General features: G+C 43.7%; 2 protein-coding genes across 2 annotated transcripts in view; both read right to left on the reverse strand.

Annotated features, from left to right (window-relative positions):
- The window catches only part of LOC149275387 (toxin MIT1-like), a 5,776-nt gene extending 4,364 nt beyond the window's left edge, over positions 1–1,412 (reverse strand). The window contains exon 1 of the mRNA XM_089504782.1: positions 1,332–1,412. Within this exon, the coding sequence (XP_089360908.1) occupies positions 1,332–1,412 (81 nt within the window). The remainder of the gene's footprint in view (positions 1–1,331) is intronic.
- A 21,866-nt stretch (positions 1,413–23,278) lies between these two features.
- Positions 23,279–43,513, reverse strand: LOC149275388 (RING1 and YY1-binding protein-like). The gene is made up of 6 exons (XM_089504778.1): positions 43,482–43,513; positions 42,096–42,221; positions 28,031–28,159; positions 27,575–27,622; positions 24,507–24,605; positions 23,279–23,531 (listed from the first exon to the last, which is right to left on the reverse strand). The coding sequence occupies exons 1-6, from the start codon at positions 43,511–43,513 to the stop codon at positions 23,279–23,281; spliced, it is 687 nt and encodes a 228-aa protein (XP_089360904.1).
- Positions 43,514–60,948: the final 17,435 nt, after the last annotated feature.

Consider the following 60,948-nt stretch of genomic DNA (forward strand, 5'->3'; position numbering starts at 1 on the left):
TGTAAAAGTATTATTTACAAGCAATAATATTAGACAGTCAAAGTATCATTCAAAACGTGTTCATGATGTTGTCTGGAACAAGGTGACGAGCAGAAGAAGTGGTTATTATTAATATAGAATAGAAAGGTAACATCAGAGAAGGAAAGGGGGGTCTTAAAGGCAATCGGCGGCGTTGTCTTCCGTAAACACAGTTCGGTGAAAAAGGGGCCAAGATAACAAAAAATGAACCTGATGTTTGTCTAAGTTCAGTGTATTTACGGTGAGATTTGTTACTTATATCCTGGGACCAGAAACCGCGAAGACACGGAAGTTTAGTCCCACGACCTCCCAAACGGGAACGCTGCCCACTATCCATAAACCAGGAAAACCCCAAAGATTTGAGAAATAACATTAAAAAGTTTGTGAAAACACCCCAAAAATATATGTGACTTTTAGTAAACGCAGCCGATGGGTTTAGTTATAACCTCATCAACACAACATACCAGAGGCGAAGCCCGTGGATGCTCATCATCAAACCCTGTCAGTTATTGCCCCATGTCGGGGTATTAGGGTGAATGCATAGATTCCAAGGGTCTCTTTATATTCTCCTCTGATTTAATGATATCTGAGCATCCCAACTGGTGCTTTTCTCACTGCTGTATCACGGTTTAAATCCCTGCTTGAATACAGGTGACTTTATACAGAATATATTTACCTCCTGCCACGTTTTATAAGGACGGCTATTAGAACCATTTGCGGGCAACTACATCTGCATCCTTGTGAGGGGCTATTACAGGATTAATACCCCGAAGAGTCTCAGGGTCACCATTTTAATAATGTATTTTAATGACAGTTTGTTTGACATCAACTATCAGAGTAACAGATAAAAAAAAAACAAGAATGGAATGGCTTGACTTTTGACTTCAACTGTTCTAGTCCAGGTCATGGAACATTTTGACACCAACTGCCCCAGATATAAAGCTTCAACAAGCCCACATTACAGCCCAAGGTTCCCATATAAACCTCACAAAGCCCTGCCTCACACCAAATGGCGTTTATATTAAAATAACGTTAAGGATCGTTACTATATAATTAATTAATGGATACAATTAATATCAGTATATATAAACTGTCTCCTATTTATAAGCGCATTTTTCGCTGTGTATTGGGATTATTGTACTCTTTTTGGAGGAAGAGGACATCTTGAATTGCTGTAATAAGAAAGCGGGAAATGCTCCCGCCAGACCACACGGGTCAGCCAATGTTAGTGCCCTCGCGCCCCTCTCTGTGTCACGTGATGAGGGAAACAGCCAGCGGCCGCGCCAGCTGAGTACCTCAGAGAGCTCACTCACCCCAGTGATGACCGCGGGCTCCGCGACCGCCGGGAGCAGGAGGGCGCCCAGGAGAAGCCACACACACGGCACGTTCCTCATAATGAAGGCAGGCGAGACACAAGCGGCTCCGCGTGGGACGTGAGACGGCGGAGGGGGGAAAGCAGAAAGTCCCTGGGTGTGCGGGAAGAAGTGAGCTCCGTGCTCCCCCGAGAGCCGTTATAAACCCATAAGAGGGGAGGGCTGGCACCGTGACTCACACATAGCGGGTATACAGGTGCCAATCAAGGTATGCGGGGGACCCACGCCCAGCACAGGAGGAGAGCAACATGACGAGGTCACTGCAGTCTCCGCTTCAGCACGGACCCTGGGAGATGATGCCAGCGAGACGGAGAGAAAGTAAAACCTCCTACTGTCATCCTTCAAAGAAACAGTAAAGCCCGTGATACCGCAACACACCGGCTGCTGCCATCATTTAACCCTTTGACGCACCTGTTGGCAGTGACTCAATGCTTAGCTTGGTTATGAAACTCATTTGCATACATTAGGCTATTGGGAGTATACATTGTAACACAACAATTAATGACAACATTCTATACTCCCACCGGGCAGGGTCATAAGGAAAAAGGAATATATCACTAAATAGTTCTATCCATTTTTTTTTCTTGTAGAAGAGAAGAAAGCAACCAGGTTTCCCATAGAAAAATAAAATTTCCTGGTTTATTTTTGTAACCTATGTATTTCCTGAAAATGATATCTTTATATTGCGCCGGCGGACTCCGCAGTGCTGTCGCAACAGCGGACAGTGACAATGTTCAACAAAGATGATTTAAAATGACAATAACATTAACAGACGTAAAATGTACTGGTATAGAAGGAGAAGAGGGTCCTGCTCTTGGGAGCTTACAATCTATCGTTAAGATAACATTAATAAGGGGGAAATAATGTCAGGTTGCTTCAGTAAAGGCAGACCAGTCCAGTTGGTCAGAAAGACTCGGCTTACATCAAATTCAACTATCGTTAGTGAATGAACACTAAAAGCATGTTATACCCCGAGAAGGCAGAGCAAGTAGAGAAAGATATCAGAGTCGGCTGTAATCACCGGCAGCCAGGACGCTGTCCTCAGCACCGCAGGGTCAGCGGCCGCTTGAATTTGTTAAAAAGGAATTTGCGGTTTTGGGAAGGAATCCACTTTAAAACCAACCTGGCTTTATGTATCAAAGTAGCACAATATACTACCGTTCAAAGGCTTGGGCTCACTGAGCTATTTTCATGGAAAACAAGTAAATTTGTGGCTGTAACTAACCATCAACCTCTTAACCTAAAACTTAGATCAGCCTACGCAACGTGCCATCGGAACAAGGGAGTGATGGGAGTGATAAAGAGTCATTGGAACACGGGAGTGATAAATGCTCAGTAAAAATCAGCCGTTTCCAGCTACAATAATCATTTACAGCATTAAACCCGTCTGTGCTGCGTTTCTGATCCATTTCCTATTAATGGACACGATTTGCGACCCCAAACTTTTCAACTCTATATACGTATGAGTACGCGTTATACACATTTTCATTAACAGGATTCTGACCGATAGAATATTTACGGTCCCTCAGAAATAGTTGACACTCGTTGAGTGTGGAATATTATCAGTAAAAGTATAGCTTCTGGAATATTTTCCAGGTAATTATCACCATATTTACATATAAGTATTTATATTTTCATGAATACAGTATTATGGGCTCACGGCATTTTGTAAGGGTTTTTTTATACAAATCCAATCAAGCAGCCTTCTGTTTGAATTTATTTAGTGGCGTCAGGCACCTCATTTATGAATTATTTAGACAATTTCTTTCAAACAATTTATGTTTTAGTAAATAAGTTTTTGAAAGTCCATAGCATTTGAAGTATTCTGAAAAGTCCAAAAATTTAAACATTATTTCCTGATGATTACTCTTTTTTTTTTTAATTCTTTCTTTTTCCGAAATTCCACTTAAATTGTGACATTGTGCTGATGAAATATTTGTCACGTGTCAGCGTCTTCTTTAGGTTTGTGGATTACTTACGCATGTTAACTTATTGTTTGAGCTGAAACGGACAGGCATTTATCCTTCACGGCCTTGGTATTGTACGTCCTTCCAAACACGGCGTACAGATAAGATCGAAGAGAACAGGATAGTCAGAATAATGAGAGAAGGCAACAGAAAAGAAATACCTGACCCTGTCCTTGGCCCAGAACATGCGCAGAGCTCTCAAACCTTACTTTGAAATGTTCACGCAGTGCGTCTGAATTCGATACGTTTGCTTTGTTCTTATTGAAATGTGCAGCTCTGTTGTTTTATTAATTGAAATTTTACATCCAACGGGAACTTATTCCCTCTAATCTTCAGCAGTTTGTTCTTTTATGTATTTTTTTCCGGACATACTGTAATTTAATGATTTACAGACCAGCCATTATAATTGTGGGGGGTATCAAATGCATCTGTAAAGCCTGTACCATATTAACTTTTATTTATTAAGCGTCAACATATTACGCAGCCCTTTACAATTTAAATAGGGTGGTTAACACATACGTAACAAATATACATTATTACATAGAGAGACGACATGAGTCTGTGAGCTGCCAGCCAGCCTTCCGGTACTTTTGATCATTATTATTATTTTTTCATTTATATAGCGGCAACAAATTCTGCAGCGCTCCTTACAGTCCCTACATTCAAAGGGTCTGACGAAAGTAGAACGGACAGACGAGCCGGTATATGGGGTAACGAGGGCTCGGCTCGCAAGCTTACAGTTTGATTCAATTTCAGGCATTCCTGAAGATATAGATTATGCTTTTCAAACTTAATCGGGTATTTATTGATCAGGTAATGCACCTGCTAGAAAGTAGCTGAATACTTAAAGATTCACAACTGGAAGAAATCGATATTTTCTTGGTTTTATGTAATGGTGAAGCATGAGTGCAAGGATCATGGGTTTTAATCACGTGACAGAGCTCTTTGAAATGCTACAAGGGGTATCTAAATATCCCCCTATAAATGTTAAATAATGATGTAAAAGGGGTGCAAATATATATCTATTGCACCCAAGAAACCTCGACGACATTACACAGGTTCCATCCTTCTGTTATACCATCTGTTATCAATAAGTGCTGTATGCACTAGAAATAAATCTGTCTAAAGGACTTGGAAGCTTGGATTTTGTCCTTGATCAGGAACATTTAGAAATTCCTAGAAACAAATGTCTAACAACGACTTTATGCGGGCGGGTACATCATCCGAACACCATTCACCAGTTGTATACTTTTTAGGCAATGGTGATAATTAAAATGGGTGAGAAAAATCTAACTTTTATTAGCAGTAGTGTTTACCGAACGATTTTCATAGTACAAATAGAATTGTTTAGTCTTAATTGCCTTCATATTGGTAAAATGGTGGTAAAAAAAATACACCTACCATATTTTACATGCCCACTTTAAGAATGTTTCAACAGTATCACACGAGGAGAGAACAAATTTGCGTTGTAAGCTTCTGAGCCAGGTACACTTTACTGTATTGGTGCGCCTTAGTCTGTCGGTTCTAGTTTTGTCAGACACTTTGAACGTAGGGACTGTCAGAAACACTGCTGAGATTGTTGGCACTGTATACATGAAAGATAATGATAATACAGGGTTTGTAGCTGGTGGTTAAGTCGTGTACACCTAGACGCAGCAACAGGTAAATCTTCATGCCCTGCGCACCATAGACTCGTGGAGGCAGTCGATACGTAGATACCTGGGTATAGAGGTTATTGAAAATCAGCCCCCAGATAAACAATTGGTTTGCATTACTGCGCATGAATTTACTGCGAATGAATGATGGCAAAACGATTCTAATACATAATGTGTCGGAACAAATCGAGTTCGTTTTGTCCTGCATTGTGATAATTACATTAGCTTGTTGTGTTTATACATTTCTGCTTATTCAAAAGATGTTCCTCAAGGTTGCTTTGTAAAAATTCCTTTGCAGTTAGTATTTCTTATGCTATCTGCCTCAATAAATGCATCAGAAGAACGTGGGAATGTAAGGTTCATGGGCATGTGTCGGATTGTGGTTCCTGCTCACTGTTTGTATTCATCAATATCTTCAGTAATAGTCCTGTCGACAGGCCATCTCGAGTAAACGGACGCCGCAGCTCTTTAGTCAATTTCGTTATCATGTGGGCTACATAAATGGTTTGGACTAGCACTGATATAATGTGTGATAGAATCCCAGAAATCTAATATAATCCTGGCCACAGGTTACTGACACCGGCCGGGTTAAAAAAAAGACCCCAGACTGATTCTGCAGTTATTTTTCTAAAGAAGAATAGCGTTCAACGGAGTTCACATGCATGGACCGGTGATCAGTTTTGGTTCTGTGTAGGCGCCACATGATGACTACTGAGTAAGAAGGCAAGAATGTCATGCCACCTTGTGGTCACCATGGTATTGGCTAATGATTTACAATAAAGTTCATTTAAATGAAACATAACTTCATTTTCAGTGGAATTTGAATCATTTGGCCATGGTTAATGATATAATTATGACAAGAGGTCTGCAACCGTGCTGGTGCTTTCCAACCTGAAAACCAACTGGATCTGGTTTGTTGGTGAATGGAGCTGAACTTTGTCTTTTAAACATATAGAAAGCAGTTATGCAAGCCTTAATTATATGAAAAGTACGTTTTGCACGATCATTATCTTAACAATTTGGTTAAAAAAAGCTTACTTAAAAAAAAAAAAGTACTTACTGTACTCACCATACAGTAGATCACTTACTGACGCCTGCCTTCTATCTCCGACACTATGGAGTATGAGGAGCCAATGGCATGTTATGGACAGAGAGTTAATTCCATATAAGTAATGTTTGTTTAATCATTTTCTTAAGTGTGAGAAATAACATTCACCGTGTCTTAAAACTAAAGACCTATTCATGGGTCCGTTTCCATAAACCGGTTTATAGAAATAAGCATTATCTGCTGATCCTGGTAGATAAAGTCAGGCCATCTCATCTACGTTTTAGCCAGAAACCTTCTTTTTATAATACAGCAAATAAAAAAAATAAACTCATAATGCAATGTTCCTTGATTCAGAATTGTGACAGAAGTTTAATTTTGGGGAAATAGGCATTATGTTCATTCTTAAACTAATGATTTAACTGTTTAATTACTTCAGAAGTTAGAATTCTAGCTGTTGCACACACTACTTTTTGTAGAAGTGTTATGGGTCATTACTGCTAGAAAGCTCTCTGGGAATCACTGAGCATGGTAATATTTCCGAAACCTTACTGCACCCGTAGAGATAAACTGAGGATCCAATTAGCAAGTCGAATGGATTTATTCATTTGTTTATTTGCCACTAGAGGTCCTTGTGCACAACAAACGTATAAAGGGATTTTCAGTTTAGGAACAGTCATGCTCACACCTGGGAAAGCTTAGGGTCTGACCCTGAATTTTAAGGGTTTTGCCTCAATCTTAGGGTCAAGAGGCAGATTCTTGGGTTCTGAAGCTGACTCCTTCCTACTCTACGTGGCTGTGATCATTAATAAAACTCCCAACTGGTGCTTGTGCTACACGTATGTTATGGTTAATATGCAGGTGACTCAATTTTACCTTAGTCGGGTCAAGGTTCCCATCAGGACCACTGATAGAACCATCTGGTTAACACATTTGGTGGGTCACTACAGAGTCTTCATGATGGGCTATTTAAGGGTTAATATTCCTTGAGTCTCAGGGGCAGCTCATGTAGAAGGTCCCCAGGTACGGTCATGCTCCGCACACAGGACATCAAAGAAATTGCATTCTAATTTAACACGTTACGTCTCCTGTCTGTCACATGGGAGGAAGTGAGTCAAACCAGCGACTGTCAGGCATCACAAACGGCACAAGGAGAAGATTCCATACCGCTGATGACGTCGGCTCCTGCATGGTAGTTTCACTTTGTTGCACGTGCAGGTTCGCTCCAGCTGATTTACCGTACAGCAAGACTGAAAATGTAAACTTCTGACGCATGGGGGGAAAAAAATTGCTAACCTGAAAGAATGTTAAAGTGACTTTATGAACGATCGAAGACGTAACGTCACGCTCCACTACAATTACAGGAAGCCAGCGTCCGCATTACTAATGATAAATGTCTGCTTAACCACACAAAGTCGATTACACGTGCACGGCCGCAGCAGTGATGGATTCTCTGGACACGGGTCCGGATGCTATGCAATCAGTAGGGAAGTCCTTCTGTTGGCTCTACCCAGACCGAATGGCAAACACATCTCCTGTATGGACAATAACAGGGGGGGGGGGAGTTCCAAATACATATGGGGGTATTTTGCAGAATCACCCCATGAATTTAAAAGAGGACACCATGAAAACTTAAAGAGAACACACAACCATCATCAGGCTTAAATGGACCTCATTAAACCAAGAACAAGTAACACAAGTAAAGAACACAGTGGGTGGTCCGTTCACTCGATGTGCCCTGTCTGCAAGGCTATTAATGTGTTGGCTATTGTGTCCGGTGACCCTTATTGTGTACTTCATTTTAGGGATAATTCTAGGAGAAAATAATAATCAATTACTTTAGTGATGTCCAACTCTAGAACCAGAAACACACAAGGTTTTCAGGATGATAGATAAATCTATGAATTAATGTGAGGCCATGATGACTGTTTTAAAGATCAGAATTAACAGTGCAGAGAAAAAAAAGCCCATCTCATTGTATTTTCACTGCTTATTATAATTCCAAAACCAATCATAACTTTAATTTTAACCAAACTGTAATTAAAGTTACTACACTTCACATTGTTAAATGCTTATTAGGCTTCCATAGTTTTTTTCCACAAGAGGGCGCCATGGAAGCAATTTTTATATAAAACTTGTTTATTTTAACAATTCACTCGCAAGCTCAAGGTCATTTAATGTTAAACATTTCATGATATCATTATAATCATCATCCTAACCTCTACCTACATGTCTGTTAGCGATTTGCTATTACATCATGCCACCTTTTAGACCTAGTCCCAAGATTACCCTGGGGCAGTTTTACCAAAATGTCTTCTTATGGATAGTCTCACAAAAATATTAATTTTTAGCCATGAAAACCGGAACCCTCTTTATATACTCTATCTCTGTGCAAAAATCAGACTCAGCCTTTATGGACTGTCATATCTACATCAGGCGACCACCGGCCTTAAAGTGCCAGTGCCACCTCCTTGCCCCCAGTCCGGGTTTGCAGAGCCACTCTTAAAGCTCAGGCTTATTAATCATCGTGTTTCTGCCATCATAATCTAGAACTCTCTATCTTCAAACAAGGTCTAGAACCATAAAATACCCGGATCTCTCTCAACGGAATATTTTGCACCAACTGACCAAGATCCCTTATAACGATTTTACGCCCTCAGACATAATCATTCGGAGCCCGGTACCGGTACTATTCGGGGGAATCACCGCCATAAAAAATGCCGAGATCTGCTTCCTGTTGGGAAAAAATCTTGGCTGTGTTCCGTCCCTCCGAGCCAATAACGGTGTGAAACAAATTTATGTCGACGTTTTGGAAATCTATTATCACAAATCAAAACATTCCAATTACATTTTTTGGCCGATGTATTCACTCTAAAAGGGAGAAATCCCACAAAAGCGGAGACTTCTTGAGTAAATGTTCATAAATATCCTACTTTTATTAAATACTCACTGGGCAAATTTTATAATAAGTTGCAGTGTATCCGTCCAAAGGAGAGATTTCGGGCTCAAAAACTGTTTTTATTTATTTATCTTTTAATCTGAAAAATTATATTATATACATTTATGTGTATTTCTTGCCCTACACAATATTTAAGATGTCACATATTTATTTTTTCCTAAATTTCAATTTATTTTTATTTTTTTGGGGGGCAGGAAAAATACTTTTCATCTCTAGGGTTTAACATTTTTAAGCATTTTAGATTCCTTTATTAAGATAGAATTTATTTATTGGCATGAAATAAAGAATTCTTTTGATGCCAAATTTTCATGATGGATACTTTTCATTTTGCGGCCTTTCCAACTTTGTATTTTTTTGTTGTATTACAGAAACGTAAAAATGTCTCAGTGCAGGTAATCAGAAAAAAAAAAATACAGAAAAAAAGAATTGGAAAAGCGCTTTGTCTCACCAAAGTCAGGAAACTTATGTTGGGAGGTAAATAGTTAAGTATCTTATTCTTGGCTCTCGGGAAGTCATTAAAGATATCTTTTTTATTGTAAAAATATGTTATATATTTCTACCTGAATAAAAAAATTGCCAAAATATTAAGCAGACTGCAGGATATTTGGCAGCCGCCGGATCCGGTTTCGTTTCGGGTTACACACCTGTTTTTGGAATGTTGCAATGAATATTATAATGAAATCTTTCAACAAAAACACTAAGCTCACCATGTATTAGAGACACACTGCATATTACTATTATTATTACTATTATTATTATTATTATTATTATTATTGATATGGTTATAATTAATATTTTTGATATTATTATTATAACTATGAGTATTATTATTACTATGATTATTATTATTATTTGTATTATTTATATTATTATTATTATTATATTCCTGTAGGCATTTTTTTCATATATATACTCCTGTAATTTTAGGGGTCTAACATGTGATTTTGATAACCAAACCTCATTTTATTCTGGCCGTTTGCAATTAGTCCCTACGCAGCCGTGTACCAGTCCGAGGAAGATAGAACTATAGAAAGAGAACTGTCCAGCCTGCCCATTTTGCCCAGTGTAGCGATTTAAACCTTAATCAGTCGTTGGTCTCGTCTTAGATTCAGGAGCTGTATGTCTATCCCATGCACGTTTCAATCCCCTCACTGTATCACCCTCTACCACCTCTGCTGGGAGGCTGTTCCCCTTATCTAACACCCTCTCATTAAAATAAAATACGTTACATCCAAGCCTCTGGCCTTCGAGTTTTAGATCATGGCCTCGTGTTCTAACATTTGCCCTCTGATATAAACCTGTATTTTGCAAATTTCAATTAGACTGATGTCAGAATCCCAACAAGGAAATCTGAGTTAAAGGTACGAACACCAATAGCTTTTAGCAAATACTTATTAGATTTCTGGTCCACTCTGTCTGCGTTAATTAATGAATCGGACTCAGTACTTGCTTATATTGTCAGTTCATAGCCGTGGGATTCCCCAGTAATATAGCCGGCCAGGAAAACGTCTGCCATTTAAAAAAAAAAAACAGCCAGTTTTTTTTCACCAATAATTTTCCTCTTTTGCTTCAGTTACACCATAAAATGCATCTTGTTGCAGGATTTTCGGGGCGTTATAGGATACGGGGGGGGGGGGTTTGAAACCCAATGCTTCATTTTATAGTTTCAGGAATAAATCTTTATAAGGGGGTAAAAAGCATGCAGAGAAAATGAACTCTAACCCCGTAGAGTTATAAGAAGACAATAACATATCAGATTCCCGAACACTCCTACATACAGACATTTTATTACAATCTCACCCCCCCAAACATTAAAAAGTTTTTTTTCTTTTAAGATGGACATAATACTTGCCATATGCCTAACTTCCTTTACTATATTAACCTCTACTGAGAGGCTGCTCCACTTATCTACCACCCTCTCAGGAAAGTAAAACTTCTTAACGTAACATAAATTGGTTTTCTGCATTCTTATTTGGGTTTATGGAGAATCTGACTTTGATTGATGTCTACCAAAGCACTTGGAGGCTGTGTTTGTGGCAGTAGAAGACGTTAGCATGCGAGCCATGGGTGACAAGTACATAAAAGTCAAGGCAAGAAGGGATGGGGGGAGATAATTAAATAGGCAGTGTGGACATCATCCACCACGCTTCAAGGTGGAAAGCTGTTTTTATTTTATAAGTGGAAGATTTATTTATCCTGCCCGAGAGCAAACCACATGATCCTCCTTACCCCAAAGTATTAGATGGCTGCGATGTAAGTTTGTGGTCTGACATTCATAGAGGGAATGAAATACTTTGCCGTGAAAGGATCTCCATTGTTCTTTTACCTTCTTTTTTTTTTCAGACTTCTTATTTTGTAATTTTGTCGGCTTTAATGAAATTGAAATATATGAAATATAATGAAAACTCTCAAAATGAATGAAGCGGACTTTCTGAGATCTGATCACGAAAAAAGAAGACAGATCGTTTCCCCTATTGAGTCCTCTATCGAATTTGTGGGCCAATCATTTATTTCCTCGTTTTCTTTCCAAAGCAAATTTAAAAAAAAAACCCAAACCGTATAATTCTTTCAGATGTTTCGAAACGTCCGCGTCCCCAACCCTGTCAATAGCTGGTGTGTGTTTCTTTTAAATATGTGTTTTTCTTCACTTCTTGGCAAGCGCTCCGCGGATCAGACATGGGTGGATCGGGGCCAATTTCCACCTCCTTTAACATCGCACGCTTGGCTGTTGGCAGCTCTAAAAACACAAACACAAAGTATCCAACTTTGGGCTTTTTTTTCCTATGGCGTGTTCCGTGTTTCAGAATACGATTGTTTGGACAATTTAATTCCAACGTTACAAGCGGTTGTGGATATTTCAGCGGGCGGAATAGATCTCTGCGATTGAGAGTTTCCATATGCTGCCAATTAGACATGTCGCTAATCTTCTTTTCTTCGGTGCTCGGGGAGAACTAAATGAATCCTTTGGCTCCCAAAGAAGCCTCAATAAAACATTATTTAAAGGGACACCAAAGAAGTGAATATTTATAATATTTAAAAATTAAGCTAATGCTTTTCTAGCACCCGGCAGATACCCGGTGGGCTGCCGGCCGACAGCACCACACGGCAGATCGAGCGCTGCAGCGTGCGGCTGGACATGCAGGAAAGCGGAAGCTGTGCATATCCAGCCGATTGCGTCATCTGCCGGCCGCTGGCCTTAACGTGCCGCTGTCATTTTCGGCAGGGATGATCTTTGGGGGTTTTGGGCCTTTAAGCTCCATTTCACCCACTTTAATTACAGTTGATTTGTAGAAAATGGACTCAAAATCCTACTTTTTTAAATGTGGTCAACGAGCTATACTTATTCTTGAACTAAGCGTGGACCAGATGAGTCTTCGTCAGCCTGTCCTGTTTTGGATATAATACTCATTATCTGTTGCCAGGCTTCGGAAAAGCTGTCGATAACGGGGTCTATAAGAGACAGAGTACCCCCAAAACTCTAAGACACAAGCAAAAGCAATACGAAGACCACCATGCGTTGATGGTAATCGTGGACCATCACAACCAGCTTCGTGTCTTATCATTGAGCCTGGCTGGGCTGGGGATGAAAAGAATGATAAAAGTGCGGAGATAAGCCAAGACGCAAAGCAATTTTATGTAGAAGATCAGGGGATTCCTCACATTGAGGACAGAAAAGGTTTTGCTTTTGTCACTAAAGAGAAGGCCGTTTGCGTCGGAGTTAAATGTTTCCCCGTCTCTTGTTGTCATGGAAAGATTTTGGGTGAATTGCCAAAGACGCAAATATCTGAGGAATGCGCAATATGAAAAGTGGAAAAGCCGATTGTAAATAAAATGAATGCAGACCTAAAAAAATCATCTAGAATTAAACATTAAAACAGGACTTCAAACAGCAAACTCGACACAAATGCTGTCTGACTCCCGGAGGGGTCTTTGTGAGACGTTTAAAGCTAAAATCTGAGAATATTAATCTATTAATTAATGTATTATTATTTTTTATCATTATTGTAATTTATTTAATATTTTATTTATTGTGTTAATATTTCAGTAATAATTTTGTTTGCATAAAATGGGTTTTTTTTGTATAAAAACTAAAAGAAACAGCGACGTCAGCAGGACCTCCTACCACATCCCGGAGGGGGGGTCCGGGTAGCCAGAGAGCTCCCAGGTATGACCACCAGGGCCAGACTGAGGATGACCAGGTAGCCTTGGCATTTTATCGGCCACCGGGCCATTGCCAACGTGCCGGATGGCCAGTCCGAGCCTGGACGTCACTGTGGTCTTGTGGCCGTAGGACCTTGACTGTGACTTCTAAAGTGATTCTAGTGTAACATTAGAAAAGTGGTCTTATCACCATAGCAACCTGTAGAGCGTTTATGATTATTCGAACAGATCGGGTGAGTGGGTGAGACAGATGGCCGGTCCGCCCGGGCCGGCTGTCATATTCTCCGTGTGCTACTTATATCACAGAATAACTTTTTGTTTTTGTCACCCAAAGCTAAAGCTTCCATAGTCTCCTCCGCTGGCCTGTCAGAAATGACCACCTGAACCAATTTTCCGGGACACACATTCATTTCCCGTGATGCAGACCAGCGTTTGTAAAGCGCCGTCATACGTGTGACATCATACACCCGGTGCACTGCAGCGGGCAGCACTTTACATGGGTCTGGTCAGCAACATGAAACATATATGTGTCCAGTAAAAAAAAAAAAGGCTGATGTGTTTACCCTAATGCCAATAAACTGCTTTCCTTCCATAAAATAGATTGTTAGCTCTTTAGAACAGTCTTCCAGAACTAGATATAGCCTAAAATGAGATTATCAAACGTTTCAGTTCTTTGCTTGGGAAGGAGATCATCTGGACGCGTTCGATGTCTGGGGCGCACAGCGGGACCGGGAGCTTAAACACAGCGGTAGGTTCTGCAGCGGCGTCAGCTGAACGCATGACAGTAACGAGTACAAAATATACTGACGTAATAATAACAGCCAAACATTGTACGAGAGCCAGAGCCTGCGGTTCTTTGGGTCTTGATGCGCGGCCAAGCTGAATTCCTTTGCTGCAGTAACACGGAGCGTAGCGATTGCCGGCCTCCGGGCATCCAAATCCGCGTCTGGCAGCTCTGCTCGTTCAGCTTCCAACAGCAAGCAGTGTGGCCGGCGCATGCACGACACAGACGGTCGCTGCGCCGACGGCTGCCGAACCACTGATCCCCTTAAAACAGAATGTTTCTGCCGTAAAGACTCAAACCTTAATCAGTCGTTGGTCTCGTCTTAGATTCAGGAGCCGTATGCCTATCCCGCGCATGTTTAATACCCTCACTGTATTAGCCTCAAATATTTAGTTTGAAGAACGCAGAGTTTTTTCCCCCCTGAATGGATAGGATGACAAACGACGTTTCAGCTCAGAATTATGTCTCCATTAAGAGGAACAAACGCCGGAGATAAGATCTCGATTTCTCCTGTTTGTGGTTTTTTGGGATAAGGAAGGTTTTTTCAGGGAATCTCTCCGGGGAACTCATGTCATCGGCTGTTCTCGGGAAGCCCTCTCCACAGATACTTCCGAGTCCTTTTATTCAATAAAAAATAATTGTTAAAAAAAAAATTCTAAAAAATTAGGATATTTAGGGCCATTCTACTAATTCTCAAAGAAAGAACTATTAATACTATTACCATTTATTTAAGACATTGTCCTTTAAGTAAACATTTCATTTTCATCTTTTCACACGCTGAAAACTGATAACTCAGTGGGACTAAAACCTAAATAAGTAGTAGTTTGATTAATATAAAACATAGAATCTGCCGGTGGATCGGCTCCATTCCGCCCGGCTAGTCATAGGATGAGAAATGTTAAAACAAGAAGCCATTATCTAAAACTAGAGGTTTAGATGTCATGTAAGGAAGATTTACTTTACTGAGAGGCTGGTAGATGAGGAACAGCCTCCCAGTAGAAGTGGTAGAGGGTAATACAGTGAGGGTATTAAACACGCATGGGATAGGCATACGGCTCCTGAATCTAAGACGAGACCAACGACTGATTAAGGTTTGAGTCTTTACAGCAGGAGAAATGGGCGACTAGACGGGGGCCGAATGGGGCCGATCTGCCGGCAGTTTTTAAGTCTCTAATCTGTGTTGAGTGTCAGCAGAACGCGCCCAAAGTTTGTCAACCGAATTCTCTATAGAATTATTAGCGTTAGAAGAAGGTTACATAATAAGACATTATTTTGTAATCGAATGATGATGATGAAAACGCTTCCTGGCCGAGAACCCCAAGCTGTCTCCGTGACGACCTATCTTTACCTTCAGAACTAGATTTCCAAATTCCGTAAATTACCTCACCAGGGGCTTCGTTTCCATCCGCAAGGATATGATTTGGTAACACCAGGAACACATTGTATCGGAAGCCGTTTCCTCCACATCCCTGCCGCCTCTCGTTTGGTGACGGCATCTACCGCCGGGTTCATTACGAACTTTTATGGTAAAGATATGGCAACATTACGCAAATGAATAAACTTATTCCCCATGCCAGCCAAAAGCGTAGAATCCGGGGAGGAAATAGACAGATCCAGGGACCATCGACCTTCTCTAATTGGATTTGTCTAATTAGAGACCAAAATGATCCACCACTTTATTTTTAAGGTCACGTAATGTAGGGACCACCAGAAAAACAAACCTCTAATATCCGTCCACAACGTTCTAGAACAGAAGTTCTGTTCTTACTGAAACATTTCTAGGCGGACGGCATTTATGGTCAGATTTTTATGACCATCACTGGTCCTGCGCAGGTTCTTTTGAGTCTTACGGATGTCCCTCTTCTTTCTACCCGCAGTTCTGAATTTGCCCCAAAGGAACAGTCACGTGGGTCTAATTTTTGAGTTGTCGTCCAACCCCACCATTCAAAGCATTGCGTTCCCATCAAAAACCCTTGGCCAGGAGCCTACACCGCCCCAACTTTGCTAATGAGCATCCTAACCTGTTTCGGACGACTCCACCTTGATGAGTGGGTGCCAATCGGTTCCAAACACAACCGCCCAAGAGATAGAGGGGTGGGAGTGCGTAGAGGTTAGCTGTACAGGGAGGTGACGGCACTGGAACTAAACTAAACAGGGTTTTCTTTACCGATCTGTGAGTAGAAGATATGCCCGTCTCCGTAATGTAATCATGATGTTGAGACACGTGGCTCCTATATATTTGTGTAGATGAAGCTCTCTCTGCATCACACAGATCAGCTCAGCGACGCTTTCAGAACATATAAAAAAAAGCAATATTCATGATTACGGAGCAATTACCAAATAAAAATAAAACAATAAAAAGGCAGTTTGCACTAACGGCCTCCGTCCTCCCGATTCCTTAACATTTTTTTCTTAATTACCTAATTTTTGTCATTGAATATTAAATGCAGTTTGTAAAATGGTTGTTTCTTGGTTGCGGGAATATGCGGCGCTGTTATGTTTATCTCTCTCTTATTTGGGTGCGATGTTTGCAAATAGTTTAAGTTTTAGTTACAAGGACAATTTCCCCACTGAATACGCGCAGAGACGGCATTAATTAGTCTTTCTTGGACGCCATACAAAAGATTTTGACAAGGATGCGGAGACTGTGCCAAAAGGAGATGGATGGGTATCTTGGCAGAACACAATGAAGACTTTGTCTCATTGTTGTATGAAAATTGTTAGCACAATAAAGTGACAGGTTTCTCAAACAAGCAACAAAAATGATGGTAGATTCCAAGCATGATGCGATCACGGCAGCCAATCATCGTATAACCCTATTTATATATGAAATCCTCTTCTAGGAAGCTGAAGTTTGTGGCAGCCCGTGGCAGAGCCAGCATTATCTAATCAGTTTCCCGTCCTGAAGTTCTCTCCCTTCTCGCTCTAACTTTACGACGACTGCCTGAACCAATCAACAACCAGCAGCAACTTAACCTAAGAGGAGAGATAACTTAATGGGAGGAATAGTCATGCAGATACTGAGAACAGGTTGAGCCTCTGCGCATACACCCTCTCCTCTGATTGGAGGAACGGGGGAGAAGCGGTCCCCGCGGTGCACATTGTGGCTCCGCCCTTTTGCGGAAGCACTCCGAGAGGCCAGAATAATGCAGACTGATCCTCAGAGAACTTCCGCAAAAAAGGCGGAGTCACTTAGGCAGCCTCTTCCCGTTCCTCCAATTGGGGGAGAGGGTGTATGCGGAGGCTCAGCCCCTTTCGAAGATGTTCTCCAAGAGGCCTGGTTAATGAAGATGATACTGGGGAGGAGTGAACGAAGAAAGAAGAACGAGAAGATGCAAGAGAAGAAGCGGAGCTGTGGAAAAGGAGACAGGACATGGAAGCGGTCAGCGGAAAAGGTAGGGAGACATTGATAGAAAGCATGAGAGAGACTCAATGAGAGTGTGAGAGTGAGTGTGAGTGCGAGAGGGAGTGTGAGAAAGCATGAGTAAGAGTTAGTGAGGAAGCAACAAAATGCAAGAGAAATGTTGGCGCTCTCTGCTTTGTTTTAATTTGTTTCGTTGGGGGTCCCTCCTCGATTTTGGAGATTCGTAAAAAATTTACAAATTTGTCAAATTTGGATAAAATTAAAGTTTGCACAGATCAAAATGCGAACGTCTCACGAGCGGTATTATATAAGAATGTTACTCACCTGACAGATGATTCTATTCATTTGAAGAGATACAGAAGAACCGAACGACTGGGGGTACTCGAGAACCAGGGCTGAGAAAATGCGCCATAACCAAATTATAATCTAAGCGCCGATTCCTCCCCCAACGTTCATTACAAGGCTTTATTACGGCCGACGCAAAGAAGCGAACCTCCTTACGGTGTCTTTGAAACGTAACAATTACAAGTTTGTTAATTTCGACCGCACTTCTGGACTGTAAGACCGGTTGAGTGGGACCTCCTTACCATTTCTTTCTGTAGATCGTGATTTATGTTCCGTTGACCAAATAATAATAATTTCTGAAAACCCCTATTTATGTGCTCTGCGGGGCCAGCCCTGGAATTTTCCATGTTTTATGGTTTCTGATGGATTTACGATCAACTTCAGAGATACATTTTAAGACTAGTGTTTGAGAATTCCAAGCGGCAGGTAAGCCCTCAAAACTCAGACACATTGCTTTTGCTGAATAAAAACACTTTAGTTAAAATGACACATCTCGTATGTTTTGGGACCTTGTTATTAGATGTGTGAATGTGCTTTACTTGATCCTTCTAATTAATTTACTTAACAGAGTCATTAAGATTGGGTGTCAGACTGAATCGTGGAACCTGCAATGAAGTTTCTAGAAGAACGATGTACGACCCGTTATATTATTTCAACCAAAGTCCTTTGACATACCCGGTACTGTACAAATCGCGATTACAAGGTATATCAATTTTAGTGAAGGTCCAGCTGGCAGCTAAAGAGTTAAGCCCGAGCACTACGAGAATACCACAATTAATCAGCATAACCAGTAGATTTTGGGAAGTAAATGTGGTTATGGGCTCAAAGTGCTCCAACGCTGTGTGACCCTGAGAATCTGCCTCTTCACCCCCAGACCCTGAATTTGGAGCAAAAACTCAGAGACCCTCTGAGAAATCCCAGGTATGTCTATCACATCTTTATTTATTACCCCCCCCCCATGTGCATCTCCTAAAAAGTACTTATGTCGGCTTTTTTAATCCACAGCATCGGTTCGTTAACACCATATGGCGTCCTGGTTTTACCGAAGCTGGGGGGGATCCCCTTACATCCAGAGCCAGGGGCTTAAGGAAGAGCCAGCAGGACCATAAATAACCAGAAGGTCATCCTACCAAAGACTGAGCTCCTCAACCCCCCCCACGTATATGTAACAGGGGGTAAAAACCAGAACAAGCGGTGCAATACCCCACCCAGAAGGCTGTCAATCATCTGTATACCCAAAGCCAGGGGGCAATTCCTACAGCATGAACGTTAGATAGACATTACATAGCCTACTGGTTCAATAGCACAAACCAGGAATTTTTTCACATTTAAAAAATATCCATTAATTCTAAAATTATTTTTTTAACCCACTTCCCATTATGCTGATGTCATATACGTGGAATATTTAATTAAAATAAACATTCAAGGCTTTTTAAAAAAATACACAATTCTGAAAAAAATACATTCGGAGATGGAATTTAAATTTTAATATTTTATTTGTGGAAAAAAAACTACAAGCAGGATTCATAAATAGACATTTTCTAATTAAAGCAGAAGAAAATGATAAAGTGGCTTCTATGACAGCCGTGCACATGCCAGTAAGGAATATATTAACATCTTTAAATCTGCTAGACAAAAGAAGCAAGTGTCCAATAAAAATTTCCCCGAAAACATTTAAAAGACCTGTGAATTTCTGACCGGTTCACAAAAAAACCACCAAAATCGACGAGAAAAAAAAAAATTAAATAAAACGAGAATACGTAAAAAAAACCAAAAAACCCCAAAAGAACTGAAACAGACTGTTAGCGTTGGAGACTTTTACAGGAAAAGCTTTCAAAAAACCATAATACAAGCAAATGTTTTTCAAGGGAAAAGAAACAGGATTTGTATATTACAATAACAAAAGAATAAGAATTTCACGAAAAAATTTAAGGAGATTATGTTTGGACATTAACAAACGAGCATTCTATAGGAGCTTAAAAAAAAATAAATGTAACCATCTTTACACAGTAAAATAAGGTTACAATCATATGTACGAACAGAACTGCTTGTGCATTTAAACTGTTCAGCTCAAATTCTATACAATATTTTATTTCTTTATTTTTTTTTATTATTTTTTTGGGTGCCGTAGGAGTTGGCAACATATTTAAAACGCTACGTGCTGCCGGCCCTTTCGGAGCGCAAAGCGTTAAACCATCAGTCCCATACAAGCAAACGTTTTTCCTTTATATAGTGAGCAATTATTATTTTTCTCCAATAATTTACGATACAACAAGCTTCTGACAAGCAGATCGTGAACGATTGATAAAGTGAAGCAGCTGACGAGGTTCAGCGGAAAGAATACTTCCGAGGAGTTTCTGCTGGATTTTTAAGGACCGCAGTCCAGAGGATTCGGTTAAGTTGCCAGGACTGAATTCTATCTCTCCGCGTGGTGTGACCGTCTCAAATTGCACAAAGTCAAGCAAAAGATGTTTATCTGTGAAACTCGAAAACACTGTGCTCTTTTTACGCTTGACAATGAAAACAGAGCTTTTCGTTCCGCAAATTAGCTACACTGGTGTCTTAACGTTGCTTTCTGAAAAGGAAAAGAGAGAGAAGAAAGACAAGGAGATAGGAGAGAGAAAGAAGAGAAATAAGAGAAGAAAGAAGAGAAATGAGAGAAAGAACAAGAGAGAAAAAATGACAGAGAAAGAAAAAGAGGGAAGAGAGAAGAAAAAGAGGAGAAATGAGAGAAGAAAGAAGAGAAATGAGAGAAGGAACAAGGGAGGAGAGAGAAAGAACAAGAGAGAAAAAACGACAAAGAAAGAAAAAGAGGGAAGAGAGAAGAAAAAGAGGGAAGAAAAGAGGGAAGAAAGAAAAATAGAGGAAAGAAAGAAAAAAGAAAGAAAGGAGAGAAGAAAGATGTAGCACTTAGGAATGTAAAAAAATTCTCCTTTCAGAATCCTCGATGAAAATTACAACTTTGTTTAATGAAACCCTTTAATCACCCATTTATATCATTTATGAAAAATGATAATAAAAACAGTAACTGTGTACCCCAGCATGCCGCCTCTTAAACTTTTGATTAGAGATTTCTTCTTTCCTCACTCGATCGTAGAATACGGCAAGTTCACCTTAAAGTTATCAGAAAACGCAGAGAAGCAAAGCATTATCTGTTTAATGATTACGTAGGACCGAAGCTCACCGCCTCTTCATTGAGGAGACATCACAGATACATCGTTATTTCTTGTAGAACCTCCTCCAGCTTTTAATGTATCCTTCAGTTTGCTCAAAGAGAAAACCAAGTCATCTTCGAAATAAAAAAACCAAAAAACTGTTACAGAGATCGTTGGCCGCTACGGCCCCCGCAATTCTCAATGAGCTCTAAAATAATTGATGTAGGACAAGCCAATGTCCTCACGGGCAACAAAGCCACCAAACCGGTGAGATCCTGTTGGCTTAACCTTCTTAATAGAGTGTAAAAAACCATAGAAATTGAGCCACTTTGGTGAAAGTAGACATTTATATCCAACAAAGACATAAAGTTACGCCTATATTTTAATGACAAATTTAGATTTAGATCAAAAAGCACAGTGACAATGATCTCCGGTGGTATCGCCGCCCAGAATAACAGCCGGTATATTTCAGCTTCCCCTACAATGTAAATTTTTTTTGCAAATTTTAGACAATCTCCCCTCTCGTTATACTTAAAATATACAGATGGACATACGACAAGAGCCATAACGTGTACACCTAAATAAACTGTATACTTGGTCAAAAGGCTCTTCCGATATGGGCCATTTTCTTTCTTTTCCACGATTTAACGTATAAGTTTGCCCTCAATATCTGTGATTAAAAAAAAAAAAAGTATTAACTTTCTAAAATGACGTGTCTGGCTCTAACTTGGCCCAGCCTTGACCTATACATTTGGAAGCGAATATTATAACAGAACGCACAGACAGAATGTTACGTTCTCACTTAAAGCCAACAGATCACAGGAAGGGAAACGACAAATTGAACACAATACCCCTTCCTTTGAAAGAGCGCGGGGGGGGGGGGGGTGTCAGCTAATAATCCGGTATAACACAATTTGATCTATACATCAAAAAGCCGATATTAAAGGCAAATCCACAGCCTTCTATATATTGATCCCACCGCTTACCGAGTCGTATTATAACAGCGCGGTAAACGGAAAATCGCCAGCTTGCAAAATAACTAAAATTTCAAAATTAAATATTGCGCTTAATTTAAAAAAAATAATAATTATTATAATATTCACTAAAGTGAAAAGCACCATGACTTTGAAATGATCAAACACGGTTACAGATATATATTGTTGCACGCCCTCCGGATCATTATCGCTGAGGTATTTTGAGCTGACGCTAAGCCGACAAGTATAACCACATAAAGGATAACATTCTTTTAATAATTTCAAATTAGGCAGCAGAACAGACACTTTTTCTTTTTTTTTTTTTTGCTTATCGACAAGAAACAAGGATGAAGTTTGCACATAACCCTCAATGTTTAGAAACAAAAAAGATCTTCCAAATATTCCAAGCACCTTGTTTTTTGTGTGTGTTTTTTTGTTGTTGTAAGGTCGTGGAAAAAAAAAAAGAATAAAAAATTAGACAATTTTGCAAATTAATAAAGGCAAGCATGCAATTTAACCAAAGCTGACAGTAAAGCGGAGCTTGCATCGTGTTGTCGTCAAGACGTTTCCGGTAATGGCCGGCCGGTATTGAGAAATCCCGTTTGCAATTATTCTAGCCAAAGTTGTGTTTTTTGTTATTGTTTTTTTTTTTTAATTTTGTTAAATATATAAATAATATTTAAAAAGAAAAAAAAAGTCAGGAGAGGAAGATATTGGAGCTGAAATAGATGACGTCGTTTTAGAGGTTTCACAGTTTTTTTGTGGTTTTTTTTTTGTAACTGCTTTGCCTCGAGACTAACCGGGAGAAGCCGTGGCGGCCAGTCGCGGGGCTGTCTTCGATCCGTGTTCAATGCTTTCGCTTCACAGTGTATCAAGCACCAGTGTTTTTTCTATGTATTGGTTTTCAAATAACCATTTATTTATATATATTTATATATATTTATATATAGATGTATAAAAATTGATAGTATGCTGTATAACAGGGAAAAGAAAAAAAAAAAGAAAAAAGACCAGAGGGGGGGAATAGGTAAATTGACGAGAAAAAGGGATTTCGATGCAATAAATAAAAAAAAATTAAATCAAAAAAATGTAGAACAAAAAAAAAAAAATAGGATAATAATGTACATGGGATATTGTGCACAGCAGATCTGTATAAAAAAAAGAAGATTTAGGAACACATCCAATGATAAATGATGGGTAGGAAAATCATAATATATAATGGAATAAGCAAAGTGTCAAAGGTCACCGTCGAGGGTACGGAATTCCTTCGCCCGTGTAAAGAAGATACTCTCCTGCCAGGAAAAGGAGGCGTTTTTGTTTGTCCGCGGGAAATAATAATATTTAAATGACGGAGGAGGAGAAGAAACAGCCGGGAGGGGGGGGCGTCTGGGAATTCCTGACCCGCTTTCAGAGTTTCCACCAAATTCGTGTGCAATATTATTGATTTTTTTGTTGTTGTTTTGCATTTTTTTTCCTCCTCAGAAAGACTCGTCATTCACGACAGACATGTCACCCTTCGGGGTCGAAGAGCGGGAAGACCCCTTGTCTGTGCTTTCCGAGCCGGAGCTGCTCTGATGCTGCTGTTCTGAGCCCGCGCTGGACGTCACGGTGGACGAAGACGTGGAGGACGAACGAGTCTTTTCTTTAAAGTCTGTGATTATTACGGTCACGTTTCCCACCGTTACCGCCAGCTGCTGCGCGGTGCTCCGGTCCACATTTTTCAGCCGGGGTCTGCAAACATTTTATTTGAGGGGGGGGGGGAACAAAACAAAACTTTAATATTAGTTTCCCTTTATAAAATATCTCAATATAACATTTCTGAAGAAAGTAACATTTCTCAACCACTTGAGAAGCCATAGAACCCCATAGCAACCAATGCATAACCCCCCTTTGTCGTGTACTAAACCCCCTTTGTGTGCCTTTTTGTCGTATATATTAAAGTCTTTATATTCTAAGCAATTATAAACAAATCTAAACATTGCTTTTTCTAAAATATATATATTTTTTGCTTAAAGGGTTAACGATCATAATAGACACAATGAGAGGACATCCTATGACATCACAGACAATGCAGGCTCTGTATGACATCAAAAGGATGCCCCTTGCCCACAAATATGGAAGGCAGTTCTGCGCATCGTCGCCTGGGAAACAAAACGTGTCAATTCCTTAACGTAAAGTTTTTAGTTTTGGGTTGTTTTTTTTAACCAAAGGCCTGTTTTTTTTATAATAATCATTTCAAAATTAATACACGGCGTTTAAAATATTGTTTGTTTTTTTTACTTACCTGCCGTGGAGGCTCTGTGCTCTTGTGCTTAAAACTCGTCCCATTCCGTAATATTTATCAGCGTGCACATGAGCTCTTCCTGATTGACTGTTTATTTGGGTATTATTAGATCTTTCTATCTTGCCGGGTCTTTAAAAGAAAAAAACTAAGCGTTAATGAAAAAACAAGAGCATACACTGTATATAATTACAACTAAACACCTCTAAAAAAGTGATTTTATCGAGCAGCTTGTAGGTTAAAAAGGTAGAAGATATTTATGAGTTGTTTTTTTAAGTTTAGTAATAAACAGACGTTCAACCAAGAGCACAAAAAGGTGAAAAATGTCCTTAATGCTTAATGTCCAAAATGCTTAATGTCGGATGAATTACAAGCTTTAGGGTTAACAATGGAGCCACCAAACCACGCAACTCCTCTATACGTACCGAGAGCTGTGATTGAAGTTGGTGATCTTCGTCGTAGTGTTTCCAGACTGAAGACTATTGGCTTCATTGGGTGGATCTCTTAATATGTCTGACTTTGGTCTGAAAGAAAACCCAAAAGATATGGTAAGAGTGTAAAACGGACAATTATTGAAAACGTGGCCCCCCTCTCTATAGTCTCAGGAGCCTGAAACAACCGGCTATCTTCATATAAAGACAATGGAACCCAGAGCTTCAACAAGAGGAACGGAAGGTTCAGCGATCCCACTATAATCACACCTGTAAGAAGTCAACATGGTTCCCATTCCAAGCCTCAAAGGTTTCACGTTGGCCAATGGCTTGGGGGTCTCAGCCGGTTAGACGGTCACTTTGTGGAAATTCAACAAAAAAAAAAAAAATAGAACAATGGTTCTCGTCCAACGATTGGGGCTCGGGTCACTTATCTGCAAGTTCTGGCTGCGTCATGAATACCGTGGATTGGTGCCATTTTGGAGATGCATTAGGGGCGACCTCTGCATCCCATCGCAGGCAGAATGAGGAATACCGGGCTGTTCTTTCTATAAAGTAGTCGCTTTTTTTTCTGTCGTATTCCCTACTTGTAGTAAGTTCGATTTATTGTGAGGTTTCCAAGACTACCGTTTTTTTTGGACTGGCCATCTGGCACAGCAGGCAACTGCAGAATATGTCTGGCTGCTCACTATGGGTCACCACCGGCAGCCGCCGCCACAAAGCGTGAGTAGCTGTTTTAAGGGAGATGTGAGGCGTTCATAAAACAAGTCATCCTATACCCCAAAATAACGTGAAAAATCTATATATATGTAAATATACATTACTGATCAAAAGTTTGGGGCTGTAACATAATCGCAAAAGGGTTTTCTAACCATCAATCAGCCTTTTAAACTGAAACTTGGATCAGCGAACACAACGTGCCATTGGAAGACAGGAGTGATGGGAGTGATAAAGGGCCATTGGAAGACAGGAGTGATGGGAGTGATAAAGGACCATTGGAACCCAGGAGTGATGGGAGTGATAAAGGGCCACTGGAACACAGGAGTGATGGGAGTGATAAAGGGCCCTTGGAACACAGGAGTGATGGGAGTGATAAAGGGCCATTGGAACACAGGAGTGATGGGAGTGATAAAGGGCGTCTGTGCACCTATGAAGAGATTCCAGCCATTTCCAGCTACAATAGTCATTTACAACATTAACCCTGTCTGCGCTGGATTTTTGACCCATTTCATGTTATTTTAATGGACAAAATATGCTTTTCTCTCAAAAACAAGGACATTTGTAAGTCACCCCAAACTTTTGAGCGGCAGTGTGCATGTGTGTGCTTATAGGTGAAAGTTTACCATTATGATTTAATTTTCATTAAAAACTATTTAATTTTCTAGTAATCTTTTTTTCTGTTACACTCCCCTTCATTTTTACATATCTCTCATTTTTTATGCCACGTAAACCCGTCACTTTAAATGGGAGCTTCAATAAATTGTTGGCTGAATCTTCCCAGAGCTCCGGAGCAGTAATGGGATTTAAAAAACACTCCCTCGCAAAAAACGCGCATGTTAAAGGGACGCGGCCGTCTCCGATTTAACATTAACCTTGCACGAAATCATTGCAAAATAGTCGGTTTTAACTCATTTATTATCTGCTGTAAGATGGAGACCCAGTCACAGTTTTTAGGAGATAGGAAGCCGACCGGCACCAAACAACCCCTGAGATAAATAAAACACATTTCAGAAAAAAAATTTCCCCAAATATTGTCCCTTTAAAAATTATGTTGAATATAATCCAAGCATCATCATGCTTCGCTTCAGCCACTAAATACAAAGTGTTTTGCACCTTGTTGGCACACAGGGGGCAAATTCCTACCATTCCCAGGGGGCAAATTTATACAGATCCACAAGAAAGCAGAACACCGGATTAATGTATTGAAAGAAAAAAAAACCCTGAATCAACCAATAATCCGTCCTCCACGGGATTAGAATTAAATTCCAATAAACTCAATTTCCAAACAGTCCCCCCCCCACCCCTGAGATCCGACAGTTACAAAGCCCTACATTCTGGGGATATTTATACCAATATATTCTGGAGCCACCTTTGCATGCGGCAAAAACCTACATTTAATCCTCACTAAAAAAAATGACATTGTGACATACACTATATGGACAAAAGTATTGGGACACCTGACCAGTATGTCCCCTTCGGGATCCCAAGACATTATGGCCAACGCTCTGCTTCCAACTCTGTGGGAACAGTTTGGGGAAGACTCTTTTCTAATCCAGCATGACTGTGTCCCAGCGCACAAAGACACGTCCATAAAGACACGGCTGGATGAGTTTGGGGAGGAAGAACTAGACCGGCCGCACAGAGCCATGACCTCAACCCCGTCCAACACCTTTTGGTTGACCCGGAATGGAGATTGTGAGACGGGCATTTCATCCAACCTCACAAACGTTTTACTGGATGAACGGGCAAAAATCCCACAGAAACTCCCCAAAATCTTGTGGAAAACCTTCCCAGAGTGGAAGCTGCAAAGGGGGACCAACTACATATTAATGTCTATGTATTTAGAATGTGATGTCATCAAAGTCCCTGTTGGTGTAATGCCCAGGTGTCCCAATATTTTCCCTGTGAACTAAAACAGTGCGTTCCTTAGCCGATGTTTAATGAAATTCCTCCAGTTTTGGTTTGAGGCCCCACCTAAAATATTGAGGGAGCCACCAGCCAACTCGCTCCTAACCTGGGTATGAAATAACTTATAAAGTCAGAGGATCATTTTAGGAAGATTCCAGAAATTCCAAACCTAGTTCTTTTTTAAAGAGAAATAATAATAATAAAAAAATAAAACGCTGTTTACAACCCCAAGTCGCTCCTGGAACGAAATAAATCCCTGACACGGGGCAGTTGGTGATTCTGACCACATCTGCCATATCTGCTCCAGGAACGCGTCCCAACCAAGGGCCCTTCATCCCGACCCAGGCCCGAGTTCATTGCACCCACCCCCCGCTAAACATAAACCTGCAACCCAAAACGCACCAAGGCCCTCAGCACCCCAGCAGTTATTATACCTGGTCTTTTTATTAGCAGTCTTTTTCACAACACTTGAGCTGACGACCCGAGCGCTTTTTTCCTTCTCTCTTTCGTGTTTCTCTTTGTCCGTTTTCTGTTCTTTCTCTGGCTTCTCCTTTTCGATTTTCTCTTTCTCTGGTTTATCTCTATCCAGCTTTTCTCGATCGAGTTTCTCGCGATCCAGTTTTTCCCTGTCCAGTTTGTCGCGCTCTATTTTTTCCCTTTCTAGTTTCTCCCCGTCCAATTTTTCCCTGTCCAGCTTCTCCCGATCGATCTTTTCCCGGTCCAGTTTCTCGCGGTCAAACTTTTCTCGATCGAGTTTCTCGCGGTCAAACTTTTCTCGATCGAGTTTCTCTCGGTCAAATTTTTCCCGGTCGAGTTTCTCGCGGTCAAACTTCTCTCGATCCAGCTTTTCCCGGTCCAGCTTGTCCTTTTCTGGTTTCTCTTTGTCGTATTTCTCCCTCTCGGTTTTTTCTTTCTCGGGCTTTTCCATTTTCTCTTTCTTCTCCTTTTTGGGTGGAGGTGGGGTGGCATACTGCTGAGCAACCTGCTGTGCCACTAATTGAGAGTTTATCCTTGGTTTCCTAAAAAAACACAAAAGATACAAGAAGCCATTAATTGGTAAACCGATTTAAAAAAAAAAATCTAGAGAGAAAACCACGTTAATAGAAAATGTAAATAACTTTCGGTAAATCGGAGTCACTCCACGCATGGGTTTTCTTGAACGTGGTTAAAATTTCACTGTGGTTAAAACACACAAACAAAACAAAATTAAACCCACAGATTACTTTCCCCGTCAAGAGATTTTCTCGAAAGTGAGCTTATTAAAAAAGTATCTTACGGGCGTTAAGTTGCGAGATTCCCTCCCCCAGACAGGTAAGGGTTAATGAGCAGGCACAAAGGTCTCTTATCCTACGGCCCTCTACGAACAGGGGGTCTCAAGCCATGAAACTTGCCGGTGACAACGCATACTAAGGAGTAGTCCGTTCAGGGAACCGTATTAATTCCAATTAAGCTAGTTAATAACACACATGAAGACGCCGGCGCCATATTGTTCCACCACCCCAAACGCCACGCTTGGTCTTAATTAGTCCCGGTGTTGACCTTTGAGCCGTTAATTATCAGTCACGTTGTAGACCGTTGCGTCTCGGACACGGCTATCGGGTGACAGGGAAGCAGTGAGATTCTGACCGTCGACTGCCGATGAGCCGCATGAGAAAGCAGGGAGTCCAACGGCATCTATCTGGCCAAGAAGTCACGAGCCTGATGTCCAATTAAAGGAAAACAATCGGAGCCGCGTGTGCATCCGCTACAAATTAATACGGAAAACTTCACGTCAACAGGCATCGTTGGACAATAATGGTCTTCCATTAACCCTTTAAATGCAGATTTTATACCCCCTGTGCTAATGAATACATAAGAACAAATATTTTAGCCTTAGAAATGGGGGGGGGGGGGGGTCCGGGTTTGCCTGTTGCCGGAAAGTATTTATGTAAAAAAAAAAAAAAAAAAAAAAAAATTTTTAAGTACCTGTCGGTGCCCGCCGAATGCCATAACAGTTCTATCAAATAAACAACCAATCAGAGCAAGGAGGCACAATGTAACACAGAACATAAAACCACAAAAATTTCAGTAAAACACCCGCATTCAACGTATTACTGAAAGTAAATTCAATCCGCCAGATTACATGAAATAAATAAATCAGAAAATGAAAAATATGTTTGCATTTTTTTTATTTTTTTTTAAATAGTAACAATAATATAAAAAAATAAAATAAAAAATTCTGATTTTTATTCCTTCCCGGTAAGACTACGCAACTGCTCATAAAAACAGGAAGAATATCTGACTCTAGATGGAGTTTTATAGAGTCTAAAGCCAGCGGAACGACAGAAATCAGAGACTTCAAATCTGCAAGGAGGTGAATGATTTCCAGCTAATCTCCAATTCAAAGCACGTCGATTCCACCCAAACCCTTCAGCAGCGCTCTCGGCGCGACTCCAAGGGACTCGGCGATTACTTTGTCTCGTGGCTGACACAATCCTGTACATAGTGAGCGAAGTAAAGAGATCCTCTCAATCCCAATGGAAATTTATACAAAAAAAAACAAACAAAAAAGAAAACACTTGTATGTAATGCAAAAAAATATAAAAAAATAAATACATTAAAATTAAAAAAATATAGCTTTGAACTTCAGGGCTTCAAAAAAAGTTGATATCCTGACAGATCGCTCATTAATTTGAGTTTCGGAGAATAAGGACAGTAAGGGCTCTCAAAAAAAAACAACAAAAAAAAGATATGTAATACATTCAAATTCAAGAGAAATTGGCCAAAGGTCATTGAATGGTTAAAATATACATCTCCAAGGGCTTTAAAGGAAGAGAAGAATTCAAAATCTCTTCAATTCTAAAAAAATTTAATCCTACAACTAGTTGGGACAGACTGAGGATACCGACTCTTGTTTTGGGTAAATAAATCCGCGAAAGGTAAAAAAAAAATAAAAAAAAAATAAATAAAAAATAAATCCTATAAACACACATTCTTCTCTCTGGTACAAATAAGTAAAAATTCCAGCCCAAAAAAAGAAAATATACAACACACATTCAGGAAGAGGTAAATTTCAGAACATTCAGATGCAAAGTAACATTCTATATGAATATTATTGGAACTTTTGCAGTAAAAGTTGGGGTTTCTCATAATTTCTCGTCCACAGATAACACAAAATAACGTTCTGCCCACAAACGGGATCGCAGATCGCGAAGATCGCGCGGACAGCCGCAAGCGGACTTTCTTTACGTTGCTTTGGTTAGAAGGAAATCTTCATTCCTAACCTGGTAATAAAACGTTTGCGCATTTTTACCGTTTAAAGGTTTCATGGTTTTATAGCCCCAATTTTGCGAATGACTTCCTTCTGGCCGTCGACGCAAAAACTCCATGCAAAAATACGCTGAAATCCAAGAGAAAAAGGGAAGCCGTGCGTGTAGCGTACTGCGGGGGAGGGGAAGAAACCCATGAAAGGGTCGCTTGTTAAAACTCCTTAAAAGCCAACATAATCCTAACCTGGATCAAAGCCGGTTGGCTACACGGAGGAGGCCACCGTTTAGGACAAATTATGTCAATAAAACCATAAATTGTTAAAGATAATAAGCTTTTGAGTCAACATGCGGGGTCTTCTAAAAACGAGGTCAAGGCCGGTGGGTTTGGGTTTGAGGAACATCTCCAACTGGTGCTGGAAACCAAGATCCGCCAATCCGTTCCCAGCAACGGAACGGAACACGGGGGGAATAATTGGTTAAAATGTATCAAAGTTCCTTCCCGCTTCCATCTTATCCCAGAGTTCTCTCTTTCACACCCCTTGAGGACCACCCTGAAGGGGGGCTCCGGTGACCCTAGGGTTGGCCGGTAAGCTTTCTATAGATTTATTGGGACCCTCTTAAGGCTCTGAGGATTTTGAGAAATTCCAACAACTTTTTGGGAGAACAAAACTCATGAATGCTTAGGAAATTATTATCCGACTTCGGATCACCTCCACTGAACGGAACGCGGCAGATCCAGGACGGCGGATCCAGGGCGGCGGATCCCAGACCCGTCACCTCACAGGGTTATTAAGGAATAGATTTTTTTTTCGGTTGGATCACTACTAAAACAATTTAAAAAAAAAACATAGAACCTGCAGGCAGATCGGCCCCATTCGGCCCACCTCGGCCTTAATCAGTCGTTGGTCTCGTCTTAGATTCAGGAGCCGTATGTCTATCCTATACATGTTTAAATCCCCTCACTGTATTACCTTCTACCACTTCTGCTGGGAGGCTGTTCCACTTATCAACAACCCTCTCAAAGTAAAACATTCCATCTACACCTCTGACCGTCTCGTGTGAGATTCCGGCCTCTCGTTCTAAAATTTCGCTTCCTGTGAAATAAACTTCCCTCCTGTAACAAAGTAACAATTTATCGACGGCATCGCTGATATTCACTCAACGCGACAAACGTTTATTTACAGGATTAACTATTGTTTGTATTTTTATTGTCTCCGCCCGTTTAATAAACACATCCGGAAACCACAACGTGTTACACAGGAAGGCTACAGAGCATCCAAGCCGCGCTCGCCTTACACCTGTACTGGATCATTTTCATTATATACACGGTACATGCCAAGCCCCCCCTCCCCCCAACACAAACGCAGCCCTTTCCATGTAAAAATACTAAAAAATAAACGGCTCTTCCGCAGCGGCCAGGAGATGAACCCGGAGCAGGACGACGTACCGAGCGACTGCCTGCGCGGGGGTCTGGGGAGGAATAACGTTCTTGACCCTACATTTTCAATTAGCGCAGCCGCAGATAAGCACCGGGACAAAGATCATCGCGGAAAACGAAAGCGCGGCTGTAACCCGGGACAAAGTGCGTTCCTAAAGCACCGAGTACGTCGTCAACTGATTAACCCTACACATGCCAGGGGTGACTGTATCGCAAGGCAACATACTGCTGTCAGAAACTGAAGGGGTTAATGTGAAAACACACAAAACTACGCTTTTGAAAAAAAAAAAAAAAAAAAGTCCTAAACCACTGAAAGAGTCTGCCGGCAGATCGGCCCCATCCGGCCCTCGTCTAGTCGCCCGTTTCTCCTGCTGTAAAGACTCAAACCTTAATCAGTCGTTGGTCTCGTCTTAGATTCAGGAGCCGTATGTCTACCCCATGCGTGTTTAATACCCTCACTGTATTACCCTCTACCACATCTGCTGGGAGGCTGTTCCATATATCTACCACTCTCTCAGTAAAGTGAAACATAACCATCTTACAACTGTGAAGCAGTCAATTTACCAAATATGTATTTAGATTAAACACTTTCAGGGGCCTACGAGAGCAGTTTGTTTTTGCTGCTCATCAAAAGGGTTTCTTATCATTGGAAGAATAAAAGCGTTCCGTACACACCCACGGCAACTTGTCGACCAATGCCTTGCATAATTGCCCCTTAGTATATAATGGTCCCTCCTCTTTCGTGGCAGCCGATTGGTTCTCCCATGCAAAGACAGAAGAGGCCAGCGACGGGGAGAAATTGCATGTTTTCAGTTAAAAGTCTATTTTATATTAAAAAAAAGGTAAAATAAAAAGTGAGATTCCGGAGGCAGCGGCCGGTTTCCCGAGACAGATGGCTTCAGTCGGACTCTTTGAAGTCACGTTCCCAGGGAAATCCTGTTCTGGATTGAATTACGGCGGGGGGACCCCTGTGTACCGGCAGGGGCGGGGGGGGGGGGGCTCCCTCACCTTAAGTAACCTCCGTAGATGGATTCGGAGGGGTGATGGGCGGCCAGAAGCCTCACGCGGGGTCTCTAGCCGCACCGACGCATACAATCACGCTTATTATGGATTTATATATCGCCAACATATTCCGCAGCGCTGTACAACGTATAAACAGGACATAACAATATGGGTTTATAGAAATAAAAGAGCGAGGGGAGGCACTGCTCAAAAGAGCTTACAATCTAGAATGACGTCAACGTTCTGTTTTCCGGAGGAATATCCTACATTATTATCTGCTATTAATAGGCGGCCACATAAACCTCAACCCCCCCCCATATCATTAATTGTGTTTTTCTTTCTAACATAAATCCCCATTTACGACGATTCCGGTCAGAGGCTCGAGGTTCTAACATTCCGCGCACACATCCAGCACCGCACGCGCACGCACGCTAACCACAGCATGTCATTTCGGATGTCAGGGGAAAACCAACGGCGGTCGGGGGCGAGTTTAATAACCAGAAGAGGCAGAAAAGGTTTCGAAACATTGTTACCAAAACACGAAAGAATAAACTTAAAACAGATGACGCGCTTTTTTTTTTTTCTTTTCTTATAAATGCCGTTTTCCTGAAAGGACGGTCCTTTATTATTTATATTACACTTCCTGAATTATGACATCACAGCTACCGTAAGGGGCACTCCAGCCATCATATACACTTACATTTTCATGGAGTTCCCTTTGCAAATGCCGTGAAGGGGGCTTTCGCAGAAGACAGAACCCCCCCCATATACATTTGCCCCCCCCCCCCCCGAGCTAATTGCTTGCCCTGCAGGAGAAGAGTTTGGCGGATTTACCGACCTCCAGCCCTGGCTTAGAGAAACGCCGGGGGGGGGGCAGTTCAGACCCCCACGTGGCAAAAATCATCAGACCATAGACAGGCCCGGATTGGCCATCGGGCACCCCCGGCAAATGCCCATTGGGCCGCTGCGTTGCACCAAAGGCTCAAACCACCAAGTATCTTCCCGGCCCATGCGAAGCTCCTCGCCGCTCCTCTGTCCTCGGACGACCTTCACCCGGCGGAGAGTTTCCGCTCACAGGATCCGCGCTCATGCATTCACACGCGAGCAGACGCGCTAACGAGAGGCCCGGCTAATTACCCGACATCTCGGACGCCGACGGAGGAGACGGTCTCGCAGAACGTGGCGAGTCGCGCAGCCTCATCGGCATCAGAGCTCCGAGAAAAGAGGGGCATCGGAGGAGGAATAGAGGGACTGTTCTTCCTAAAGAGGGACACTTAGGCGGTGTGATCTCCCTATTGGCTAAGCAGTAGTATAACAGAGGACATGTTAATATAAATAAAGAATAATAGGTATGATGATAAACAGTAGTGATGAACGTCACCAGCCCAGTACATATTATGAACGGCCAGCAACGCCGCGGCCCCTGGGTCTTTAAATTTCACGTCGGGGCCAAACTACCCTTTCATGACCCCCCCCCTCCAATACCCACAATCCCCCCCCCCCCGGCAAAGCCTGCGATGACCGAGCGCCGATGGATGTGCGGATTACTGAAAATCCCAGCACTTATTCTCCCCCGCTGGCAAAACGCAGAATGTTGGCGGCGCGCCTGACCCGGAACACGCGGGGAATCGCTAAACCAACACGACGCGCTACATGAAGAGGAGGGCCGGCGTCCAAACCAACCCCGGCGTCCAAACCCGATTCGTGACACAATAAGGCGTGCGTGAGGTCACCGGTTACTCGCATGACAAGCTGGTCAATGCGACTTCATACAAGATCACAGATGCCCCCCTTCATTACGAGCACGTCCGCCGAAGCAGGTGCTCAGGAATATGACAGCGTCGGGCTGCGGGGACTGACAGACGGCTGCCAGGACGAGCCCTCCGTGACCTGCTACGGGTCAAGCTTTCTGGTAGAGATCAGACAATTCCTGCGCGAGATTCATCGAGGGATACAAAGCGAGCAGCTCCTTTGTGTGATCCATCACCGGCCAGACACGATGCCGTCGCTCTTCGAGACGCTCTGCAGAGCATTAAGATTTCTACGGACTCCAATATTCAAAATATAAATAAAAAGTACGGCTTGCTGGCTGCCCCTTTAACATAAAGTTGAGAAAATCATTATTTTTTTCCCCGCTGGTAAATGCGAGCGAAACGCATCGCGCGGATTTTCCATCATCGGCGGCGCTCCTTGACATTTAAAGATAACGTCCAACGTCTTGAATTTGAAAATCTCGTTTTTGGGGGTTTTCGCATTAGAATTAATAATTAATACCTGCCGGTTATTTGTGCTTCTCGGCCCCCCAATAACGTTCGGTGTGAATTCCGCCGACGGCCGGCGTTCCGCTTCTGGATTGTACCGGAATTCCAGCGATCGAAGCCGAACGGATCCAGCAGCCCCCCTGATGTAACGGTTTGAGAGCGGAGGGACTGTCCTCCCCGACGTCAGCCAAATGGAATTATCTTCTCTCGCGAAGCAGATTCCCGGGGCTCTAGAAAAGGCGGCGTGCTAAAGAGCCGTACCGTCGGCGTCTGATGACACGCTCCACGCCGGAGTCCTCAGGAGAGAAATGACTCTGACGGCAGATTAACTCCATCATCATCCAGCCATCCGTCAGCCTCCCGCGGAGGACAGGGAGCGCCTGCAGCCTTTGTCCTCCCCTGCACTTTTTAATGTCTGTCAATAAGTGGAGGAGATTGGATTCTTGCGGGGTAGTCTCGAGGTGCGTGACATTCGTCACCAGAAATAGAAGGAAGAAAACTCAGTGGCATTAACCCTTTCGTTCTCTTTCCTCAGCTGGCGGGTCTTGTGCGCATGCGCAAAGTCCCAAAGTTATAACGTACGTGGGGTAAGAGGGGTACCTGCCCCAGACACCCCAGCAGCTCCTTCCGCTTCTATAGCTAGAGGAAATGTCAGTGGCCCCCAAACCTGCCGCAGGTGCCACAAGCTCTAAGTACCACTCTGATTGGAAACGTCTAAGTTGGCTCCCACTCAGCACAATGGCACAAAAGGGGTTAATCTGCAGAGGGTTTCTGGTATGAGGTAAATGCGTGACGCATGCGCAGCACTCACAACCAGTGAGATGCAGTTAGGGTTCTCAGGGGCCCGTTTCTCTTCCGGAAGAAGACAGAACCTCGAGACAACGAGGTTCTACGGAACTCTACAAGCTTAAAGCGGCAGCCCCACTCAAACGCCTCGCCCGCTCCCGGGGCCTGGGTGCCGCGTTACGAGACATCTCCGCCCTGCAGCCGCCGGACCAACCGGGTATCAGAGTAAAATAATTAAAGGGATGGAACTCGCCACGCAGCGCTGTATACAGTAATATAACCCCCCCCCCAGCGCTGTATACAGTAATATAACCCCCCCCAGCGCTGTATACAGTAATATAACCCCCCAGCGCTGTATACAGTAATATAACCCCCCCAGCAGCGCTGTATACAGTAATATAACCCCCCAGCGCTGTATACAGTAATATAACCCCCCCCAGCGCTGTATACAGTAATATAACCCCCCAGCGCTGTATACAGTAATACCCCCCAGTGCTGTATACAGTAATATAACCCCAGTGCTGTATACAGTAATATAACCCCCAGCACTGTATACAGTAATATAACCCCAGCGCTGTATACAGTAATATAACCCCCCAGCGCTGTATACAATAATATACCCCCCAGCACTGTATACAGTAATATAACCCCAGCACTGTATACAGTAATATAACCCCAGCGCTGTATACAGTAATATAACCCCCCAGCGCTGTATACAGTAATATAACCCCCCAGCGCTGTATACAGTAATATAACCCCCAGCGCTGTATACAGTAATATAACCCCCAGCGCTGTATACAGTAATATAACCCCCCAGCGCTGTATACAGTAATATAACCCCCCCAGCAGCGCTGTATACAGTAATATAACCCCCCCCAGCAGCGCTGTATACAGTAATATAACCCCCCAGCGCTGTATACAGTAATAACCCCCAGCAGCGCTGTATACAGTAATATAACCCCAGCGCTGTATACAGTAATATAACCCCAGCGCTGTATACAGTAATATAACCCCCCAGCGCTGTATACAATAATATACCCCCCAGCGCTGTATACAGTAATATAACCCCCCAGCCTGCATACAGCAACAACCACACCGAGCTGATACTTTATGGCAATGTTAATGAAGTCGGTTCCTCCATAGACTTTAATTAGTCAGAGAGTCTCACTGTGTGTTTAAGACTGAGCAATTTTATTGTTCCCCACAGGCAGTATGATAAGGAGTTGCGGTGTTTAGTAGATCGGGGATCAGATAATAGAGCGAGAATCACACAAATGGCTGATATGCAGCTGCCTGAAAACATTATGGGGCAAAAACTACAAACATATTTTTATCCGATACTAAAAATAAAAAAATGTAATTTCAAAAGTACTAAAGAAGCACAATTTCCAAAATAAGGTGGCCAAGTTCACACTGCCGTCCGTCCGTCCGTCCGTCCCGTATTCACGCCAAGCCTGGAGTTCCAGCTACGCGGTGAGTAAACAGCTTGGATTTACGCTCCTTGGCTGACACCGACTGTATCCTCGTATCATTTAACCCTCAACGCCACGGCGTCTGGCTGCGCATTCAAGCGCAGCCACGAGGCAGGAGAACACAGTCATCGCGGTCCTGAAAGGGTTAAGCGGAGCTGGTATGCAAAGCTTAGGGCTCCGCCTACTAAATTATAAATCCGGATCGGTTCTGCGCATGATAAGATACTCGAACGCCGTAGCAAAGAACAGGTCTCTCGGAAGCTCATCTCATCCCGACCAATGGCAGGAAGGGACTCAATTCCCACTATTACCATTGGTGGATCCATAGAAACGGATCAATGAGTTAACATTATATATAATATATATACACACAGTGTGTATATACGTTTCATCAATAGCGAGAAACGACAGTATGAAAAATGGAAAAAGACTTCCTTAACCCTTTGAGAGCCAGAGCTGGCCTATTACTCGAGGCAATATGGATTCATAAGGATCCTCAGCCCCTATGCTTTTGCCCTCTTGCCCCCGGATTGCAGAAGTGGGCCAAACCAATCCCCAGTGTGCTAAAGAGACCCCCTTTGCGTATGCATGGAAAGCAACAGGGTGCGCTTCCCTGCTATTGGCTGGCCGCTTTAAGCAGCTAAAGACGGGTGCAAAAATCGGGGGGGGGGGGGGGGTAGCGCTCTGAAGCCCTGGAGCTGCAGCTTCTCTGAAAGGATTGTTTTAACGAATGCCTACAGTAAGACTTCCAGGGCACTTTAATACACATTCTACGTTGGAGGGACTGTCTCTTTAAACTATGACGAGTCTTCGGCTTAATGCCCGCAGTCAAGGAGGCATAAGAAACGAAGGCCTGTTGCTGTACTCTAACTCTCATCACCGGCAGCCGGTTGGGGCTTTAGGCTGTATGGTGAGAGCCAAGGAGGAAGGAAAGAGTGTGTATGTGTGTGTGGGGGGAGGGGAGCGAGACAGCCTCAAGCTATTGTTTGGAGAGAGAGCTTTATTGAGTCTTAGTTACACGGAACCTCCTGCAAGACGGAATTCAGTCACCTGCTTCGCCCCGGTGTTCCAGCGGTCAGCGCTCAGGTCACGGCTCCAACGCGCACTGGCCCATTCCGTTTTACTAAAGGGTAACAAGGTTACGGGGCGGGAAATAAATACCCCGGGACAAGCTGCGGAGAAAGGGAGACTTGGGGGGGGGCACAGCCTTAGAACTGGGGGGGACGATTGGAGACGGATACGGATGCAGACCGCGGGAACGGAACTGGTTATTTTACTACATGGTAATAAAAGGCGACCGCCAGCCCCAAACGCCGACACGACAACGTCGCGGATACCCATTAAAGCGCCTGGACCACCCAAAAACCGCGTGAACCCAGCAGCACCGTATCGATAGAGACGTAGAAAAACATTACTTGTGCTTTCTGTTACAGAGCGACCGGCGTCACCGTCTCCTCCTAAACCCCCCGGTGTCCGAGCGGAAGCTGGTGGGCCACCTACGGTTAGGGTTCTAGGAACCGGCGAACGGCTCGGCGCATGGAATTCCAAATAAAACCCTAAGCCGTACCTACCTGGCACTTGCCAAGAAACACCTTAGGTTGGGCCGTATCAGTCATTCATTATCGCTGGCCGCGGCCCAGCTGGAGGTCACGGGGTTGGACATACCTGGGAACCTTCTAAATGTGGTGACATCGAGCCTCTCTAGATATTAACCCTTTAATGGCCCATCATGCAGACTTTATGTAGCAACTCCTCATAAGAATGACCTTGACATTCATTATTTCAAGAAATTACTTAATGGAGTCACCTGCATTCAAGAAGGGATATCAACCATAACATGCTGGGAGCAAAAGCACCAATTTGGAGTCTCAGGTGTCCGATCAAGCTTCAGAATGTGTGACTGAGAACCTTCCCAGGTACGGACATGGACCCCTAAGATGATTGATGTGGCCCTATGTGCCTGCCGTGTTAGAACCTTCAGTCAATAGAGCCCGTCTCCGATCTTAAGCTTGCAAACAGAACATGTCCCTCCGGGAGTAGCCATATGTGCCTCTGGCTCGATTACAATTCATTCATACACAGACTACAGTTTTAATAATAAAGGGGAGGATTTCAGTAAATCTGCTATTCCAGCCTCACGTGACCCAGCAGGAATTCTGATATACGGAACACGACGATTCTCAAGAGTTCTGCAAGATCAATATCTGGAAAAAGGTCGATGGCGGCCACGGCCAGGGACGGAACTTGGTCAACTTTAATGGACTTCCCGGAAACTTAATTAGCTTTCAAACCTCAAATTTAAGGTCCGACAAACATTACGGTCTTAAAATCTTATAATATAAAAGGCAACGATTGTTACGGCTTTAAATAAAGCTGAAATTAAAGTCTCAAACTCGGGTCAAAACCCCCAATTCTTGTATTGATTGAGAGACTTTTGACATGTTGAGACTCGTCTTTAAGACTCTTACCAAGTCCATCAATTTCATAGTCTCTAGGGCAGGGGTAGCCAATCAATGGCACTCTACGTGTTGCCCAATAACCCTCACAAATCTCAGCCAGCTTCAAAGCGATATGCAGCGGTGGAAGTCGTAGCTTCTCAACCCCCCCCCCCCGACTGTTTAAATCCGAAGGTTTGATTTCCCGTCTCGCAGTTTCAAACACTTTCACAGACACCTAGAAAGCGCTCCGGCTGTTCATTATTTAATTCATTTCTATTTACAATAAATACCACATCCTGCCAAGCAATACCCGGCGCTCGTTATCAGGGTGCCGGGGGGGCCAACGACACACGTCCCCGTCCCCCACGGTCTATTAAAGGGACTCAAGCACCCAACATCCCATGAAGACGCACACCGGGGTATTCCTCTGCCAACCGTCCATCAGACACAATATCCAACAACATAAACAATCAATGACAATTGGGCTTTTCCCACAAAGTCCTTAAATATTTCCCGGGGGGTTCCGTGGCAGCGAGAACAGCGCAACCTCCCCAACCCCCCCCCCCCCCGCCGTATAAGCCAAGGCGCAGATAACACAGACATTGAAAATGTGTTTAAAACACCGTTTTTCTCATTTATGGGCACATCAGATGAAGTAGACATGGTCCGAAACATCGATACAATTTAACCCCCAAACCAAAAAACGCGGAAGGAATGTTTACAGTACAAATATTTAGACTTCATTGTTAGTTTGCAACATTGTAGCAACGGGTTAAGCGAGGAAAGATTACCGTATAACACAGAATATACGCGCAGCGGCTCGTTCTGCGGCTCAGAGGCATCGCAGCGAGGAAAGCCTGCCTCGTTCCACAAAGTTTCACATAAAAAAGATGAATCATGTGTTTTGAGGTCTTGTAGGTAAAGTCCTAATTTGTGGTGCGAATGACATCATTTCTCATCTTTTATTTTCTTCATAACGAAACTTATTTCTGTACACGGAGTTTACTCGGAGTTGTACTCAGAAGTCGTGGGACCAACGCTGCCGGGCGGCCTCTGCATGTCTCACGTAGACAGTTCAGTAATGGAGCAGCCATACTAAAAACGGTAAATTTACAACAAAAATGGCCAACGCGTTTTGACCCACGTTGTTCGCCCCTCTGGACAGCCCAATCCCTAAAGAAAGACGATCAAACCTTAAGATGACAAATACATATACCATGGCGCATGGGCGGTCACTCTCAGAAACATCTAATGGTAATTTGACAAAGAAAAGGAAAAAGATATCCTTTGACGATACAAAAGCCAAACAATATTCCCAAAAACAGGTCTCCGGCTTGGGTTAGAAACCACAACCCAGCGGAAATATCGGGGGTAATGTATAAAAAAAAATAAGAAAAAAAAGAGACTATGGTTCCAGTTTGGAAAGTGATGTTATTGCCATAGCAACAAAGGGAATGGTACCATCAGAAGGACCGTGGCATCTGTTGCTATGGTGATAAGTTCACTTTCCTATGGGAACGGGTAGTTAGAACTCCAAAAACAATAATGATGATCTTTGGTTCCGTCTCGGCCTTCGTATTCATTGCTTCACAGAGCGATCAACCAATGGGAAGCCAGCAATGTGGATCTTTAATCTCCAGATTCCATAACCCCACTCACCACATCTGCAGTGCCAAACCCAGATGCACCATGGGAAATAAAGTCATGTCGTCACATTTTAACAGCCAATCAGAGCTTCTCAATCAGCTCTTCCAATGCCAACTCGGAAACATAGACTCTGCCGGCAGATCGGCCCCATTCGCCCCCCCATCGCTCATTTCTCCTGCTGTAAAGACTCAACCCTTAATCAGTCGTCGGTCTCGTCTTAGATTCAGGAGCCGTATGCCTATCCCATGCATGTTTAAATCCCCTCATTGTATTAGCCTCTGCCAGATCTGCTGGGAGGCTGTTCCATTTATCTACTACCCTCTTGTTAAGCAGTTAAAAATCCCCTTTAGATTCGACACACGATATCCAATTACACAGACAAACTCAAGAAACCACCGATATTCCTTGAATTATCAATAAAATTGGGACCGGTCCCAATCACAGCCGGGAACCCAAACACATCGGTGACATCGCAGCAGCGGAAACGAAGTCATAGCACCGCGGTGGGACAAAGCAACACCAAAAAAACATTTTTAAGAAAAAAACACCAATATTAACTTTTTACCGAAAACCAAAAAGGGAACATGAGAAAACACAGCGAGGAGCGGAGCCCCCGCCGCCGAGCGCAACAAGTCAGAGATCCGGAAGGAAACGCGCCGGTACCTGGTAGAGGTTCCTTTTCGGACATCGCAGATGCTGCATTTGAACGCCTCTGCCGTATTCCGGAAGGTGCACACGCTGCAGTCCCAATAACCCTCGTCCGCTGAAGGTTTGGCTTGCCTTTTTGGCCTGGGGAGGGAAATAAACAACAAAAAAGCAGCGTTAGCGAGCCATTCGAGGATGAAACGTTCGGACCACCACCTTTAAAGTTGGGGACATCTCGAGCAGCCCAGATGTGCCAATCATACTAATTCCCCTCGGTACCCAGAGGGTCTGCAGAAATCCCGAATTCCACTCGAAACCATCGCGGTTCTACCCGGAAAGATGCCGCTAGGTGCAGATCGGCACTTTTCTGTCTGCAAGGTACTGGGGGGGGGGGGGGGGTAATGATAAATACCCTGTAAGATGATTCAGATGCCCTTCTGTTTAACCCTACGTGGTGGGAGACTGACATCTCAGGAGTGGAAGGGGTTAATCAACATGAATGCTTACAACAAAACAAACCCACCTCCCCTGCAAAACAAGAGGGGGCAAAAACCGGTGTATCGACTCTGAGAGCGTGCAGTACCCGGTCATTCCATCTGCCCTGGTCTGGGGTCACCCTCTCCTGTGTCAGTGCCCTGCTGGGCATCAGTGCCACTTGTCAATTCATCTACCCCCCCTTCCATCTGACATATACCCATGCCACCCTCCATACCACCACCACCAAGGCACACTACCCCCCCCCCAGCAGCATTAACCCTTTCCTCCCCTCCACACTGATGCAGGGCCCTCTCTACCCAATAAGAGATGGGGGGGGGGGTGATCCAAGCAGACATTTAAAGACATCTCACAATCACATGCTTAAAAATAAAGACAAAGAAGCCAGACAGACAGACAGACAGCCAGCCAGTGCCCACCCGGAAGCCTGCCCAGCCACCCATCAATAATCTATAGAGCCCAGCAGGGCAGGGGGTGGGGGGGCTGAGGGTATTGGGGGTGATGTCAATACGATTATTTATTTCGATTTAAAGGGCAGTGGGCGTTTCGTTCTCCACCCTGCCCGGGTTCTCTCTCTTCTGGTAAATATTCTCTTTGTCTGAGGCTCGGTGGAGGGAGTGAGTCTGACAGCGGATCAGCCGCCATAGCAGCTCCCTCCCCGGCACATACACCCATGGGCACTGGACATGCACTGGCTGCTGGGCTTGGGTGGCCATGGTGGGGGGGGGGGGAGAGGAGCCGGGAGCGGGTGGCACTGCAGCCAGGGGCAGAAGGATGACTGGGGAGGGAGGGGGATTATGTCTCTGTCTACATGTAATAGAGGCATATAAATAACCCTACCCCCCCCTCCCTCGAAGTCCCTTGTCCCCTCCCCCACCCAAGCCACCCCCCCCCCATTCTGCACTGTACCTGGTCGGGCTCTTCTTGTCGCCCATAATCATGAATGTAAAATCCACTCCTGCTTTCACCCTCCCCCCCTCCTAATTTTCTGCAGGGACCCCCCCTCCTCCTCCTCCACACCTATAAATAAATAGGGATTGGAAGAGGTCGTTAGAGCAGAGGGGGGAGGAGAGGGTTAACGGGGTGCTGTTGGGGGAGGGGTGCCACCCGGGTGCTCGGGGGGCAGTAGATCTGCCTGTGGAGGTGCAGAGGCTGCCCCTGCCGTGCGCTCCGCCGCCGAGCCGCTGCCAGACTGCACACACCAGCCACCCGGGGACGGAAGGAGGGGCGGGGCACGGCCGCTGTGATGTCACCGCGCCGGGCAGCCAATCACAGCCCGATGGGGCTTTAAAAGTCCAGGACTTGGGGAAATAAGGAAGGTGAGATGCGGGGGGTCAGGGGTAGACTGCCAACTACCACTAGGGGGCAGGAGGCAGACTGGCACGGGGGCAGGGGCATGCTATGGGGGCAGGAGGCAGGCTGGCATGGGGGCAGCTGCATGCCATGGGGGCAGGAGGCAGGCTGGCATGGAGGCAGGCTGGCATGGGGGCAGGAGGCAGGCTGGCATGGGGGCAGCTGCATACCATGGGGGCAGGAGGCAGGCTGGCATGGAGGCAGGCTGGCATGGGGGCAGGAGGCAGGCTGGCATGGGGGCAGCTGCATGCCATGGGGGCAGGAGGCAGGCTGGCATGGAGGCAGGCTGGCATGGGGGCAGGAGGCAGGCTGGCATGGGGGCAGCTGCATGCTATGGGGGCAGGAGGCAGGCTGGCATGGGGGCAGGAGGCAGGCTGGCATGGGGCAGCTGCATGCTATGAGGCAGAAGGCTGGCATGGGGGTAATTAGAGGCAGAGGAGAAGGTGACAATTTATTTAGAGGTCGGAGGTTGGTATGGGGTAGACAGGATGGGGCAAGAGGCTGGAGGTAGGCAGGGCACAAGGTGGCAGAATATAAGACCACCTGGTAGTCCCACTTTGCCCCATCAGGAATGGTTTTACCACTAATGCCCTTACAGAGCAGAGGGATTGCTGCAGCACTTATTGGTGTAGTTATGATGTATGGGGGGGACTCAAGAGGTTTCTTAAGATCTTTGGCGAGTGCAATGTTCTTATGGTGGTCACATCATTAACTCTTTCCCTGCTGCGGGAAAGGTTTTTGTAGGAATTGTGGAAAATGCAAATTTGACACCTGAGTTGTACGGATTGAGACGCCGGCCGTTGGTAGCCGTATGTGCGAGTGCAATGAGGCTCATTTAGCTAATAAAGGCCCAGATTTTACCATATTAGCAGGCTAAGGCTTTGACAGCCATTCTGTTTGCTGACAAAAGAGATCGGCCCTTATCAACCCCCTGGCAACCAGCCCATGTTGTGTCTGAATAGAGGAGATAGGGTGACGAGAGAGACCAGGAGGTGGTCTCGGGAAGAGGGAATAGAGCGAAGGGGAACAGGTGACCAGAAGGATAATGAGGTCCAGCGGTGGGTTACAGGGATGCGGAAGGGGAGACAGAGGAGAGACTCTCGGGGTCACACCATCTGGATCTTACTCCTTCCTACTCCTTCCAGTTGGTGCTTTTGCCCCAGTATGTTATGGCTGATATATCTGCTTGAATGCAGGTGACTCACTTAAGTGCATCTTTAAATAATGACAAGTCAAGGTTTCCATGATGACGAGTATTAGAGCCATTTGGGTAGTACATTGGGTGAGTCTGTACAGAGAATCTTCATGATGAGCTTTTAAGGGGTTAATATTCAGTCGGCTCCCAGCTATGGACATATCCATTCCTTAAAAAAAAATCTTTGGGCAGAGGTTTTGTTTTTCCTGCAAAAGTGGAATATTCCACCATTTCTAGGGTATCGGTCAAAAATTTTTGACCACCTAAACTGAGATATTTGTCCCCTCGACGTGGTGATTAAAATAGGCAGATCACCGGTCGGTGGCTTCAGGTCCTCACCGAGTCCAGCTAGAACGTAAAGCTAACCATCGAGCTTTGTTGGTTCTCCGTTTGCTGGTTTACCCCTGCTGGGGCATTTAAGTTTAGCTGCTGGGGCATTTATGTTTAGCTGCCTACCCCTGCGGGTATATTACAGTAACATTTGGCAGAGCAGACCGAAAGAGCGTAGAAACATGAAGAACGTTGACCTTTAACCAGTGGGCAGCGTTGGCGATCGCCCTGCGGGGATCGACCGGGTACAATCCAAAATAAGCCAATTGGAGAGGAGCACCAAACCGTTAATCACGGCAGAAGAGCTGTTAATTGGTCATTTTGGTAGAATAGAAAAGTCTCCTAATGTCTAACCCTCTCTAACCGCTGACACATTACTTAGCAGATAAATCACTAAAAGGGCTTCTATATCCAATAAACTAATAAACCTCTAGATAGTAAGCTTGCGAGCCAAGCCCTCGTTACCTAATGTATCGGGTCGCCTTAGTCTGTCCATTCAACTTTCCATCCATTCTCACCCTCTTAATGTATGAAGTGTAAGAAACGCTGTGAAATTGTTGGAGCTAAATAAATAAAATATAAAAATAACAATAATAATAATATAAATAATAAAACAAATAATACTTATAATAAGAATAATACACAATAAAAATATAAATAATAAAACAATAAAATATAATAAATATTTATAAAAATAATAAATAATATAAATAATAAAAACATAGAAATGATAAATACTAATAATAAAATAAAATAACAAAATACTTAAAATAATGAAAAAATTATAATAAAAATGATAATAATAAAGAATAATACTAGTAATAAAAATAAAAAAAATACTTAAAATGACAAAATTATAATAATATAAATGATAATAATAAAGAATAATAGTCATAAAAATAATAATAATAATAATCGCTGCTCTGACTTTTAACAGATAAATCTCGTACCGTGTTTGGCGAATTTGCATAAACTGTTATCGCTTACATTTCTCCCAACATCCCGCTTACGCCGAGCGATCTAGAAATCCACGTCGGAAGAGAATCTGCATGGCTGAGGAGCTAGAACCGCCGACTACAATGCGACGATCCTGAATAAAAGGTGAAAAATCTTGGTTAAACGCGTCTGGTAAGCTGGCCAAGTGGCGTTCTTGGATTTCCAGTAGTGCTACTTACAGAGCCACTTCTCGGGAAGCAGAAAGCGGGGGGGGGGGATATAACGGCCGCCGACCACGTCAAGGACCGCCACTTACAGAGGATAAGAATCTGCTTTAGCTAGGAGCCACTTCAAGAATCAGAGCAGGTATTTCAGTCTCCTTCGTTGTCTCTGTGGCAACCAGACAGACTTCCATAGCCCCCGTCAGACGCGTTCTCCATCCTTTGGGCTGAAAGGGAGACGGGGAGGAAAAAAAATGCTTTTATTGAGCGGGTTAATCCGCTGCGCCTTTTTCTTGTTCCGTGACGAGGCAATAGAATGGTCGGACCTGCTGAGGTTCCCCTTTCTACGTTCCGATAGAAGCAGCACCACGCCGGTCTGTGAGCCCCTCGTGGCCCCCCTGCCATCCGCGCTCTCATTTATTTTTCTCTATTAAATATATATATTTTTACAAAATTTATGACGGTGACCCAAAATACAACATTTGGGGCAATGAAACCCCACCTTGGATTGTAGGTTGCCTATCCCAGCGCAAAATCCAGGGGGCTGAACCATCCGGAGTCATCATAGAATCATAGGGTCGGCCCCATTCGGCCCCCGTTCTCCTGCTGTAAAGACTCAAACCTTAATCAGTCGTTGGTCTCGTCTTAGGAGCCGTATGTCTGTCCCATGCATGTTTATATTCCCTCCCTGTATTAGCCTCTACCACTTCTGCTGGGATGCTCTTCCATTTATCGACTGCCCACTTTCTCCCCAAAAATCCTTGACAAAACAAATAAAGAACGGGAACACCGTGTGTTTTTATGCTGCGAGATTGCATTTGCGATGGGCTAATAAATTAACCCCGTGTTGTCTGTAAGAAAGTCTATCCCGGCTCCTCCGTCAAGGATTTTTGGGAATGAAGGAGCCGAGCCTCTCGAACAACAGAAAAGGTGAAAGGTGAAGCCCGAAGCAGCTTGTTTCTGAATTCAATTTGCATGCTTGGGCGACCAGCGGAGGAAACAAAGGGGGCCGAGGTGGAGAAGGAATCCCAACTTTGCTGATAAACCATACAGAATTGGCAAAATAGTTATTATTCTGAGCCAAAAAAACTAAAAGATATTTGAAGTGAATAAAGGAATAATAAGCGTTTAGGTTGTACTGAAGACCAGGGTTGACGCATCCGTGGGGCCAAAGTAGACAATTCCTAAGGGAGCCTCGCTGAGGGGCTGAGGGAAGCCCCCCCGAAAAGGACTATACTGTGATGCAACCATCAAAACACCTTGGAACCTCGGCAATGATGATTTTGATACAATCGAGGGCCGTCTGTGATGTCATGAGACAATAACTCATTAAAAGTGATGTCGGTTGACATGAATGCCCACTTTTCTCCAATTCTTTGGGTAAAAGGGTCTTCTTCTGGATTTTGGCCCCCTTGCCATCCCATCATGATGCCGTCATCACGTAAATCACCATTGGATACGGATCCGGAGATATCCTGAGACGGGCGAGTTCCCACAAACATATTGGTCTGATTGATACATCTATTGGGTTATATAGCACCGTTATATACCATAGTGATGTACAACAAGAAAACAGGACAGATCCAGCATCCCGTAACAACTTGGATTCAAGGAAACGAGTTGAGGAGGGCCCTGGTCATAGGAGCTTACAATCTAGAACGTATTATTACTGTTGAACACTTGGGCCATGTGACAGCTTCCATGTTAGTTGGGATTTTAACCAGTAAAACCCCGACCAGTCGCCGACCGTCGCTCGCAGTCACAAAGCTTCGAGAACTTCTTACCTGAAATGCCAGCTTTACAAAAAAGTTAAGTCGCCCACTCCTGGCTAAGCCTAATTAACTTAGATTGCTGTTAGCAAATTCATTTAATTAGATAATTAGGTGAATGAGCTAATTAATGCAGGTAGCATCTCGGAGGTGACATGGAGGCTTTGGCAGAGGGAGACATAAAGGTGGATTACGGATCTCTACACGAGAATCCACCTATTCTTCATACCCTGGTTTTAAGTGGAAAAGTGACTATAACCCCCATCATGTACCCGCTACAATGTATCAAAGGTGTCTGCATAGGCATTTACCCCCTTCCCCCTCCCCCACTATTTGCCATGCAGGAGATGCCACTTCACCTGACCCGTGATGTACCTTCCGCCAGTAAGCTCCAGCACTGGCTTGGCGAAGTTGAGAGGGGTCCAACAAGACCCTCATATGCGCGTGAATGGAGAGATTTCCATGGGAGCGCCTTCCTGCCACTAATTGGTTGTTTCAAGCAGCCAATCAGTATAGAGAATCTTTGAACCATGGAGAAGGGTAAGTCTTTTTTTGTGTTCATTTTTTATGGTGTAGCCCCAAAATACTTTACTATGTATTCGTCTTTGGTGAAGCCGCCAGGGACATTAAACTGTCCCGTGAACTGTCGATCAAAGTTCTTCTTAGCGTCCTGGTCACAGAAACTCGCCATATTTTTATGAAGATCGTTTGCGATTGTGGTATGTTTACCAAAAATAAGGGTTTTTTTACCAAAAACTGGGAAAATAGGCCAAAGGAACGTCTCTCCTCCTTCGCGGTGGCGATGAGCCCCTCGTTTAAATGCGTAGCCTCTTGTTAAGTGCGTATTTTCTGCTCCTTTGTCGCTCTCAGTGAAAACCAAAGCTGGTCTCCGCAGGACGTCTTTCCATCTCATTGTTCACAACATTCCGCCGTCTTCTAAAATATCAGGCGCTGAGTGATGGTCGTGTTTCTTTTTTTTTTTTCGACTGAAGCGGTTTTTGTAGAGTTTTCGATCCTGACGCATAATCCCACGAGGCCGGCACGGGCAACACTTCCTCGTTACCATACCAGCAGATCCCTTATGATCCTCTAAAGAAGGTCAACCACTGGCAATCCAGATGTTTCGGGGGTTAAAGTTTACTAGCGACAAGTCTTTTTTGCCCTCGACTTTGGATGCGAAGGTGGACACGTCTGTTCCTAGACCCCCGGAACACCCAAAACATATACATTTCATAACTAGGAGTCTTTAGTAACGGATGTTGGCCAAAGCCGCGCCAAGGCACCCTATGGGAGGTGAGACAGAAATAGAATTCCTTTGTTAACAAAAACTAGCTGGACTTGCAGACCAAGTGATAGAAAGGAGATAAGCTTTAGATACCTAGCTCAATTAACCCTTAATAGGGAGCTCAAACCAAAAAGGAGGGAAGGTTAATTGGATGAAAGATATTTTTTCTGGAAGAACTCAAGAGATCAGCAGCTAGACTTTGTGATTGTAAATGTTTTTGAAAGCCACATAGCGTGACGATTGGGTTGGGTAATTCATGGAAAGAAGTTTTTAGCACTTAGAACACCTGTCGTGAGTCAAGGACGTGGCTTATTCCTGACTCGTTAGTGATTCTAGATACTGGTTTGTTATTTCGTAAGCCGGCAGAGCCATCAAAACGCCGACGGACACAAGGGGAGGTTTTCGAGAGCCAGGCTGAACTCGTCAAGCCGGGAACGCGTGTAACCGAATCCGGTGAATGGCCAGATGTCTCTGCCTTCTCTGAGATATTCTACATGATACTGAACAGGTGCCGAGACGTGTTCATTGAAAAGGTCGCTTTGGGAACACGTGTCCTCCGACAGTTTGAACGGAGCCAACAATTTCCTGAGAGGTGAGACCCGTTCCTGAAGGGTTGGGCTAGAAAAATACCTTTAATGGACCGTCTAGTGTCCAGCGCAGCCCCACCAATTATTAATACATGCATTAAGAAAAAGAAATAAAGGATTTTAGGAGAAGCTGCAGCTTTAGAGCTGGGGCAGATGAGGAGGGTAAAGTGGTTTGTCTAGATATGTTACGGCTATCCCGGGTGGTAAAACATGCCGAAGATAAAAGTGTTTGGTTAGTATGGTCGGAAATGTCAACATGCGAGACACATTAGGGACAGGCGTCAAGGAGAAGGGGATTTAATGCCTTCCTGACCTTTCAACTTGATGAAAGGAAATAAGTTATAGAATACATTGCGGTCTGTGATAGGAAGGCTCGGCAAAGCCGATTAATCTAGAGGGTCACTTAATTGTGCAAGGCTTCAAGGAAAAGGATGAGGGTTCTCCGGAGGCCGTCGTCCCATCAGGCGGTAGCTGAGCCTTATCTGCTATCTGTCAGCAACACGTTCTGTCCTGGACTCCAGATAAACATTCCACCGCCTCGCAATGTGTCTCAGTATCTCCGACGAGTCAGCATCGCTCCTCAAAGAAACTGTGTCCATTTCTCTTTTTCTTCCAGGGTTTGGGATTACATCCAGAAGAATATGAGTGTTCTAGAAGAACGTTTCTACCCGTAACGGATTGTTACAAGTCTACAGCGTCGTGTTACTGGGGCGATGTTCTTACATCTCATGGGTCCTCAGCCAGAAACACTGGTGGTGCCATCAGCTCCTCTAAAACGTACCTTCACAATGATTTAAGGTCAGGGAGTACTCAGGACAGATAGGAGAGGGAAGAGGCAATGGTAGACGAATATTGTCCAGGTTGGTGGAATCAGAAGGGTTGGTTTAGGGGTAGGGAAGGAGCCCAGACTCCATACCCAAACACCAGGGTCCATGACAAAGCTTGTGGAAGTCGTTGATTTTGGGGCAAATGCCCCTCACATAGAATGATGCTGCTACCCTTGGGTTAGTTCAAGGAATGAGAAACATTTAAGGTGTCTAATGGTAAAATAATGGGTATTAAAGCATTGATTCAGCAAAAGTGAAGCGAATCAATATAGAAGCGCAAGTAGCCTTGTTGCCCTCCCATGGAGCATCTCTTACATCCCAAGTTAATTTCAGTGACCTTTTATTGAGACCCTGAGTGAGGTAGTTAACTTGGGAGCTACTGGAGGCCATTTAGGAGCTGAGAGTTAACGCTCCTGGGTTGACCAAGTTCAGGAAGCTCTAAGTAGACCTTAAGGTAGGCCTGACCGCGTCACGTTGCGCAGTGTTTAGAGCGGTGATGTGACTGAACCACCACAGCACCCTCAATGCAAACAACCTGAAACATGAAAACTTTATTAGTATTATTTCTGACAGCATTTTAACGGGGAGCAAAAAGTTCTACCCTCTCCACACTATTAAGGTCTTAAGGCCATTCCTCCAATCGTGGGAGAGTGTGTGCCCGGAAGCTCCACCTTTTTGTGGAAGTGCACCAGGAGGCCAGATTTCACAGAGAAGTGAGTGAAGAAAGAAGACAGAAGAACAAGAAGAGGCAAGAGAAGAAGTGGAGCTGCGAGAAAGGAGACGGGACACGGATGATAAGGTGGGGAGACTTTAAGAGAGAGTGTGAATGAGAATGCGAGAGCGCATGAGTGAATTTATTAATCATTAAACATAGTCGATACGGGCGTGGTTCTTGGTGGGTGTGGTTTCAGAGGGCGTGGTTGTGGTGGTTCACAATGTCTCGGACTGGCCCTAAAGCTGATGACACGTGCGCATGATGTAATACACATTACTCAAATCTTCTCGCTGATACAAATACAGAGGCCTCTCGGAGTCTGCATGCGTGTCACCGCCTAGCATTCCTAATCTTCAGCCCGTTCATTGGCTAAGAATAATGAGAGTTGTAATGCATTAATTCCTGGGCCCCGTGGACGTCCATCTTTAGAGCGATGATTTATGGAGCGCCAGTCATTTTTCTGCCGTGCTTCCCGGGATGTAAATTCCAGTCCTTTGTCTCCGGCGCCATTCTCTGCCGTGAAATACGTCGCTATCACATAAATGATAAAGAGCGCCTTTAATTAAAACGAGAATAAAAAGCAAGCACCTTGGGCCCTGATCCTGCGCGGCTACTGTCAGGGAATTTATGGAAGTAGAATTCGCTTCCGGACGTTCTGCCCGCACACTCTGTCCTTGGAACCCGGCGGGGATTTTCCGAAGCGTAACTTTAGTTTGGAAAATCTTTCAGGTTAATTCATCGAAAAGTAAAACTCATGGAAAAAAAAGAAAAAAATATTCTGTAGTTCGCTCCTGGCCTCCGCGGTGAATTAACCCTTTAAAGATCAAATGATTCATTTGGGCGTTTTTAACAACAAAAAAACGGTGAATTTGTTAATTTTGTTTCCGCCTTTTATTCTACATACAGAAATATAGAACTTGGCAGCAGATGAGAACCTTAATCAGTCGTTTGTCTCGTCTTAGATTCAGGAGCCGTATGCCTATCCCATGCATGTTTAATCCCCTCACTGTATTGCCCTTTACCACTTCCGCTGGGAGGCTGTTCCATTTATCTACCACCCTCTCAGTAAAGTTAAACTTCCTTACGTTCCATCTAAGCTTCCGACGCTCTGGTATTAGATTATGACCTCACGTTCTAACGTCTCTCTTCCTTTGAAAAAAGACTTATATGTCTTAAATTTGGAAACATTTCCAAACTAAAAAAAAGAGAGGAGAGAATGCTGGGAATGGGCAAAAGACAAAGAAAATGCCCAATTTGAGGATAATCTGCGTTGTGGTCATGCAGCTGGAGCCAATTTGTTCAGGGGGTTTAAGAGCGGCTGATATAAAATATTTAAAGCTCCGTACGATCCGGCTGCGCTGATCCTAATCGCGTTTACGGAGCAGGAGGAAATCTCACCTCGCTTTTTGAGTCGAAGTAGAATTGGATTTAAAAGCTTTAGATCTTGACGTTGGAATGAAGGGCCGCGGCCCCCCAAAGACGCTTACGAAGTGGGCAGCGGACTTTACTGGGAATACGTCCTCTGCTTCAGAAATACAATGGTTCCACTGATGACCCTCCTAGCACTTAGCGGTGAGCGCAGAGGACTCAGCTGTTGCCCCGTCGTGTGTAAATGTGTTCCGTGAGCCGCCCGCACGTATTCTGTTTGTAACGCAGATTATAGAGATCCTCTGATTTCACTCCACAATCTGTCCCATGAGCTCAGCGGCCAATTATCACTCCCGCCTCTACTGATCGGCAGCTCCAGCCGTGGAGGAGAGTGAAGACTCCTGGGCGGCTTTCATGTCTCCGAACGAATGACTTCACTCCTATGAGCTGTAATTATAGTGAACCAGTTTCCCCCAGCAAGGGCTGTACTGGGAATCCTCCATTCTCACTGGTTCTCTCTCGGGGACCCCTGTAGTCTTCCCCATTGGGGTTCTCTGCTGGGCAGGGCTGGGAAGCTCCGTATTCCACCCAGCCTGGAATCTGCAGTGAAGCTGAAGATTCCAGTTGCAGTTTCTTTTTACATGAAGCTTTTGGTCGACCTTCTTCCGGATGTCATGTTCTTGTAGTTCCGACAAACTTCCATATGTAATTATATATCAATGCCAGACATTCCTGAGCCCCTCCACTGCAAGTTTCTATACCATCTCTGCTGGAAGGCTATACCATGAATCTACAACTCTTTATGGAAAGACAACCATTTCCTCTTTCCTAAAACCAGGGTACATTCTCTTGCTCTTTACCACCGCATATTTGTAAGATCTCGTCATGTCACCCCTGACCCTTCTCACATCGTTCATCGCTCGATATTTTTTTCCATGGAGTTTGGTGCCACCAAATAAACCTTTCACCGAGTCAAATGAGACTTCATGACAGACCATGGCTATTAGCAGCCGTATTTCCCACGAGGCTCTGCGAGGGCCATTGGCTATATTCCTTTATATTCCCATTGGCTGAACAATACACCGATTATTTTTTATTTTTTTTTGGTTTAATGAACGTCCGGAGTCAGCATTTTGATCACAGATTGGACGATTTCCAGAAGCTTTGGATTTATTGTTCTGCACAAATATATTTTGTGACCAACCCCTTCCCCCCACCTGCCCCGTCCCATTAGAGGGGCAAAAAAGCTCCCAGGTACCCACGACATTTTACTGCTTCCCGTAGCATCCTCAGGGGCTCCACGGAATATGACCTTGGTTGCATTGCGGTTAACATATGGTTAAAAGAGTCCTACATTCTTTCAGGGATCCTAATCCTACGCAATAAAAGGGTTAATTGTATTTGCGCCCGAGAATAATTGATGCTTTTATCCATATATCGAACCGCGAAGAGACATTTACCCATTACCGCTCCGGCCCAAGTGTCTCGTGAATTTGTGCTCGTCGGCAAAATGCCACAAAGAGTGTCCCTTTTTTTTTTCCTCCCCGTCTTATCTTTCGTCTTGATCTGTCCCAAAATACTTTATACCCCAATGGCTGCACAGGAAGCCGTCTCCGCTTTCAGGAATACGGAAACATTAAGTAACTCTGTGACCAATTATCCAAGAGCTCTCTACAGATCTGAGAGATCAGCCATCCCTGAAGAGGAAACATTTCCTCGTTACACGATCCTTTATCCCCGAGACCCTCCGTATACAGGATATACACCCCACGGAAAAGGTTTGGGGTCACTCAGCTGTTTTGGTGGAAAACAAGGACATTTCCAGCTGTAACATAATTACAAAAAGGGTTTCTAACCATCAATTAGCCTTTTAAACTTAAACTTGGATCAGCGAACACAACGTGCCATTGGAACCCAGGAGTGATGGGAGTGATAAAGGGTCCTTGGAACACAGGAGTGATGGGAGTGATAAAGGGCCATTGGAACACAGGAGTGATGGGAGTGATAAAGGGCCATTGGAACACAGCAGTGATGGGAGTGATAAAGGGCCATTGGAACACAGGAGTGATGGGAGTGATAAAGGGCCATTGGAACACAGGAGTGATGGGAGTGATAAAGGGCCTCTGCATGCCTATGAAGAGATTCCATTAAAAATCAGCCGTTTCCAGCTACAATAGTCACTTACAACATTAACCCCGTCTGCGCTGGATTTCTGATCCATTTCATGTTATTTTAATGGAGAAAATTTGCTTTTCTTTCAAAAACAAGGAAATTTTTTAAGTGACCCCAAACTTTTGAACCATAGGGAATATTTGACTTCCGGGTGAAAATGATACAGATTACTTCCTGGAACAAACTCAAAACGCTTATTTAAAATATACTTTCAGCCGTCACCTGAAATAACCCTTATGGGATTACAAGGTTTAAAAAATATCTTTACGTTTCGATTTTTTTTTAAAAAGTTCAACATGTTCGAACTCAAACACTTTGCCGTCTCTCTTTTAAAGGGCCGTATTGAGCAAAAAATCGTCTCGTCTTACCTGGCTCATATATGGGTTTTTTTTAGCGTTTATAACTCTTTTATAACTGGTGCAGGACTCGTACAAGAATTGAGAATTCTGTTCCAAATGCTGCAGCGCAAGCTTAAGACATTTTCTTTAAAAAATGTAACACCGCGTGCAGTTTTTTTTGTTCTTCTAGTGATTAACGTCGTTTTATTTTGCCCGTTGGGAGCTTTGACTCTAAAAATAGAACAGGAAGCGAGTCGTTTTGGTTACGTCCAGCCTGCTATGCATGGTTTTTTTTTTTGTTTTTTTTTTTTAAACAAAACGTAGTAAAAATTTACTTAAAAGAAGAATAGACCCTGCCGGCAGATCGGCCCCATTCGGCCCCCTTCTAGTCTGCCTGTTTTTCCTTCTGTAAAGACTCAAACGTTAATCACATGTCAAGACGTTGACAAGTAAGACCGAGTCAGACACCGAGGAGTGACCCTCTGTATTTTTATCCTCAATTTGCATAACAAGGCATTGCGTTTCCTGCAGAGAGGAACAAAAGAGATCGCATCTGGAGCCATTCATGGAAACACTTCCACTGGAGGTTTGGAAGAAAGTTCTACTGAAAGAACTCAATGCAACTCGGCAGCATCTACAAAACACTCAACATGAACTGCGTTGAGTTGAGTTGGGTTGGGGTGAGCAGAACATTTCTGTGATGTGTTAGGAAGAGCTCGGGTACCAGCAAATACTACGTTTGGTTCAACTTTCGACACAGCTGAGCTCAAGCAGACTTCACCAACTTGGAGCGTTGCTCCTCAAGCTTCATTGACCTTAGTAACTACCACCATGCTATCTTAAGCAGTTTGTCCCAAAGCTTCCATGGAAGAAGCATCTCGAGCATAAGCGACACGCTAACACGAGCCCACCAAGCCCCCTTACTTGTGAAGCACCTCGAGGTGGAAAGTATCTCGTAGCTCAAGCATAAGGAACCTGTGACAGTATCTGCGACTTTAGATTCTCAAAGGGTTCTACAACGATCGTTACAAGTCAAGTGTTTCATAAAACACACGGTAATTTGTGTGCTAACCATTCCAAGATATAATGCCAAGTAGACCGATACTTGTAACAAGTCCTTCAAGGGCCACATGGAAAAATTCGACTGCAGCAACATGAAGGTATTGATCGGCGCATGGGCAATCATGCAATAAGCCACATGGCTCTCGAGGGCCGTCAAAGCACCAGACCTTTATGTTCAAAAAGCTTAAGGAGCAATTGTGTCTTTTCCACCATTCCATTGATCTGGGAGTAGATGGCCTGGTTGTTGGGAGGAGGCGTCTCTCCTCTTTGGTTGGTGAGATTCAGTCCGTGACAAAGGAGGACAGAGCAGCCCATAGGAATTTTAAGGACCCACTTTAAAGACTAATTGATTCCTCAAAACGTGGGTTTGACCTTGGAGGACACCTGCTTGGGTCTTCTCCACGGCTTAACCATCTGTATGCACAGAGAGTGACTATGACTCTTCTTCTCTGGAGAACAGTCCCTCTCCTGATCCAAAATCACTTCTGCCCCTCTTTCCTCTCCCTACCATCCAGGATTCCCAGTGCACCCAAGAGGGCAAAGCCTTCTTATAAGATCAGAGCTTCCGCTACCCCTATGGCACCCAAGAGGAAGGTTCGGTATATCAACGCGACGTTCACAAGGGCCACATAGCCCTTGGTCCTGAAGCAGATTGAATGATGTTCTGAAGACATCTAAAATAAGTTCTATTTAAATCTCTAAACTGTTATACTGATCTTTATAAAAAGCCCGACGAGCAGTATATCGATTCAGAGAAATGTCCAGACCTCCGTGTAAAGGCTCTGCCGGAACAAGCCCAAAAAGCTAGAGTAAGCAGTTGAATTTTAGCTCCTAGAAAACAAAAACAGATATAATAAAAGATAATTAAATAATAGATATTATTAAAAAAATTTACTTTAAACTGTTTTGATTTATAATGCTGTCAATTTATATGCAAAAATGGGATAGAATCCCTATAGATAAGGGATCGATGTTATTCATTAAGAAATATGTTGAACGGGCATGTTACCGGGGGGGGGTTAGGGGGGGTTGTGGAAGGGTTCTGTTACCCGTCTATTCTTTTTTTGTAATTGCTTTTCTTTTAGTCGCTATTCATTTACCGCACAGATGTATGAAAACCTGGCAGTTAAAGGTTTGCTCGTGTCTATTATACTCAACCTGAAAAAAAGGGGCATATTCCCAGGGGGGAAACGGGGAGCAGAAAATACCCCCCAGGAAGTTGTTAGCAATGTGAAAATGAAGATACCCGATCGTTTGGTAATGGGAAGGTTAGATCTGGGCATTTGGAAAGCGATTCTCGATTCCATCGGGAACAATTATGATAAAATATGAGGCTAATGAAGTTCGTTTCTGCAACACAATTCCGTGCCGTGATGAATGATTACACGGAATGAAATCAGCATATAGGTCAACATCATACAGAACATGCATATATACAGAGGAGGGCTGGCACCTTCTGGCACGGGGGGCCAAGAAAAGCCAAGTAGCCCCATCATGGGACACATGTACATACATTCATGCTAACACACATACATATCCTTATACATATACACCTGCTTACACATACTTACACTAACATACACTTATTCATACTCACTAACACACTCATGTGAACACACACTCCCTCTCACACCACTTACACATTCATGCTAACACACAAACACTTAGACACGCTCAAATACACTTACACATACATATTCATGGTACCATACACACTTATACATACATTCTCACATACATACATTCTAACATACATACATTTATACATACTCTCCCTTTTCACTCACTTGCCCCCTCTCACACCCCCTTCTGATACACAGGTGAACGCACCCTGCCAGGAGCTCTATCTTAGTTATCTCTAACGCCCAGCATGATGTGTTTACACTCTTAATTAAAGGGACCGTTCACAAAAATGAATGGTTTCCACCGCAGCAAACAGGTTAATTGTCATTGTTGGTCGACCTCAACCTAACAAATAAACAGATGAAAGAGGACCTGTAGTTTTTAGGTTCTGTTGTTTTTGGGTGCCCTGGGGGAAGCACATTTCCTTGGCATGCTTCACTCCCTCCTGTGTCTGAATGATCAGGAAGTGCTCATTGGAGCAATTGCAAAGGCATATGTCTTCCCCCAGTAGTCTAAGAAAAAATATAAAAAAAATTGCAAGTTATGGAAATGATTACTATATATATAAACCTAAATATTATTTTTTTTAAAGTACATTTTTATGTTGAGTTACCGCTGAACATAAAACACTAAAACTTCTGAGAGATTTCAATCTGGCTTGAAAAAGTATTTTGTTATCTTTACTTTTTGCCGAATGGAGCGTGTTGGATCAATTTGACTTATACACACTGCAGGGCACGCCAGCTTTTAAATCAATTGGACTCCTTCTCAAATCATTGTAATTAGAAACTTTAGATTAGTAATCTTTCCTGCAATCTCTGAATAAACATTCAAGATAAAGGTTTTAATTTCATATGTTGTAAGGGGCCCATTAGTACAGGTATTTGGAAATGATGTTAACGTCAGCCCTGCATGACCTCGGCTATAATTGGGATCAGATGACCATTTGCATGGGAATTAGGACAATCGACGTACTTTCTTTTTTCCGCTTGTCTGAAAAGTCTCTGCGTTCAGGATTCTTGTGGGTTTAACACAGAGCAGCCCCCCCCCCGCTGTGATCATATATAAGAGTCCAAGGTGGGGGTTTCGCTTCCGGTATGTTATGGCTGACATCCCTGCTTGAATGCAGGTGCCTCAATTAAATATATCTTTAAATAATGAGAAGTCAAGGTTCGTATGAGGACCAGTTTTAGGGCCATTTAATTAACAGATTTAAGGAGTCACTACATAGAATCTTCCTGATGGGCTATTAATGGGTTAATATTTTAAGAATCTCCGGGTCGGCTCATATAGCAGCGTCCCAGGTCTATACATTAAACCCCGGCTACCTTAGTATCTGGACACCATCTGTTCGGCTCGTGATTGTCGGTGGGCGATGGACAGAGTTGGGAGCCCCGACACATTTATTACGTGTCGTGTTACATTGTGACATCACTAGAATCAGCTACAAAAGTGCAATAATGGTGGTCCATCTTATTTGGAGGTGAAAGCTCTTAGTAACCAAGGGGGGGTCTCTGTAATTGTTTTAGAGACAACAGAGGGGGTTTTCTGGACAGGATGCGTCTCAGGACGGCTGACAATTAATGCGTCAAGACGGGGAAACAGGAAAAGCCGGCTCCTGTGACACCTGTGCACGGGGAGGAAAAACAGAGGAAACTTCATCAACAACACTTTCACTCATAAACCCAGGTCCCAAACAGAGGGTTCCTCTCCATGGCAGTAAATTTGTAACTACGGAAGGGGAGTAGATACCAGGAATAGCCTTCCAGCGGAAGCGCTACAAGCAGACACAGTAAAAGGTGATTAAGAAAGGGCAGAATAGATGGAGCCATTCGTTCTTTTCTGCTGCCGCTATCTACGTATCATATAAAACTTGATCCGGGTGGATCTTCGCAGCGTGAGTATGAAAATGTAACGCGGGGGGGCGCTAAGTCCTCCCCAGTCCGGGCCGGCGGCTGAGGATGAGGTTCATCCGGTCCTTTATAAACCCCGTTATCGGGCTGATTGTTGACTGAGTCACTGTTTAAAAAACGAGGTGAAAAGCAGACAAAACGAAGCGGCAGCCGACATCGGGAGCAGAACCTCCCAGACCTTCATATCGCTGAGATATTCCCCGGCGAGATACGGAAAAAAAATCCCAAACGAGTAACGCTGATCCCCGGCGCTGTGTGTGTCCTGGAACGACCTCTCTAAATAAAGGGCTGGATTGTGCGACGGATCAGAGGCGAGCGGCGTGCAGCTACCTGCAGAAAACCACCGCAGAGAGAGAGCCTCGCCGTCTCCCCGGCGTATCTCGTGTGTCAGGGACCCCTCCAGCGCTGACGGGGATTAATGGGTCTTCCCTTTCTCCAATAAACATGGCCCAGGCGTGGCGGCGGCCGCCAGATACCGAGCCGCGGAGGGTTATTTCGACATCAAATCTGGGGCAAAGTTGAACATCTTAAGTGGCCTTGACTTGCCAATCATTTCGAGGTTTCTCTTCCTCCTCGAGTATTTTACAGCCCCGCCAAAAGCCCCCTCCCCGGTGGATTACCACACGGCGCTCAACTCAATTATTCAGCCCAGCTGCCCACCAGTGTGTACAGGGAGCTCGCT

This window comes from Sceloporus occidentalis, unplaced genomic scaffold (assembly GCF_023333645.1).
Source record: "Sceloporus occidentalis isolate IW3139 unplaced genomic scaffold, rSceOcc1.0.p SCAF_291, whole genome shotgun sequence".
Lineage (NCBI taxonomy): Eukaryota > Metazoa > Chordata > Lepidosauria > Squamata > Phrynosomatidae > Sceloporus > Sceloporus occidentalis.

Coding starts and splice junctions, on each gene's coding strand:
- LOC149275388 (XM_089504778.1), bottom strand. CDS start 43,513: ATGATTATGGGCGACAAGAAGAGCCCGACCAG. Junction 28,160..42,095: donor CGAAAAGGAACCTCTACCAG/GTACCGGCGCGT, acceptor GTGTTTTTTTAG/GAAACCAAGGATAAACTCTC. Junction 27,623..28,030: donor GAAAAAACCGAGAGGGAGAA/ATACGACAAAGA, acceptor AAAAAGCGCTCG/GGTCGTCAGCTCAAGTGTTG.